General features: G+C 46.9%; 1 protein-coding gene across 7 annotated transcripts; it reads left to right on the top strand.

The window, feature by feature from the left end:
• Window positions 1-1273: 1273 nt before the first annotated feature.
• On the top strand, window positions 1274-32109 carry TMEM260 (transmembrane protein 260). 7 transcript variants are annotated; one of them, XM_080593594.1, is made up of 18 exons: window positions 2786-3099; window positions 3289-5405; window positions 5946-5977; window positions 6729-6880; window positions 18315-18384; window positions 18573-18750; window positions 20653-20766; window positions 23119-23298; window positions 25220-25260; window positions 25622-25705; window positions 26094-26211; window positions 26596-26768; window positions 27755-27926; window positions 28090-28238; window positions 29190-29366; window positions 29932-29985; window positions 30391-30481; window positions 31545-32109. In XM_080593594.1, exons 3-18 carry the CDS (start codon window positions 5967-5969, stop codon window positions 31815-31817), a joined length of 2037 nt encoding a protein of 678 aa, XP_080449720.1. In that variant the 5' UTR covers window positions 2786-3099; window positions 3289-5405; window positions 5946-5966; the 3' UTR covers window positions 31818-32109. The 7 variants fall into 7 exon arrangements, with proteins under 7 accessions (XP_080449716.1, XP_080449718.1, XP_080449722.1 ...); XM_080593592.1 differs by lacking the exons at window positions 2786-3099; window positions 3289-5405 and adding an exon at window positions 1332-1448; XM_080593593.1 differs by having other exon boundaries at window positions 3289-5977.
• The last annotated feature ends 29824 nt before the right edge of the window (window positions 32110-61933 follow it).

Below are 61933 nucleotides of genomic sequence, written 5' to 3'. Positions count from 1 at the left end.
GGTTTCTTTTGCCGTCTCTGTACGCGCCAGCAACAGGGTGTAAGAAGGCCTTCTCTAAATTCCCCTAATACCTTTCTTGGTTTCAGTTCATGCCTTTATTTTGTGTGTGTGTGTGTGTGTTACGTTTCAAAAGGGCCCTCCGGCACCAGCTTTTCCATTCCTCAAAATCTGATGTGCTGTTTTTCAGTCGTGTCGACCCTTAATCCTGCTCTTTTTTTTTCTATAAATGCAAACCTCATTTTCTAACATCTCCACTTAGATCTAATCCATAAGGCTGTTTATTATCCTCGTTACCCTCTTCTATACCTTTTTCATTTGTATTCAAAAGCCTCTCTTTAATCTGTCTCAATTCTCCAGGTATGGCCTCGCTGCTCTTTTGTACAATCCCATAATGATTTCTATGGATGTGTTTTAGCCTTTTATCGACAGGTCTCAGGAAGCTATTTACCTTCTTTAACTACTCCCACACTGCGAGAGTAGTTTTAATTCGGTCTTTTTAACATTCTACAGTCACCTTCAATCCTTTCCATCACCAGCACCTCGCATAACCCCACCCGGGGCGTAAAGCTTTATTATTTATACAATACACATCTGTACTTTGAGCATTACATGTGGAAGGATGCTTTGGGAACTACACGGGGTGGGAAGACGTAGGGCTTTGCATATGACACTTTTCACAGAGCCCAGCTGGCTTCGCTCTGGATTTACATCAGTTGGAAGAGGAAGCCCTCACTGGGCTGTATGTGAGAGATTAATATTTAAAATTTGGTGGCTGGGGCTGCTGTTGGGGCAGGACAGCGATGGCTCCGCCTCAGAACAAGCCCGAGCACAGGGCTGGCGGCCGCCATCGCCTGAGGTGATGGCGGCGCGGGGCGGCCCGAGGGCGCACGGGGCCTGAGGCGGCCCCGCCCTTCCCGCCCACAGGTGCTCCCCCCCCCTCGCCGCTCCGCGGTGGTTTCGCCCCGCTCCCCCCCTCTCCCCCCCCAAGCCGCGCGGTGGTCGCGCCCTGCCGCACGGCGCTCCCCGCCTTCCCGGCCGTACCAAGTCTCCTCAGAGGGGGGGTGTGTGGGGGGGAAAGAGTAACAGAGCAAAGCCTGCAGGAGGCCACCGGGACTCTAACCGCCGCTTATTTCCCACCGACTCTCCGTTAACGATATCATTTGGTGGGGGGGCGGGCGGGGGGAGCGGGAAGGAGAAGGCGGAGGGGCGACTCATCCCCCCCTCCACCGGGGGGGGGTGCGGAGTGGTGCGGCCCGCCCGGCGCGGCCGAAGCCGGAAGCGGCGGGAGCGGGGGCGCCGCATGGGCGCGGGCGGCGGCGGGGCCGGGGCCGGGTGCGGGGCCGGGTGCGGGGCCGGGGCCGCCGCCGCCGCTGCCGGGGCGCTGGGCGCTGCCGTGGCGGCCGTGTACGGGGCCACGCTGCCGGCGGGGCTGCCCGGCGGGGACGCGGGTAACGTACCCAGCGCCGCCTGCCCGCCCGCGGGGTGTTTGGGGGTCGTTTTGGGGTCGTTTTGGGGTCGGGGCGGCCCCGCGGGGAGGTGGGCCTGGGGGTGTGGGGTCGGTCAGCGTGAGGGGAGGGAGGGCACCGCTGTCACCCCGTAGGGGTGCTCGCCCCATTTTAGGGTCTGGTACCTTGCTGTCATCCCATAGGGGTGCTCATCGTATAGGATCTGGTTCGTTCCTGTCATCCCATAGGGGTGCGCTCCCTATTGTGGGGTCTGGTGTATTGCTGTCACCCCATAGGGTTGCTCACCCCATTATAGGGTCTGGTTCATTGCTGTCATCCCAAAGGGGTGCTCATCGTATAGGATCTGGTGCATTGCTGTCACTCCATAGGGATGCTTGCCCTATTATGGGGTCTGGGGCGTTGATTTTGCCCTGTAAGGGTGGTCGCCCTCTTATAGGGTCTGATGCTTTGCAGTTGACCTATAGGGGTGCTCATCAGATAGGGTCTGGTGCTCTGCTGTCACCCCATTGGGATGCTCTCCCTATTATAGGGTCTGGTTTATTGCTGTCATACCATAGGGATGCTCTCCCTATTTTGGGGTCTGGTGTATTGCTGTCATCCCATAGGGGTGCTCACCATATAGGGTCTGGTGCATTGCTGTCACCCCCATAAGGGGGTTGCCCTATAGGGTCTGGTTCATTGCTGTCACTCCATAGGGGTGCTCATCATATAGGGTCTGCTGCATTGCTGTCATCCCATAGGAACGCCACCCTGTTACAGGGTATGGTGCATTGCTGTCAACCCGTAGGAATGCTCGACCTGTTATAGGGCCTGGTGCATTGCTGTCACCCTATAGGGGTGCTCATCAGACAGGGTCTGGTGCGTTGCTGTCACCCCATAGGGGTGGTCACCCTATTGTAGGGTCTGGTGCTCATCGTATAAGGGGTAGTGCGCTGCTGCCATCCCGTAGGGGTGCTCACCATGTGGGTTTGGTGCATTGCTGTCACCCCATAGGGATGCTCATCTCATTATAGGGTCTGGTGCGCTGCTGCCATCCCGTAGGGGTGCTCACCGTATGGGTTTGGTGCATTGCTGTCACCCCATAGGGATGCTCATCTCATTGTAGGGTCTGGTGCGTTGCTGTCATCCCATAGGGGTGCTTGCCCTGATAGGGTCTCATGCACTGCTGCTCGCCCCGTAGGGCTGCTCGCCCCGTAGGGCTGCTCACCCCGTAGGGCTGCTCACCCCGTAGGGCTGCTCACCCCATAGGCGTTGGCACTTCGTGGTCACCCAGCCCAGAAGTGCCCACCCGCAGGGGTTGGGGCACCGCAGCCACACCGGGGGGGGGGGGGCTTACCCTTTGGGGTCCGTGCATCGTGTCCCGCTGTGGGGTCCCTCACCCCCTTGGGGTTTCCCAAAGAGAAAACTCCTCAGCTTGGTCCTTCTGCAGTTTTGCTGCCTTAGTCCTGTATAAAAAAAAAAAATCCGTGCTGCTGCAGCATGCGGGGGGCTGTGCTTTGGATGTTTTAGCTGATGATTTGACATATTTTTTTCTCGTGGGGTGGGTACCCAGACCTACTTTCCCTCTTCCATATGGTAAGGAGTTGAATGGGTCCCTTAAACCCCGTCCCGGGTCCCTTAAACCCCGTCCCGGGTCCCTTAAACCCCGTCCCGGGTCCCTTAAACCCCGTCCCGGGTCCCTTAAACCCCGTCCCGGGTCCCTTAAACCCCGTCCCGGGTCCCTTAAACCCCGTCCCGGGTCTCTTAAACCCCATCCCGGGTCTCTTAAACCCCATCCCGGGTCTCTTAAACCCCATCCCGGGTCTCTTAAACCCCGTCCCAGCTCTGTCCATGTCTCATTTCGGATCCAAGCTGTGCATAAAATTCCTCATAAATAAATAGGCAGGCCCTAAATGTTTTTTTTTTTTTTTTAAGGGCCGTCTTTGCTCCCTCTGGTCCCACCAGTTAATACGTGACGGTCAATATCTTTACAGCTCCTGCCCTTTTGTCTGTCGAAGCGCTCCCCGACGGGTAGCACGGTCCCGTTAAAACGCGTGGTGCCTCTGCCCGGAGCTGTCAGCTCTGTGCTGAGCCAGGAACCCGGGTTTGGATTGTGCTTGAGCTCGGGTTGTGCCTCCGGGATGCCAAAAAACGCCTCAAATGGAACGGAGCGGGGCACAGGCTGTCCTGGTCCCTATTTTTTTTGCACTTTTTTCCGAGCCTGCTGCCTGCATTTCGTCCGTCTGCTGAAGCTGAACAGAGATGGGCTCATCCCAGCTGCCCTCTTGGGCTTTTCCCAGCCGGCGGCCGTGCCGCCGCCTTGCAATGTGGCTTTTGGGGTTATTCCCCTCGTTTCTCATGGTCTGAGGAGCCCCTGTGCAGCACCGGGGGGGGACCCAGCCCGTGGGCACTGCTCTCACGCTGGTGCCACCGAAATCACCGAAGCTACTTGTGTGAGTAAAGAGGTGCTTAAGGATCTGCTGTATCTGCTTTCAGGCAGGGAGCCCTTTATATTTTTTTTTTTTAAGCTATCCGTATATTTTTAATTGTTCCCGAAGCTCGCGGTAATCCTAAAATGTGAAAGGCAATAGGTGTTTCCATTGGCAGCTTCCTCGTGTTACTTAGCGCTGCAATAAAGAAACGAGAGTGAGTTTTAGAGCTCGTTTGGGAACATCCACAGACGTTAAAAACAGCTTAAAAAGGGATCAAATAAACTCAAGTTCAAAAAAAAGGGGGGAAAAAAATAAAAGCCTCTGATGTTTCAGACATCAGCTCCCAACGTCGCCGGGGATAAATCAGTTTTCGGGCGGTTTGGGGCCTGTTTGCAGAACGCCTGCGCTGGGGGCTGGAGCTGGACGGTCGGAAATGTCAGCACGTGTCGGCTGCTGGGAAGCCGAATTTGGGGTTTTCTTCCTTAGCACCCAGCCTTTCGGTGCGGGCAGGGCCGGGAGCTGCTCGGCCCCTGGCGGCTCCTCCACGCCTGATGCCTGGCAGGTGGCTGCACCTTCCCGAGGGGTTTCGGTAGGAAAAAATTAGGATGCATTGAGAAGAGGGATGGGGCAGGGCGTGTTCTGGAGCTGCTCGCGGGGATGGCACCTCCGAATGTCTCCCGTTGGGGTCCGCCACCACAAGCCACGTCGGAGCCGGCTGAGCTCGGGGTGGCTTTCCCATTGCATCCGCTTTTTGGGGGCCTCTTGCAATGGGTCGAAACTTTTCCCTCAAATAGAGGGGCTATAAAAGTAGCCGGTGTTTGCAAGCGGGGTAAAATCCACCCTGGAGAGGTGTTCAAGCAGGAAGCCCCAGGGCTCCTCGCACGTTTGGGATGATGGCCACGATTTTATGGCAGTCGGGAGCAGCAGTTGGGGCTTGACTGGTGTCATCCTTTCAAACCTCGTCATTTTTTGTCAGTCAAGACTGAAAGTTAACGGTGCCGTTTGCGCAGTCCCCATCCTTTAGGCTGGGTGGTAGAGAAGCAGAAACCAAAATGCTGTTTGTTCAGCATCGAAACCACCAACGCCCTTCTTTTTGCAGCTCTACCATCCCGCGGTGGGACGGAGCTGCCCCGAGCGCCTGGGCACTTGTGGGATGAACGGGAGCAGCCAGACGAGGCTCTGCGACGGCAGGAATGGGTCGTGCGATTGAAGGGGGGGCGGCAGACGAAGGGGGGACCTTTCCTCCTGCCATTTCTGTTGTGCGCCAGCCGTAATTTTTAATTTCGCTGCCCCTTTTGTCGTGCCCGTCCTCGAACGCGTTTGCACGCGTTGGACGTATTTCATAGGGCACCGCTGCAAAATGCTTCAGCGTGGAGCGCTCTGCGAACGCCAGCTGTTACCAGCCGCTGCGCTGACACGGATCGCTTCGTGGCGGTTGTGCTCGTCCCGGTGTCAAACACAAACGAAATGCAAAACCGGAGCAGTTTTGCGCAACGGGGGCAGCAGCCGAGCGCGGGGACCCCGACAGGTACGGAGCCGCTGGCAGAGTGGCTGCTGCAGGGATTGCCGGAGCGCCGAGGAACAGCAGCGTCCCCGTGTACACGTTTGCAGGCACAGGGCTCGGTTTTGCCCCTTTTAAAAACACAAAGCTGCATTTTTATTTTTATTTTAACGAGAAACGAGCCTGTTGTTAAGGGACAATGCTGTATAAGCGCTGCAAACTGCAGCGCTGGAGTTGTTGAATCGATTGGTTTTAAACCAAAAGCTCACACGCACATCCCGATGTCTGCGATTTGAGGATGTCGGGCCGTTCTTGAGCCAGACCCACCTGTGCTTCCGCTTATCTGTTGGTAAAAGTCTCGCGAAAACACACAAAAGATATTTTGTGCAGTGACATCAGAGGGAGAAAATATTCTTAGAAAATTTCATGCTGTTAAATCTCTACAGATTTACAGTTTTATCCAGTCAAATTAATGCAAAACCCCAATGCAAGCGTTTGGATTTTGAAAACTTTGGAGGAGTGTCATTTCCTAATAGTAATTATTGGTTTTACATTATTTTTTCACAGGGGAGCTGATCACAGCCGCATATGAGCTTGGAGTAAGTATTAGTTTTATTGTTTAATCAATGCTCTCATTAACAGTTTTAGGAATTAAGGAAGTTTAATTAAGCATGGAGTAAAGTAGATTAATTTATTTTCAAACCACAGTTTTTACTAACTTATAAGTACAGCACGCGACAATTTACTTCAAGTTTTAAATCCAATTAAACTAAATTATAAAGCAAAGGCTTTACTGTATATACAGTAGCTGGCTTATTATCAACCCAAATTTTGTATAAGCTGGGGAGAATAAAATAAATCGGGTTAACAATTTTAATAAGTTTTATTATTTAATAAACTTTATTATGGTGCATGATCCCTTTAGGCAAGACCTTAGGACTGTCAGCGTGGTGGTAATCCGATAGCAGTGTGGTCTTTCAACTTGCTAACCAATAAAATAGTTCCGAATCTGCTTTTTTTTTTTTTTCCCCAAACAGCCTTTTCGAATGACCCTAATATACCGCGAACCCAAACAACAGGCGGCTTGGGGCACGATAACGCGACGTGTCACCTCTTTTCGCTCGGCCGCTCGTTATCGCGGGGGTGGGACGCCCGCCGCCCGATCCGGCGGGGGAAATATTTGCGGGGGTGAAAATTGCCACGAAACCCTTCATTTGGGGGGAAAAAGCTGCCTCTCCCAGAGTCCCGCTACCGGTGCTGGCTCGGTCAAGCTCGGGGGCGGCCGGTGCCGGGATGCCGCCGTCCCCGCGCCCGTGCCGCGCTCAGCCCCGTGTCCCTCTGTGCCCGCAGGTCGCCCACCCGCCCGGCTACCCCCTGTTCACGCTGCTGGCCCGGCTGGCCCTGGGGCTGCTGCCCGGTGGGACCCCTGCATCCCGCGTCAACCTCCTCGGCGGCGTGCTGGGAGCGGCGGCCGCCTCCCTGCTCTTTTACACGGCGCTCAGGTACGGTCCCCGGGTGGCCCCCGGGTGGTCCCCTCCGTCCGGGTGCTGCCCCCGCCGGAGCCGCTTCCTCCGCAGCGGTTTAATCTGGCTTTGACCTTCTTTCCGTCACAAAAGCTTCCTCTTTTTTTTTTTTTTTCCTTTTTTAATAGTAATAGTGATAATAAAAAGTGCGCCCTTCCCCTCACAAAGACGTGACAGGTTGTTCGGGCTCATTATCGCGCGGCGGCCGTCGGGCTAACTAAGCAGAACTAATGAAGTTTGTCGTTCTCCGAAGATGCAGATGGTCCGTTTGAATTAACAAGATGAGCTTCACCTACGGCTAAACCGGGAACTCCAGTTAATTGCAGCTCCCGGCAGAGGCAGGACCCTACCCGCAGCACCCGGTACCCGGCCGCCTCCGCACCCCTGCCCCTGGGAGGCGCGCGCGGTCCCGGCCGGGGTTCGGTGACCCCCGGGGGGCTGCTTTGATGCTCGAGTCCTTGCCGCTCGTAACCTCCTCCTGACCCAGATCGGAGAGGATTATTGCAACCCGCACAAACAATTTCTAATGTTCTCTGACGGGGGGGGGGAAATAGGGCGCCTTTCCAGGCTGTTACTGAAATCCGAAATTGTGTCAGGGGGCTGGGATGCTGTCCTCAAGGACAAAGTGGGGCGCGCTCTGCTGGCTTGGGGAAAAGCCCTTTTCTTCCCCCCAAGCCAGCAGAGCCCCGTCACCCCTCGGGGAAGCCTGTCCAGGCGGTGGGTGCAGCTAGAAATAAAATCAGGACTCATGGGGGGGTCAGATCCTGTGCACCCTGAGGGCCTCGAGCCCCCTTAAAGTCGGGTGGGAGCAGGAACCCTCTGTGGGGTCTGTCCGGGTGCATCTTCCCCGGCTAAAAAGGAGTTGCTGTCTGGGTCCCGTTGCGCGCGCAGCAGCAGGTCTCGTGGACTGCTGCCTTGGAAGGGAGCGATTTCACTGTTGGGGTTTACATGTAATTAAAGCAGCGTCTTTTAATTTAACACCCTGTATTGCAAAGCGTATTTGGCGAGCTGGGCGTCGTGGTGCCCTGCCGTGTGCGGTGCCGAGCACAGCCCGCTCTGGTTATATTCCAGACTTCCTGCACAGAGCTGCTAAATATTTTGAGTTACTGGGTTCTGATTTTTTTATTTTCAATTAAAGTTGTTCCCATTATTACGGTCACTGTGCTCTGCTTTTTAGTTTCAAGTCGCACGCGACAGTTCCTTACGTGCCCCTTTTGTGCCAGGCACAGATGCGATCCTTGCGCTAGAGAAATGGGAACGCAGTGGGGGAACGGCAAGCCAAGTTTGAGGGTTTTCTTTACGCTTCTAGAGGTTTTAATTATTATTTTTGTTGTTTTTTAATTGGATTTGGAAGATGTTCCTCCTGTCAAATATAAAACTTGCATGGAAGACCAGCAGTCCTGGGACTGGGAGCTGATAGAAGCTGTTAGGACTTGCAGAAAATTATTTATAGGTGTAAGTCAGAGACTGACAATCAATTATTCAGCCTTGCACCGATTGATTTTTGAAATAAATTGTAAGGTGTTGCGGGTCACTTTTATCTACAAATTACAACGTTATGGTTCTCCTGTTAAGCACCTTAAAATTGATTCATTTAAGACGTTCATTTGGCAAAAAAAGTTTCTTCTCTCTTGCCACTTAAAAAAAAAAATCTTTCTGAAAGCCGTTTGCTGGCACTGCCTGCTTGGAAGCCTTAAATATCTGAAGGCAGCGTGTTTTGTTTTTAACCAGGATTGCACGAACCCACAAAGGCTCTAAACCAGGCTATCAAATCCTGCCGCATTTGGGTGTTTTAATTAAAATTTAGCTGCCGGGGTGACCCCTGAAAGCCCTTCAGTAGCAGAGGAAAAAAAAAAACGAGCGGCCGCTCCTTCTGCCGCGCGAGCGCTGGGGACGTTAATATGAAAATATGTAGATGTTAGGAGCACAAATAATTGATGAAGTACACATCCTTTGGGAGCAACACGGTTCAAGTGGCAAATCTCTCTCGTCAAACAATAGACACCCTTCAGAAGGGAGGAAGCCATCTCTATGGTAATGGGGCTCACAGTGCGCTATTGATTGAGTGGAAGAAGACATTATACAATGTCACTTGGGCTGTTACAATTTCATTTGTCATCTGACCTGAACTTAACCTCTAAAACCTTTCTTTTCTGCCTGCAAACCCTCCAGCCGGGCACGGTTGCTGTTTACCAGCGCGGCGGGGCGGGGAGGGGGATTTCTCCGCGTTTCCCAGCCTCTGCGTACAGTAAATCTCTTCCTTTTAGCCCTTTTTTTTTTTTTTTCCCCGGCGTTTGTTTAAGTGCCATTTCCCGACTCCGGTCGCCGGCGGGTCAGGACAGTTTCTTTTCCCGATTAGTTATTGCAATCGGGCGTTATTTAGGGCAAGGCTGCGTGTGCGGGATTAGGACCGAACGGCGCTCGGCGCGTTTATCCCTTAACCAGCTTTCTCCTCGCCCAGGTACTCGGCGGTGGGATGCTCCGCGGGGTCGATAGGAAGCAGCCCCGGCTCCTGCTTCATTTGTTTTGAAGCACGGCTCGTGCTTCTCAAAGCAAAGTTGCGTTGGACCGCGCCAAAAAATGCAAAAAAAAAAAAAAAAAAGCCCCTTTTGTCAGTAATCCAGACTATCCCCCGAACGAGTGCGTTGCTCCTTTGAATTAGTTATCAAATATGGTTTTCCCCTCCGCGCAGTCTTAAGAAATCGCTTGTAATTATCGTAAAATGGCATTTACAAAGAGTTTGCTCAGACTGCTTGTAACTGATGCAAATAATTCGTCTCCGCTTTGAAAGACGGGCGAGCTGCATTATGTTTGTAGGACGCAGCGAGTGCGACTCTATGATTGTTTCCTTAAACAAATATTTATTTGTTTTACTGTGGGAGGCAAAGCATAGCAAGTTTACAAAGTAAACCAATTATGTTCTTATAATATGATTGCCAAAGTGTAATTTTCTGCACAGACGATGCGTTCTTTGCATTCTCTGTCGCGAGGAGAAATAGTTTGCTTTTCCCTGCTTTACGTGCAGTTTTTCTACCTTCCATAGCTTGGCTGTTTCGCTGTACGGGACCATACAAAGCTAAATTATTGCAGGTGCAGTAGTAGAGTAGAAGGTGGCATTTCCAAAGGACTTGTAATTTTTTTCCAGTTTTATTCGGAGTTGCATGTGGGCATGTGAAAAGGAGAAAAATGTTGCATTGAACGGAGCACCTCGCTTCTCTTCTCTTGCTGTTCTGGGTATCGTGTTAAATTTGGGACCTTTATTGTGTTAAATTTGGGACCTTTATTGATACGTATACAAAATATAACATATCTAACACATTCCCTGCCCCCCAAACCAGTCCGTAAGCAACAAGGTGGGGCTGTGTATGAGCCGTAGTCTGCTCTTCTCCCCCCCTAACACACAGGAGCGGTGGGGATGTGTTTGGTGGAACGACGGCGGTGTTTTGGAAGCAGCACCTCGTCGTCCTGAGCCTCCTTGCTCTGGCATTGCCTGTCCTGGAGCTCCCATGGGAAGGACCGGGTGTTTAGGAGGACGCGGCTCTTCCCAGAGGGAGCTCATGGCTGAACGGAGGAAAAACCCCGTGTAGTAGTCGCCACCCACCCCGCAGCCAGCGTTTTGCTCCCCTACAACCGGCGCTGGAAAAAGTTGCCTGCTGCGCGTGGGGAACTCCTCTGCATCCTTGGGATCTGCCGGGGTGCTGCACGGGTTGTCACCGGCAGCTCGACTCGCTCTCAGGGCAGGCTTTGCGGGATTGCAGGGGTGTCGGTGCCGTTCCTCGGGCAGAACGACCCCAGAGCATCCTCTGCAGGGACCCGGGCAGCTCAAAACGCCGCGGGAAGGGGATTACGGAGAAGGGCTGCGGGCACCGAGTGAGGGGGGCAAACCTCGAGGGCGCTCCGTGCCAGCGCTGCCACCTTGACCGTCGGCAAAGCGTGGGGAAATGGGAACTCAGGGCTTTGGGGAGCGAGGAATCTTCTTATGGGGCGTATTTGGATTTTCCCGATTCCAGATTATTTTAGATTATTGCCACTGTAGCAAAACGCAGTTTCAAAAGGAGCTCTGCCCACGTAACAAGTAGTTACTAAGTTTTAGGAGGGAGAGAAGAATGGAAGGTACTGCGGCATTAATTTGCTTTTAGATGAATATCTACCGTGACCCCTGGCTAATTGATCATATTTTTTTCCTCCTCTCGTAGCCCTAGTAAAACGGCATTGAGTTCAGCCTGTTTGAAGACATCAGCGAATGTGTTCATTTGCATTTTGCTCTAAAGTACGCACATTAGGCTGAAATAACCGCTTCGTTTTGAAGAGGGGGGGAAAAAAAGCAGGGCAAAAACTCTTTTTTTTTTTTTTTTTAAAGACTGAAGAGTCTTTTCTGACAGCTAGTCAGAGTTAGAATTAGTTCAAGGAAATGTTAATAATGCACTGCCTGGCTTAATCCCTTTGATATCACCAGGTATCCTCCTGTTCATGGGTTAATTGCTTTAAAAGCGGAGGCAATATTCCGAGCGGTGGGCCGCTTCACCTTTTCACAGCTGTTACCATTGAGTGACAACTAAATCCCATGTGTAAGATGAGGAAGAGCTCAATCTCCAATTGGGAGAAAATTTATGTAAACCGCAATCCCTTCAGAATGTGCGGAAGTCACAGACTTTCTTGATTTACTCTGCTTTTCCCAGAAAGCTCTATTGTTCACTTCCCTAAGTCCCATCAACCCTTTGTAGCGGAATATCACAGCGGCAGCAGATAGCTTGAAATATATAAATGCTATCATAGCTCTGATTAATAGCGGCGCTTATGAGTCAAGTCTGATAACAGAGCAGCTCTCCACTCAATTTCAGATACCGCTAATGGAATCTGTCTCCTGCAATTGTAATGTGAGAAGGCCTAATTTGCCATGGAGCTTGGAGCTGTCACCAGCCGGGGATTGCGGGGTCAGATGGGAGCTGCCAGGTTTGTGCCCCGCAGCTTGTATCTCGCGCTTTGAATAGCGCAGCCCCCTGCCTGCCAGGGAGCTGATAGCCCGCCGGGGGGTTTATGCCACCCCGCACAATAGCAGAGGGCTGCATGGGCTGACTTGGTAATTGTGAAGCCAGCTCCAGGTTTTTTTTTCTTTTTTTTTCTTTTTTTTTTAATTTTTTTTTTTTTGCCGCAGCTACCGCGGCTGCATAATTTCTAATAAGGGGTTTTAACAAATGTCAGATTAGGAAAAGTTTCTGCAATTACAAAAAAAACTTATAAAACATTTAAATTGCTAAAGCCGGTTCCTACTGAGAGGGTTTTTTTTTTTTCTTTTTTTTTATTCTTTTTGGCTGCTGGAAGCAGACACCGTTTATTATGAGCGCCCGGGATCAAGCCTACCTATTTTCTGAGGATTTTTGAGTTTGTGAATCGAGCCTAACTCAAGTACCCTTTCTGGTAAAAAAGACGCGGGGAGAGAAGTTTCCTCCTGGATTTGGTGGCTGGAAGCACAGTTATTTGCACCTCGGCTTGCTAGGAAGTGGTGAGCACTCGGCGGGGCATTTCCTAAATGCATTTATCTCGGCGTTACCCTACCGAGCCCCGGTGCTGGTGTCCTTGCCGCAAGCCCCCCTCCAGGAGGCCCTATGCAATGGGGTGCTGGTAGGGACTGGCTCCCCATAGCCAAAATCCCTGCTGGATCAATGCTCGTAAGCCAGTCCTGACCATCCCCTCTTTTTAATTCATGGCTTTCTTACCGGTTTGTGTGGGTGTTAATATCTTCTGACGGCCACAAAGACTTGAGTGGGATGGACGAGCCATGCCGAGCTCCTCACAGCCTCCTCCTCCTCCGGTGCTGGGGACGAAGGCTGCGGGCACGGCTGAAGTGGAGCCCCCCGAGGTGCCCGAGGCAGGAGGAAAGCTTGGACGCTGCTCCCTGCGGTCCCCCGCTGGCTCTTCGGTGCTTGGGAGCACAAGGAACCGGCTTTGGCCAACGGGTGCTTGTGGCTAAGAGGTGGTGAACCCATAGGGAATGGGGTTTGGGGGGTAATTACTATCTCTTTGGTTCTGAACTCGTGTTTGGTTTTGGTTTGCTTTTTAGAAAGTCATTCTATTCCAGCACCAACGCACAGACGCACTCAGGATAAGTCAGGTGAAAGCTTGTTTTTTGAGTCTTCTAAGTCCCATCCTTCTTTAGCCTACATCAAAAAAGTATTTTATTTTTTTTTAATAAACAAGTGAAACCTCTGAGGTTAAATTTGAAATGTTAAACCTTTAATGCTCTGGTCTATTATACCACAAAATAAACATATTAAAATGATATACCTTTGCTACAGCAGTGCAAAGGCAGAAGTTGCTGGTGAGGTACCTGCAGCCTCTGCAAGTGCCATGGAAGCACCAACAGTCAGGGTCATCCACTGCATGTACAGGGGGAGAGGAAATGGAGCAGGTGTTTAAAAGCAGGAGAGTTGTTTTTTATATCACTGAGAATGTTAAAAAAAAAAAAAAAAAAAGATTTTGCTACCTCTAAAGTTTTGGAGGAAAAAGAAGGAAGAAATAATCAGCTTATTTTACTAGCTACAGGTAGGTGTTTCCAGTGTTTAATGCATTAGCTTCAAAGATACAACAAGCTTTGGTTAGCTGGCTTTTCTTCTGTATGAACCCAGTACACTGAAGATTGCATTTCACTAAGACATTTCAGTTAGGTTTCAGTTCTCATCCCTCTGTAGCTTTATCCAAATCATTTAATAACTTCTTGCAAATTATGAAATACAAAATGTCAGCCTTTATTTTCTAAACTAAAAAATAAAAATGCTGATCAAGTCGATCAGGTTGGTTAAATGCAGATGGATGTAACCTATGCTCTTGGCTAAAAGAAAGTTTTACCAAAATTAGTACAGAGGCTAAACTTTGAATTGCATATTGACACGTTTTAGTGATTAGCCACAAATCAGAAGCTAAAACCTATAAAATGAAAAAAAAAAAAAAAAAATTAAATACCTTATTTGATTTTTCCTTGTTGATTTAACAATGAGCTGCAGCCTAAATACTGCCAACTAAAGCAAGTTTGTGCTGCCCGTGCCCTTGGAGTTGAGGCCTGGGCACACGTTCTTTCACTCTGGTGCCTGAAAAGCAAAACAAAATAATTTTTCTAGTCTTTTCCTTTTATGTTTAGGGATGTCATGGGAAAATACTTCCCACAAAGGGCTGTGTGACTTCTTGGCTGACTGTTCTTGTCTCTTGTGAGCGTGCTATATGATGGGAGTTTCTGCTCATGTTCACAGGGTTATAGTTAGTCAACTGATAGGAAGGGAACTTCCTCCTGCTTGTTTTATTTCTTTTTTATTTGTTTTGTTTTATGTTTTGAAGTGTTCCGTGTGCTTCGTGCAGGCCTTGCTCCAGTCTGGTTACTTTGCAAGACCAGAAATGCAAGCTGGTCCCTTGGCTTCTCCTCCAAGAAAGATAAACAGGGCTAGAAGGCAGGTTGTATTCAAACTCTGTGCTTCAGTTCTTATCAAAGCGGGCCTGACAACGTTAGCTGTAACGTCCTTCGGAGAAATGATGGAGGCTTTCCCCCTGCTGCGTTGGCTGCACACCTTTTCTTTCATGAGCCAGTTTCCATGTGCTGAGGCTGTTGCGAAGGCAGGGTGGTACTGCCTCAGTGCTTTCCTCTAGGGGACCCAGCCTTCCCCAGCTAGCCCCAAGTGCAGCCTCCCTCTAGCTGGATGGAGCCTTATAATGGGGTTTTGCCCACATTTTTCTCTTGGTAAACCTCTGTTCTTGGGGCAGTCGCTGTGAGGTTGCACTCGTTGTGTTGGCAGATGAACGCTGGATGATTGCCTTGGCGTAATCCTAGAATCACTAAAGTTGGAAAAGACCTCCAAGATCATCTGGTCCAACCATCCCCCAACCACCACCATCTCCCACTAAACCATGTCGCTAACTATCAGCAAACCCGTGGTCCTTGTTTCATTTTGTAGCACCACAGCTCTGTTTGAAAAATGTGTTTGAAGGCAGGAACGTGAGTAGAAGTCAAGCAAGGCTGAGTCTCTGTGCTCGCTGCTTCGGAGCCCTGACATGCTGTCAAAAGGAGAGACGGAGCTGTGCAACTATAAGTTTTTTTTCAGAGAAAACCAAAAACCAAGCGTTTCCTCTCCCTGACCACAGCGCACCTGGAAGGCCCAGGCGATGTGGACGCAGTGTGGGTCTCCAGACTGGGTGGCAGAGACCAGGGGCTGTGGTCTTCTTTCTTGTCCAGCAAGGCTCCATTGCAGGGATCATGTGCAACGTCTGTGCCAGACCTGGTGTTGGAGATTTGGATAGAGGTGTGTCTGTGCACCAAGAGACAAATGCCTTCTTACCTTCTGGACATGGTTCTGGGCAGCTGGCTCTGGGTGGCCCTACTGGAGCAGTGGGGTTGGACAACATGACCTCCAGAGGTCCCTTCCAAGACCAACCAGTCTGTGATTCTTCCTCATAAATGGCTTCTTGGCCTTGCTTCCTCTCCCTGCCTTGACTCTGGTAATCGAGTTATTGCTGAGATGTAGTTACAGGATATCTCCTTATCTTGTGTTCACCTTGTTCCACAACCTACTCTCTTAACCACTAAAATGTTCTTGTCTCCAAAGAAGTCATTGCCTGCTGGCTCCCTGATGTCCTCCTTGATCCATCCATTCTTACACAACACGTCACCAACAGCTTCTTCCACGGCAGATTGCAGGGAAGTCTCCTGCTTTGCAAATGCTTTCATCCTCTCAGTTCCATGCTTCTTGACTTACAGTCCAGTCCCTGTCCCTTTTCTTTCAGTTCTTCCCTTTATTTTATTCCCATCTTTGGGCCTCTTCCATTCCATTTCATGTCTTTCTGCCTTACATGACTAAGCACCCACCAGTGTCTCCTCTACCCTGGAAATGTTCTTTGCTCTGCAGTGTTGCATGTGCTGGGCCTGTGATGTTTCTGCCTGAGATGATTGTCACCTCCTTGGACAACTTTTTGAGGGCCCTCTTGGCTCTACAACAAGAGAGGGACAGAGCAGTGCCATGCCGTGCTGGAGGAACCCAAGGGGCTACCAGAAGGTGGTTGTAATGGTGTGGGGAGGTCCAGTTTTGGTCACGTTAGCCCAGCCTCAAGGCAGACCTGACTTAATTCGGGCCCAGCATCGTGTGTCAGAGTCGTGTGGGATTCATTTCTGCTGGTGCTGCTTCGTGCTGTGAGCTGCTGCTTTGAGTAGACCTGCGTGAGGTGTTATTTTCTGCTGATTGGGTCTTCGTCCTTGTCTGGGGTTACCTGGTCTTACCAATTCCATTTCTCTGAATCAGCAGAGTTATAAGTACATCATTGCCATTGCTGGTAGCAGAATCTGGAAGAAGCTTTTGGTCACCAGCCTGCGTTTCCCAAACTGCATTTCCCAGCTGCTGTTGTGATGATCTCAAAGAATTCAGCATGTTGCTATTTATTTTTTTTCTTTAAAGCACCTGCTATACTTGTAGGAGCTCAGTGCTCCATGCACACAACACGCTTTCACACGGGAGGCTTATCAGGCTGGTTTTCCCGAGAGTTTCCCAGGCAATACCAGCTCTTTTTAAGAAAAGACCTGTGGATGTGCCCAGTGCTGGATCCCGACCCGGTGCTGCTTGGAGGCCGGATGGGGAGCAGAGCTGCCCCCTGCCCACACAGCCAGGATAAGTCTTTAAGTTTGGGGTTGAGTAGCTTTTGCTTAATCCTTATTTCATAAAACTTGAAGCACAGGTTTGAGACTTTTTATCGAGAGGGCAGGCGCTCCTTAATCTCATTTGAACTCTGGTAAGGCGCTCGAGTCTTTTCTGGGAAAGACAAGAAGACTTGGTAAACGATCAGGAGTTTTGCCTAGTAAGCTGCTTTTCATCCCAAAGAGTTTGGGGAAGTTGTTTTACCTTTTCTGCTTTATTTCACTGCAAGAATTTCAAAGGGATTTACAAACTTGTTTCTTTTAGACTAAAAGTCGGTGCTGTTTGAACAGAAAGAAAACCTGTTGTGTTTCCCACCTCTCCTGGAGGTGACGGGGATGCTGGGCTGGCTCGGTAACAAAGCCAACGGAGGAGCATCGGTGCTCGTGAACACCTTCTCTATGAGGTTGTGTGACTTTGAGATATTGCTGGTAGAAAACTTGTAATAATTAACACCTTTAATTACTTGCGAGTTTGCATTCAGTTTGCTGATGATTTTAAGCAATGCCAAAAACACTTATATAGGGATTTCTGTATCACAGTACTGCTGTGACGTGGTTTTATTTTGCTGAGCGCCTCGTGTAGTGAGCGACAGGTCTTCTCTTGGAGGTTTTCGTGCTCAATGCCTAGGCCTGTGTTGACGAAGCTTAAGCACTGGAAGAGTCCACCACGGTGGTGAGGCATTAAGGAGCACCCGGGAGAGGTGGCGGGGCATGGGGTTAATCAATAGTCACTTTAATTTGCAATTAATTCTGCAGTTAATGGAGCAGCAGGGTGGCTTGCCGGAGGCCACCCGGGGTGTCCGATGTCGGGAGGAGGAATGGAGATCTGGTCACCCCACACCATTATTTCCGTCCTGTCCTTCCCATGAACTCTGCCTCCCATTTTTAGTGGATTAAAACTTCCAGTTCTATCTGGACGGGTCCTCCTCTGACATCTACAGAAACGTGCTGGCTTTTCAGTGTACCGAGAGAGCTTAGGTTGTTTCAGGAAAGTGGGAAGAAAAGTATAACCAAGGAGAGGAGCCCTTGCTAAAGAGTGCCATGCCAGCATCTCCCTCGTCTGTTTGCAGGGGCTGTAGGTGTTGTTTACTTGGTCTCCGTTTATCTCAGTTATATCCTGTGAGGAACCCTGTAAGCAAGTCCTCTGTGGGCCCTCAAGTCTCCGACTGAGCCGGTTGTGGTGCCCGGCGTGGTGTTTTTCAGGGCGACATCCCATGGGGGGGACCTCCCAAACCGCCACGCTTCGGAAGAGCCCAAAAAGCAGAGCGGGAGCTGCCCTTAACACATCCAGGAGGGCAGAGCCACTATGGCAGAGCAGGTGCAATAGGTTTCCTGGGCTAAATCCCACCTCTTGGGCTCCCTGCCCATTTGGGAAGGTGGCTGCGTTGGGTGCCGTAGTCCATCCTTCTGGGGACAGCCCCCGTTTTCCCCTCTCCCTGGCTCTGGTGGGCATCTCTCCATCCTGGGGCCAGGGGCGCTGCAATCCTCACCCACCCCTGAGACTCTCAAACGTTCCCCCTGGGAAAGCTCTGCTAATGCTGTCCGTCGTGAATAGCTCTAATCCACTCTTTATGCAGGGACTCGATGAATTTAAGGCTGCACCGCTGCTCGCGTGTCCTCCAGCGGAGAGCATCCCGTTAGAGGCATGACTCTCTGGCTCGGCGTACCGTGACCCGCTGTGTCATTGCTCATCAAGGTTTCTGAACCGAACTGAATACTCTTTTAAGTTTTTTTGTGGTGTTTCAGGAGAAAAAGGCAGCCTGGCTCGCCAGCCAGTTGGTGTTCAGCGCCTTGCGAATAAACGGGACGGTTTGAGGTGCGCTCTTCCTAATTGCAATTCTCTGCAAAGAAATTATTAGGAAGATATTAACCATATAATGTTTTGGGAGGATGCTGGGTAGCAGTCAAAATTTCTGCTGCTACAGTATGTTTAAAAAAAAAAAAAGGACAATAAAGTAGGCTTTTTTGTTGGAAAAGAAGATTTCATGTTATCTGTGTTTGCAGGCTTTCTGGCTCATATGCTGGAGGAATCCTTGCTGCGGGGGTGTTTTCATTTTCTCGTCTAACATGGCAGTGGTCCATCACGGCGGAGGTTTTTAGCTTAAACAATCTGTTTGTGGGGCTGCTTATGGCTCTTACCGTGCATTTTGAGGAGGCATCCACTGCAAAAGAGAGATCAAAGGTAAAACATCTCAAGCAAAGTGAATAGTTCTTTTTTTTTTTCAATTAGTCATCACATGTCTGTTTAATTTCCTGTTCATTTGGTATTGATTTAGTTTCTTTTACGTAGGAAAGGCCAGATTTGGGGACTGGGTTCAGGACCTCTGCTTGATGGTGTTGATCCCTGACCTGCCTGGACTCAGAGGTGCCAAACATTTAAGGATCCGTGCACATTGCTTAAGGGTTGAGGTGGGATGTGCTGGATCTGCTTTGGCTTTTTGTTGTTGTACACACACGGGATAGAAGAGGAAAAAGCAAAATCATTCTCATCTAAACGTTTTGGTGCAAAGTTTAATTTTCTGCATCAAAGACTCAAACTAGGCTGTGGGTGTTCAAGGTTTTGTTGTCAGAACTGTGATGTTCCTGGGGGTAAATAGATGCATCTTACAGGAACATCAGCTCAGAAACCCAGGTTTCTAATGAAACACAGAAACGACCAAATTTTCAATCAGTTCTGTGCAGTTCAATGTATATTCTCTTGAAATTAAATGTGCCCCTAAAATAATGCCACTATTAAATACAGAGACATTGAATTTCGTGCCGTGTTCTCTGCTTTCTAAACAGACTCGGCAGACAAAAGGTGTTCTTGCTCACCGGCCTTGTTCTTTCTACTTTTATTTGCCTGAACATCTGATCGCCTCTCTTCTTACAGACTTGCCTGCTGTGACTCCTCTAAGTTGTGTGAATAAAAGGATTTTTGTCAGGCTAGCCTGGAATTTCAGGAGCACACAGTGGTAGTTTACTCAGCTTGGCAAATTCTCAAATAACATGTTTTATCACTGGCTTATAGAGGCCTTATTTCATCATCGGGCTTTTGTATTTTCTGGCCAGTTCTGCCCCAAGACACTGGGCTCCACAAAGATGGAGTTGGGGCATTTTCCGACCTGCTCTTGTGGTTGCTGTGCCCAATTTCCATGTGGATTTTCAGGTGAGGTTTTCAGAAGCAGTAAGTGAGCTTGTTTCCATGCTCTGGGTGGCCAGCATCCCACACCTTGAAGAGGCCTGGCTACAAACAGCAAGTTGGTGACACTTTTTGTAAATCTGACTTTCTTGCAGACATTTACAGGAGCGTGCTTGGTTCACCAATATACCTGAAAAACTATTCAGGTGGTCCTGAGTTGTGCAGGGCAGCTCTGAAGCCCACAAAGTTTTTCTGAAGCTCTGGTAGGTGTTCCTGGGACAAAGCACCGTCCAGTGTTGAACACTGATAAAAACTGCCTGTGGTCCCATCGCCATGACAAGGCAAGTGTTTGCACCTCACACACATCATTGTCACCAGTGACTGAAATGAGCAGGGGCAATGCTCTGATGACCGATGGGCTGTCAGCTCCTGTCCAACGATGTTTGTGGTACACTGGTGGCTTTTTGCCCATTGAGGAGCATGGGCAGAGCGTGGCTGCAGGGTGTGACACGGACCAAGTGGCCAGTGATGGAGAAGAAGGAGAAAGATTGAGCATGAGAAATGCCCTGCACCATGCTGCAAAGTCTGGATGTGTTACCTCTTTTATCAGAAAACTTTCAGAGATGCTCAGAAAGGATCTCAGACCACTGAGTGATGCTGCATTTAATTCCCTTTGCTTAGCAAGTTTGTGTAGCCCTCACTTTAGCCCTCCGTGCCTGCAGAAGAGGAAAAAATCATTTCTGTTATGTAAAATGATGTCTCTGTACATAAAAGTGGCATTATTATTTTTACAGCATAAAAATAATCTGAAGTAACCCATGTTGTCTGTGTTACAATTGACCAGTGTTCACTGATGTGCTTTGCCTTCTCTAAAGCGTGCTGCGGGCTGCGCTGAAGCTGCTTTGGCATCTGGATGCTTTTGCAGGTGGTAAAGAGTAACTGTGAGGTGTTTCTCCCTTTCAGATCTCTAGACTCGGTGCCTTTTGCTGTGGGCTCAGCCTGTGCAACCAGCACACGATAGTGCTTTATGTTGCTTGTATCGTGCCCTGGGTTCTCTCCCGGCTGGTCAGAAAGACGGTATGTATTTTGCTGACCCATGCCTCTATTTTAGCTTGTTTTAAGGTCATTAATAATTCTTCTTTCCAACCATCTGTTTATATGTTGATGTGCTAACAGTGTTAGTAGGAATTCTGTCCAAACTCATCAGTCAACCACCTGAATTACAGCCCATCACAGTGCAGGGGCTTTGCTCACACCAGCGATCTGTGACCTGCCCGTGCCTCCTGGCACAGGAGCCCTGTGTCGCAGCTGCTTTTGAGTGCCCGGCACACAGCCACAAGACCAATACTCTGAGCTAAAATCTCCTCAACGTGCGGGAGATAAGTGTGTTCAGTGCAGGTAGGTACCTGTTGGTGGGAAGCCGTGGGCGTGAGCAGCCTCTCCTGGCTGATGGCAGTGCCTTTCTCATGGCTGGAGATGTTTGTGTGTCGATTCCCTGGTGGCAGCACAAAACCCACATCTGCTTGTTGCACATCATCTCATGACTGGTGTCAACAGTCGAAGACACAGTGAGGGTAGGTAGCAGGGCAGGAAGGGTGCTGCAGGTGCTGATCTCTAGGAGGAGCCCCATTCAGCACCTCCCTGGGACGTGCCAGGCTCGGTGGCCTCCAGCTCTGACGCTGCCAGGACTTGTGAGTCCTACAAGAGGTCATCTGTTGGGGAGAGCACCTAGCTTCTGCCGGCTGGAACAAAGACCAAAGCAAGGCTGTCCTTCAGTGCAACGACAAGCCCCAGAGCTGGTTGATTATTACAGAATCACAGAATGGTTGAGGTTGGGAGGGAGCGCTGGAGGTCATCTGGTCCAACCCCCTACCTAGAAATACATCCCTTTCATCTAGCAGAGATCCCTTCTCAGGATGTTCCTCATTTTACACCTCCATATTAAACTTGTTAATTGTATAAAAAGGTGAGAAGACGTCTTGGCATGTCTGGCTCAGGAAGGTGATGTACATCCGTCTGGATGAGGCCCCCAGTGATGTCCAGGTGCCCTGCAATGCTTTTGTCACCTGTAGGTGGTCTTCTGCCAGTGGCTGTGTCGGGCTGGATGCAGATGTATTGCAGAAGCCCTGCTTTGCTCTGAGAAGGGATGCAGATCTCAGAGACGTAGATCACATTGCAAGTGGCCCAGAGGAACCTCCATCTGTACCCTCTCTCTTCCGCCCCCTGAAGATGACAATCGGGCAGGTTTCTACTGGGACAATCCCACCTGAATTTCTCCACCCTCAACCTGGTAAATCAGGTGTGATTCTGCGCAGCGGCACAGCTCAGAGCTGAGCCCAGAGTGAAACGCATCAGCTGCAAGAGATAGGGGCAGCTCAGACAAGCTTGATCCAAGAGGTCAGCATCTCCAGAAAAAGCCTTACCAACCTCATATTTCCTTTAACAAAATGATGGCTCGTGAAGCATATTTGTGTTCTTTAAACAGAGCTTTTTTCACAACCAGGGAGGCCTGGAGAGACATCTGTGATTTCTAGCAGGGAATGCTGTGCCAATATGGCATCACTGGGAAACACCCTACTTAGACACCGGTCCAGTAGACCCTGCTGCAGAACACCACCTAATAAGAGGTTAATTGGTCAAAACCGGTGGCTTTCAGTGAAACCAACAAAAAAGAGCCAGGCTTCTGAAGGAATTTTGACCGGCAACGTTACCGAGCTACTTTCTCTGCTCTGTAGGTCGTCGCTCTGAATGGTCTCTCTTCCGCATCACCCCAAATTCTGAAGGAAGTGCTTTGATTGGCAGGACGGTGCCTGATGAGAAAGCAAGCGTGCAATATTCCGGGGTGGGATTTTCCAAAGCACTTAAAGGAGTTAGGCACAGAAGTCCCTTTGAAAGTCTTGTCTTCCTGACCCCTTAGGCAGTCTTGAAAATCCCACCCCAAAAGTTGGCCTATCCAATTTAGCCAGCGTGATCGTGATAAAGTAAATGGCAAAACCGACTCCTGATGATGGTGGTGATGCGTGTAGTTGTACTAGAGCAGCATTTTTTTTTGCCAGATGGAATACCAGCCAACTCTTAATCGCTGCAAAGTGGGTTATCTCAGCCTTGCAGTGCTCCAGCCATCTATGCATGTCATGCCATGATTTAAATGTGAAAGATGCAATGAGTATGATACTCATGAGTCCTAGCTAATATTATTTGCTTCACTTAAATTTCACCCTGCCATGCAAAGGAGATCAGTTTGATGCAGTTTCCTAGTAATCCACAAAATCGTAAGGTTTAACATAGCATTTTGTAGGGACTTACTATAAATTGAGAGATCAGCTCTGTGTAAATATATTTGATGTTTTTTCTTTATCTGTTCTTGAAGTTCCAGCACGATTAAACTAAAATAAACATTGTTATGCAATATGACATATTTTGGTGCAGGAATTGTCCCTAGGCCATTTGCTGAAGTTGGGTTTATGCTTCTTGGCTGGTTTGCTGCCTTATCTCTATCTGCCGGCTTCGTCCTACCTCAATCGAGCCCGCTGGACATGGGGAGACCAGACGACTTTTCAAGGATTTTTGACCCACTTTCTCAGGGAGGAATATGGGACATTCAATCTGGTAAATAAGGGTCATTTTCTAAATGGCTTTCTTTTCAGATACGCAGTAGCAGGAGCTTTCTGTTCATGACGTTAAATAGTTCGGCTAAGAAATGGAAAATGATTTATTTTTTAAATGTTTATTTCTGATTTTGACCTTTTGATCTGTCAGAGTTTCTGGGTATGGGTCAGATGGCTGATGTCTTTGTGGTGTGAGCTGTATTATTTACTGGATGCTGTACATATGTCTCATATTTTAAAAAGCCCAAAGAGCAAGCCTTGCTAGAGGGAAATGGTGACATCAGTTCTGTGTTTTTCTTGTTTTAAGGCAAATAACTGTCTTTTTTATTATTTATTTTAAATAGCTATTTAAAGAGGTTGCAAGCAGTTTTCATTGCTTTATCTTTAAAACAGATTCCTCTAACTTACTTCCTAGTAATATTTTATTGAAATATTATATTGAAATTGAATGAGTATTTTATCAAAATGAATGGTAGGTTTGGGGGATCTCAGAATCCTCTGCTCTGGATTATTCTGCCTGCTTTGTGCTTTTGCAAAGGGAGGGAGGTGTGATGTGATTCTGCAGGGTGTAGGGTTTGCATCTGTCTCCTCCAGCCCTAACTTAGATGTTTGGCTCCGGCCACCCAAGGAAAGCAATGCCCAGCACCCCTTCTTTCCATCCTGCTTCAGAGATTTCAGTGCAGAGGGCTGGGAGAAGAGAAAGAGGTATGGTTTACATATCCTGTCACTCCTTGGGGTCCTCAGCATCCTCAGAAATGATGTCCTGTGCCTTCAGCAGCTGCATCCAGCTGGTGACACGCCACGAGCACCCCATTGCCATTCCAGGGAACGGTCATACAGCCACCCCTGAGACCTACAGTGTGGCTGTAGCATGTGAGGCAAAAGATTTGATTATTCCTGCTGCTGGCACTTAAATCTTTCCAAAACTCCTCCAGAGGTAACATCCACCCTGTGAAGGGCTTCGGAGACTTCCCCTGTTGTCCTGTTCCCAGCTGTCTCCCGAGAATTAGGTTCTGCTGGGCAGAGCAATACCAAGGCATGCAAATCCCTTAACTCCTGTCTCCATCAGATGTGATGAATTCAAGTTGATGTTCAGGCGGCTTAGGGCTGGACCATGTGTAATCCTGCATCGTAAATCACATTTACGATGAACTGGTCTGAAGCTGGAGCAGTAAATGCAGCAAAATCCAAGCGTTTGGTCCTGATGCCAGCTGGGCTAATGCCAGAGCCCTGCCTGGATGGACAGACAGCCCTTGCGTCCTAGGGAGGGGCTTTACTTTGTTTTAGGGGCAAGCAGGGTCAAAAAACCAGGGTGGCTGTGCTGGGGAGAAAGCATTTCCCTGCAGAGATCACGGTAGCAGATGTGATTGCTTGGGGTAGTGGGCTTGCACCCTGCTGGGGCTTTTGGGGCCAAACCACAGAAACCTGCCCCTCTAAGCTGAGGATCAGAAATGTCATCTCTTGCAAGGAAACCTTCGTGGCTGCCATCAGCATCCAGCAAGGTGGGGCTTTGTAGGAGACAGAAAGCCAGGACATGGGAACCAGGAGGTGGTTGGTGGTGTACCACGGCCTGGGGGCTGGCTCTCCATCTTCTGACACTTCAGTTAAAAAAAAAAAAATCAATTAACTATTCTGTTTTTATCGAGAAAAAAAAAATCTCATATATCTGTACAGATCTGTGAATGCAGAGGGGCCATGAGCAAGGCTGGTAAGCAAGCAGGAATTGAGGCCCATGTGCTTTTCTCTTTGTTTAAGCAATTCCTGTTCACTGTGCCCACTCTGGGGCATGACCTGCAGGGGTTTTGGAGGAGCCCTGTATGCTGGGGGCTCTGCAAGCTGAAAACAAAAAGACTTTTCCTTGCCCCAGTGACACATTAGTCAGGGTGTGGGCTTCTCATGGGTTTTCTTTCTTTTTAATCCAGGCCAAGTCGGAGACTGGATCCAGTGTGAGAGAGATGCTGGTGTGAGTAAAATCCCAAGTGCACCTTGCAGTGGGGACAAACCTGTTACCTGTGCTCTCAGCCCAGGTGGCTCCTCTCCTGCCTGTCCTCCTCTCCTTCCAAAGCTGGGGCTGTGCATGTCGAGCACCAGGATGGTGCACGTCTGTCTGTCTTCCTATCGAGGGAACAATGCTCGATCCCCTCCCCAGCAATTTTTTCATCCAAAATCCTGGCATATAAACCCAGCTTGTTCCCATTCCTGGTAGACTTGACCCCAGCAGGACAGGGATGCGTTATGCTGTCCTTCTGCCCTGCTCCTTGCTACGCTCCGAGTGCTGGCAGCGATTTCGGGGTGATGCAGACGTGCACTTGATTTCTCCACAGCTCCCAGCTGGCGCAGATGAGGTCGGAGCTCTCCCTCCCTGTCCTCGCCCTGGCGCTCGTGGCCTGTTTCAGCACAGCACTGCCGTAAGTTGGAGGGGACTCTCTGCTCTGAGCCACTTTGCCTTGTGGGCTGGGTGTGAGCTATGGCTGCTTCCTCTGCCGTGTGCCGTGTGGAGCTGTTCTGCTTCCCTGTGCAGAAATTTCGGCAGTTGTCCTGTTCTAATTACTGATGAAGAGCAAAACAGCCCTGCACGTAGTTACTCTGAGACTTTGTAGACAGCAGGCTTAAAAAGCTTGCAATCCTGATGGTTGTGTGCTTTGGAAAGGTTTCATAAATTGCAAAGGTAAAGACCCAGCAGCTCCTTGAAATTAAATTCATTTAGGTATGCAGAGAGATGGTTACCTTTAAGTGCACACAACTTTTTTCCTACTTTTTGATCACGCCACTAGAGCGCTGTATTATTTTTTATAGGAGAAGGCAACAGAAGTCATCCGTGATTTGGCTCTTCGCTGGAATGCTCTGTGTTTATTCTCTCTTCTTTGCCTGGAGAGCAAATTTGGATGTTACAAAGCCTTTGTTTCTGGGCGTGGTAAGTTTCACTCCAAAAATTGCTCTGGGGTGTTAAATTTTGGAAGAAGCCTCCTTCATGCTTTGTCGGCTGCTGTTGCATCCCCTGCTAATCAGGAACAGGTGGTTGTCTTGGAGCTGCACAGGTTGCGAACATGCAGCTACATTTTCTGTTTCCTTATAGCTGGGGAAACAGAGATGTGCTCTCTGGGAATTTAGAGGGATGATTTGTATTTAAAAGGAAGGAAAAAAATAAAACAAGAAAAACTCTGCGTATCTCTGTCTGCTCTTAAACTGTGAGCTTCTCAGCCCAGAGACCATCCTGCTCTGCAAATGTAACCTGCATCCCATGCAGGCGTTGCAGTGCTGGCTGGCAGGCGGTACATGCCCTGCGTTTGTGCCCTAGGTGGAGCGGTTCTGGATGCAGAGCAATGCCGTTGTGGCTGTGCTGGCGGGGCTGGGGCTGCCCATCCTCGTGTCCCTCGCCGGTGCCATGCTGGAGGGCGGCTGGGTGCTGCCGGGGCTGGAGTGGTTTTCTGCTGTGGCTCTTGTTGCTTCTCAAATTTGGGCAAATTACAGGTAAGGAGTCCCCAGGGCTGTGGGGTGCTGTGCGGTCGGCTGCTGCTGGAACCTGCGCAAATCCAGGTGCCCATCGAAGCAGCCGTGGTCACGGCCTGGAGGTGTGAAATCTGCCCCACTCCTTTGTCTGCCCACTCTCAGAACCACCAAGCACCAACCTCAGGCTGTAAGTCAGGGCTGAAGGAAGAAAATGATGTAGATACCTAAGCTTGTTATGGAAGAAACCCATGAATCTGTGCCTTACTGCCTAATGCTTGCAGAATTGATTTGTCCTGAGCAGTCACCTTCTCCTTCCCTTGCTTTGCTTCAGGTTTCCTTCTGCCCAGGATTTTTTCTTACTTTTTTTTTTTTCTCTTCTGTATTTTAGGGCTTCCTTATTCCATAACCATGCTGAAGGCTCTACCGTGGTCTGGGTACAAACCAGAATAGTAGTAGGGGTGCTCAGGTAGAGGCTGACCAGCTGGTGAAGTGTACAACACATGGGCAGGAGAGCGTCCTGCTCTTGAGTGTACATGCTGGTGTGCATGCACGTGATCGGGTACCAGAAAGGATCTCATCTCAACTAATGTAAATCTACTTCTACCTGATGCTACAAAAACATGGCTACTTAATGCTTAATTAAAAGCATTAAAAGGATTTCAAATCCTGAGAGCCGTTCTTGTAGTGGCAATTCCAGCTCTAACTAATAAGTCTTTAGGTTTAGCCCAAGAAAAAGTCAAAATGAAGGTGAATGCATACAGTGAGTGTGTATTTTGTCAAAAATGTCAAGGCATGCCTCTGGTGATGGTGTCTGAGGCACTGTAGTCTTAAATGCTTCATTTTTATATCTTTTTTTTTTCTGTAAATGGAGGTGATGATTTTCAGCAGGATCTGACCACGTGAAGGGCTTCACCTGTGGATGCCTATTGCATAAAATTGTTCTGAAGACGGGCAAAGCCATGCAGATGCCTAGTTGTAAGATGCTCTTTCTCATCTGTTCTCTTAAGCACCTGTGATCAGAGCACCAATTATATTGTTGACAAGTTTGCAAGAAACCTGCTGTTCTCTGTGCCGATGGGTGCAGTGGTCTTGCTCAGAGGAGATTTACCCGGGAACGCCCTTCGGTACCTTCATTACTGCGAAGGAGTGAGGCCAGATGTCACCTTAGTGGACCAGGAGGTACGTTCAGAAACCAATATTGAAAGCCGTTGCTGAAATGGGAGGCGACCCTTGCTGTGTAAATGGAGTCATTGCTCATGCAGAAACCATTTCTACAGCTGCTGGGTGTAAAATGGATGAAAATTGCTTCTTGTTCTAATTGTGGTAATGTTTTTGGTGATAGATGATGACTTATGAATGGTATTTACCCAAGCTGGCAAAGCATTTACCCGGTGTCTCTTTTCCTGGGAACCGGTGGAATCCTGTGGAAGGAGTGTTACCCGATGGGACACGAACTTTTAATCTCCATCGTTTCCTCAAAGTAAATAAACAGTAAGCATTTCTTTGTATGTAACAGCTTTCCTAAAATCTTCAACCTTTTTTTCTTGAAATTGTTTATGGAACAGCCTGGTACTGCATCCTAAAGACCAATTTTCTCTGCTGACTTCCTCCCTGGTGGTGAGATTATTTTTACAATTAAAGCAAATATCCCTGCAGAAGTAACTCCATCCAGATAAAACGTTCAGTATTGTTGAACAATATTATATCTTGTTGAGTAAGATAAAATATTCTTGTTGTATTGAGGTAGGTTTGGATGGAAAGGAAGGAAAAATAAGGTGATTGGCAGAGAATATTTACAATTTTTGTTTTGATTTCACTAACAATTCATTGCAAAAAAGGAACGTTCCCGTGTACTCAAAATGACGATAGTTGGAGAGCAAATGACTGCAGCTTCTCCTTGGTGAGCGTTGTGGCCAAGTGATTAGCATAGAATGAATGTATTCCACGAATAATCATCGTATAAAAATAGCTTAGTAAGAGTGGAGAAAGGATTAGATACTCACATGAATAAGAGTAGCATCTGCATTTAGACTAGCTGGGTTGAGCCTTGTGAGTGTGGGTAGGCAGAAGAGCACGGGCAAGTGCCATCAGGAAGAAATGGGCTTCTCCTCCTGCTTCTGGCACGTGTGTGAGGTCCGGCAGAGAGGAGAGAGGACATCTCCCCTCGTGGTATCTCCTGTGCTGGCTGCACAGATGTCCAATACCAGATGGGCCCTCATTTGCAGCGCAGGAACTGTTTTGCAGCCTGCCCTGGAGACGTGCACCTTCTGACGTGAGATGGTTTGGTTGGGTGTCTGTGCCACAGAAAATGTGTGGCTTAAGTTCTGCCTGTTGCACCGATGTGGGGTGGGTGGCTTGCTTGAGCATGCGGGGCTGCCCAAGGTCTGTGGCATGGCTTCACAATTCCTCTCTTGTTTGTTTTTTTTTTTTTTTTTTTGGCAGTAAGGAGGTGTTTGTGTGCATAGGTCTTCATGAAGGGGACTCAACCTGGAGAAGGAGTTACTCTCTTTGGCCGTGGGGTACTTGTGAAAAGTTGGTTCCTTCTGATGCTGTCTTTGACCCAGGAGAGTGGATTCGTCTCACAAGGAATCTCTATAACTGGACTGAAGACTATGGGAGGTAAGAGGCAGAGGACCCTGTACCCTCCTGCTCGTTATTCTTCTGCCAGCAGTGTAACCGCATCCACTGCAGTGTTAGAGAAACTAAACATGAAGCATAATCATAATGTTTTGAGTTTTGAAACATAAAATAAATCTGCTTGTGGTATTTTTGCTAGAGTTAAAATAGAGAGGACGTTTCTAGACAGTTTTCAGATCCAGTTCTTGTTTAATACTTAATTGGGAGCCAAAAAACATTGAGGATATGGGACACCTAAAGCTTTAAATGTCACAGGCTGAGCTGTGGTGGATGCTAGAAACCATCTCTCGCTTTGTGCCTAGCTGGGATGCCTTGAAACAACCAATGTACGCACCAGAGACTCCCCCTGTGCAGAGAGGGGAATAAAGTTTTATGAATGACTGAGGATCAGCTCAGTTCCCTGCTGTCACAGAGCCATAGGCTTCATGAGAGGTTTTCTTCTGCCTGGGAGGTCTGTAGCTGCTTGCGTTAGAAGGGACGATTGTGTGACGGGCAAAACACAGTGACATGGATCTGATGGCTGGATTTTATTTTAATTCCCATTTAGTTTCAAGCCCTCTTCCTGGGAAGCTGTCGCCAACGAGGAGATGTGGCAAGCCAGGTGATGCTCCTTTGCTCCCCTCCAACAGCTGGTGGGCAATGCCAGCTCCTTGGCGTGGAAACACACACCAAAGTGGGCAGCTTGATGATGCATGGCCTTATTGGATCTAAACGAGCCAAGCTTCAGGAGGAAAAGATGGGCCAAATGAGATGAAGGGTGTATTGCCTCTGGCAAGTAATGATTTTGTTCACCTGAAGGCTCTGCTCAAAGTATCTTGAAGGAACAGAGGTAGTTCGGACACGCCGTGGAAAGAAATTGTATTGGTGTCACTGATTTGAAAAAAGCTTGTGTGCTGTCCCATACAATTAAAGAGCTTTATGGGCACATTGAAGATGTGTGTAATCATGAGATGTGAGCTGGTTATGTTAAGCAGCTGTATAATGGATGTTTTTCTTGTTCTCCTAGGATGAAAACAGCTTTCTTTATATTTGACCTTGCAGAAACTGCCAGTGTGACTGCAGAAATGAAATCACAGCTTTATACGTTGGCATACACAGTAAGTCATGTATTTTACTATGAATGCTCCCTGCAGTCTTCATCCTTTTTTATTGTTTTTAATTTCTTGACTACGTTGAAATATCACGGTGTATCTATATAGGTGGGTTGTCTTGTAATCTGCATTCTCTCTCATCCATCCAAACCAGGAGCGTGGCAGATTCAAAGAGATTTGTTCAGGGATATTATCCGTTCCTGCTTGCCCTCTCGGTCAGGGAAGATGCCAAAAGCTAACCAGTCGACACCCTCCTTTTGCTATAATTATGTTGTCTGTGCTGGGCTCCAAACCCATGCCAAGAGATTGCCTGTCCTGAAGTCCCCTCTTTGCAGTTGTCCTCTCCGTCATTACACAGTCATGCATCTGAGCCAGCAAGTGTAAAATCCGACAGTCTTCTCACTGCAAATTAATTCTGCTGCATTTCACAGCAAAGAATGACATACGTAAGCTGGTGGAGGTATCTCTATAAATATTGTACTGCCAGAGATGCCAGCAGATGCACAAAGCGATCAGTGTGTGTCAGCAGAGAGGAGGAGTGTTTTATACCCCAGCAAACAGCCTACAAATAGTTTCCTTTAAACATTTGCCTATTATGTTGTGATTTTTGCTGTTCTGTTCTGCAGTGTTGTCAGCCGTGTGCCTGATGTTGAGCTTATGAATATCCCCACTCAACAGACTGCTCAAGTCCTGTTGGAGTTGTCCTTACTTCTTGAAATATTGAGTAAATGTTTTTCCAGATGCAGCAGTGAAATCTTTTTCCCCAGCCCAGTGTAACCCTTCTCTTGGGGAAGGGCATGATGTGCCCGGGGGTTCTTTCGATCGTCTGTAATGTTTCTAAACATACAGCTGCTCCACAAAAGGAACTGATTCAGCTCCCAGTTGGATTTTGGATTCATTCTGTCACACATCACACAGCAAACACAGAGTGAGGCTTCAGAAATCCTCTGACTCTGGGCGTAGACATTTAAATAGCATCTGTTCCTTTATGGACAGTTTTGAAGCACTGTTAAAAGCTGTTGGTCCCTTTTGTTTGATTAATTTGTCTTTTTTTTTCTCCCTGTAACAGTCATACAAAGAAATTGTCAACTCTCATCCAAATCATCCGGTGAACTGGCACAAAAACTATGCGATAGCCTGCGAGAGGATGTTGCGTCTCCATCAGGTGGATGTGGATCCCGAGGTGCTGCTCTCTGAAACTGTTAAACATTTCCTCCTGTACACTGAGAAAGCAGAAGACGATCCCCAGCGGGAGGATATCCTGCAGGCTGTGAAACACCTGAAGAAGGAGCTGCAGGGGCTGAGGAAAATGAAAGCCAATCTGAAGCGGCGAGCTGGATAGCGCCTGTCCCCTCCATGCCTTCTGAAGCGCTGAGATTTTTGAAGTTAGGAGCTAACATTTGAGTTGGGCATCAACAACGTGAGAATGTTTATAAAAGGCAGCAGAAAGAGTAGTAAAGAGGACATCAAGCAGGCTTGTCACCGCAGGAACGTACTGTTATTTGTTCTTTGATGGCCGTTGCCAAATGAACAGTTTGTATTGTTTTCTATGGGGAAGAAAGCTCATCACTAAATAAAATGCTGGCTTTCAAAGGAGAGTTTCCTTCTAAAGGAAACCCGTGAATCTCTAGTACTATGGAGAGCTTTTAATTTTGTTTATGAATACGGCATCCTTTATAGATGCAGAAAGTGTTTTTAGGTTTTAAATGTTTCTTCGGTCGTTGAGCAAAGAGGCTTGTACAGACGTTTTTCTGTAGGCTGTGCTGTGTCTGTGCATTTGTATGGTCACGGGGCAGTGCAGTTAGGTAGGTTTCCATCAGGACAAGTGTGTGGCCTCTGTGGGGGTGTGACCGCGTGCTGTTTCAGATATGTTCCCTGCCCTGGCTGTGCCTCTACCATGGGGTGCTGCAGACGTGACCCACTGGGGGCACATGCAGCGGCTGGCATGGGATGGTGGGTGAAACAAATCCAGCTCTTCCTGCCTGGCTTTGCAGGGAGGGTTATTTTCATTACACTGGGGTTTTGTGCTGTGATAGACTTCATTGCATGGGTTTTCCCATAGCAGGCGATCTGTGTTTTTCTTTGCAGGCCACTGTGACTCTGTAGGCAGCAGCGTGGCATCTCTTGTGCTCCATCAGTCTAGGGTAGAGACACCTCGGTGTTGACATTTCTCCTACTTTTTAATATACCTAGAAGGCCAAATAACTCAGGTACCAAGAGCTCAGCTACATATTTTCCAAAAAATGACATAAAATAGCTTGTCTTTCAAAATGGAGATGAGTTTTTGAAAGGCTTAAAAAAGACACCGAGCTCTGGTGGAAATGCATGTTTGTCAAAATTTTCATACTTTGTTCTGCCATTCTCTGAAATCTCAGCACAGTGGTGTTATGGGAGGGAAATTACTGCCAGTCCAGGACTGCATTTGGGTTAGGAAACTTTTCGGAGAATGAAGGACTTCCATAAGGATCATGTTATTGAGTGGAGGAGTAAGCGGGATGTGCATGGGAGCGAGAGGTGCTGCGTGGGGATGCTCTGTTGCAGGACTCAGTCTGTACTTTGAGCGCTGTGTTTGTGCTCTCTGCCGTGCATGCGTGTAGGTGCAGATTTAGGCTCATGTGGTTGCTAATCCTAATAGATCCCTTTAAGAGTAGATGACTTTTTTTGTTGGCCCTCTACCTCATTGTGGGAAAACTTGAGCACTTTTCATTGAGTGCTGTATGTATAAAAAACAAGCCGCTGTCTAGGATTCTTGTATTTTTCTTCATTTTTCTCCCTTTCATTCTGATTTATTTTCACAGTATGATTTCCATAGCAATTCTCCCCTGTTCTCCTATAAACAATTCCTGACCAAACAGTGGATTAGAAATGAGCAATAAAAAAAAAAAAAACCTCTGGCTTTTGGGTTGCAAAGCCACAAAGCAGAGGGGAGAGTGAAGAAGAGAGGTGCAGGGCTGTCATTTTAACTCTTTGTGTTGCAATTGACTACATTTCAGGTCGACCGTGCCTCACTTAAATCTCTTCCTTTTTGTCAATTCCTGCAGAAGTGTTTGTACAGAGGGAGAGAATATCATACATTCCTCCATGCAGCTTTCTCAGGGCTGGCTTTCTTCTCGCTTCTCAAAATCAGCCCTTCAGTCTAGCAGAAAAGCATTAGGAATCCAATTTTTGAATGCTTTTGTTACCTGCATTATTGAAAATCCTTTCAAGCAAATATATTGAGCCAAGGGTTTTCTTTATCTTGATTAGATGCCCCTCCTCAGCTGCATAGTCTTGAAATAATTGGAAGCTTTTGTGGATTCCACTATCTGCTTGGGAGAAAAGAGGGGCTCTACAAAGGTATCTAAGCCTGCAGTCTGCTTCAAGTAACGTATCACGGCACATTGTAATAAGCAGCGACGCAAACTGCAAGCAGAACTTTCCCACCGGCAAACGCCTTCCCAGGTATGAAGAGCAGTAGGAATGGGATAGTTTTTTAGGGAACGAGACCAGAAATGCTTGCAACTGTGCCATTCGCAAGCACTGTGTCTGTATGAGTTGTGTGCATGTGCAGCACGTGTGTCTGTGCTGGATGTTCGGCTCAGAGGTATCACCGATGGTCGATTGCAAAGGTGAAAATGTTTAACAGAGACAGAAGTTAGAAAATCCCTCCTCTGAATCTGTTCAGGTTAGATTTGCCTGTGCTTTTAGAGGAACCAATTGCATGCATGTTTTTAAGCCTATTCGCTACAAGGCAGTGCTGAGGGATGCTGGCAGAAGTTTAATTTTTATCAGCTCCTCTTAGGTGGCACCCCTAAGTTTATCAAACAAGCAAAGCTGATTTGCTCTTCGTTAGTCTCAGTTGCATGAATTGGTTGCCAAGTAAACAGGATTTTGCATTTTCCTAATTACTTTCATATTTGTGTTTTACCTCTATTTGTTCTCTCGCAGAACTGGTCCTAATAATTAGTCAGACTCCTGCTGCCTAGACCTTAAAAAAAAAAAAATAAAGGGGGGGGAGGAGGGAGACTTCAGAGGTTTTTTCCTCCCTTATAAATTCATTTTTGTTACAAGCATCTTTTATACATATTACTAAAGGGAGTGCACTAAGAAATGCAAATAATAGTTCTTTATTTTATTATGACAGTTAATTAATAGCAACCTGTTTTAATGAATAAAGTCACTCAGAGTCCTTCAGCACTTCCTAAGTAGAGGCCAGAATCTGTAGGGATTCTTTTTTCCCCCCCATTGTATAGCTCCTAGACTCGGCGCACTATATAGGGCCTGTATAGAAATGCTCGCTAATGAAGAGGGAGGGCGAGGAACTTGTCTGCATTCAAAGATCACTGGTGAGTCATTCAGCGAGAAAAGGCCCCTTGCTAGGAATAGTCACAGTTCCGCGGCATTGTGCTAGCAAAAGGGTTTGATCAAAGGTCTCCTGCGGAGCTTGCATGGTTTCCTTTCATACGACGACCATAATTAAAACCACTAATTCTCTTTTAAAATGCTGCAGGATGCCATGTAGGCATCTGTCTGGAGTGTCCTTTGTGCTGTCGGGAGCTGTTAAGGACCAGCGCCGAGGGCTTTTCAGCGACATGCCAGTCAGGAAGGTGATTCGACATAAGGGTGCCTCTGAAGGCTTGACAGGGCCTTGACTACACAATCCGAGCTGAATTTGCCCCTTGTCAGCTGCCAGTAAATAAATCTCAAAGGGGGAAAAGCTGAAGTTTCATTACCTGATCCCCGGGGCTTTGTTGGTTTTGGCATCGCCCAGGGGGAAGCCCTCGCCCCGTGGGGCTGGGGGGCTGGAGGTGGCCATTGGCCGCGTTGGGCGCGGGGCCGTTTGAAGACCGTCAATACTTGTAACAGTTCAGCTGTTGGGAAGACAAATAAATGGAAGAGCCCATTAATCCCCTTTGGGTACTCGGTGCCTTTTGCCCTTTTATCGCAGCCTTATTAGGTTCCTACTCATCTTGAACCAGGAGGAATGAATTGAGGTTGTTGAGCGCTAATTGGCAAAGACTTTTCATCGTGGGCCAAGAACTTTCCCTGACTTGAAAGTAACTTCGCCACGGGGAGGATCAGCGAATTCTTGCCTTGCCATTAAAACAAAACCCCCAAATCCCATCGGGATTCAGCGTGGTCTTTAAAAAGAAATAAAGAAAGGCAACTGCTAAATTGTTGGGCTTGGCCTTCGTCAAGATGTTGGTAACTTACGTTCGCTGTTTAAAAGAGAGTTGAGGAACCAGATGCCGAACAGGGCGATCTGTCCTGAAATGTGGCTGAAATCTGTCTGTCCTACGTGTGTATGCATGCATTACCAAAACCTACTTGCGGTCCAGGCTTCCCAAAAGCAGTCTGGAGATGATCTGTAAGGTGGCACAGGCATTCATGATGCCTTGCAACCACTCAGGTGTCAAGCGGAGCGCTGTTAGGGTTACTATATGCCCAGGGCCAATGCTGGCTGCCCTTGATTCATGCCTGGGTTTGGTGAGAAATGATTCATAGCCAGGAAATACTTCAGCATGGAGGCACTTGCGGGTTCTTGTATGATAACATGTTTTTTTAATGCTGATTTTGGTAAATGATGTGTTAATTTAAACATGTTGCCCTTTCTCCCCATCTCCTCCATTGCACATTTAAATTAAAGAGTAAAACTGGCGAGGTCATGAACGCATTTTATCCATTGACAGTGACACCTCAGTGTTGTGACCGCCTCAGCCTGGAGGATATCAGGCCGGAGTTTTAGAGCACAAATCCCTATTGCTGTGTTCCCCAGCCTCCACACTGGGGGGACACGTGAAACAAGGCACCAATATTACAGGTGGCATCTCCAGGGGGTGCCGATGCCTGCACCCTGGCGAAGCCCCCAGTGCGGTCCAGCCTCATCCCACCCCAGGGGCCTGCAGGGCCGAGAACCTGGCACAGCGCTACGTGAGCAAACAGCGGCTAAAGCTCCTGCTCCGCTCACGGCACCAAATGAAGATGTCATTGTCAGCACCCTGGGAAAGGCTGTTTGGTTTGGATCTGCCCGGCAAAGCTGGAGCGAGCGCTCGCGGCGTTGCCCCTGCCAGGTTGCCACATGGAGCAGCCATGTTCATGGCCACCACAGGCCGTGCGGGGAGGACGGAGAGCTCTGGTGGCACCATGTCCTCCACATGTTGTCCCTTCTCCAAGAGCACTTCAACACATTGCTGCAGGTCAGGTACAGCAGCAACTTTATGAATTTTGTGGAAAAAATGCATAGAAGGGGAAGAGGAGCATGACCTCTTTTGGGATGGTTTTGTGGCCTTTAGTTTATTGCTCTTCTTTGTCTTGGCCTTTGATTTAGCAGCAAAGCCTTTTAAATAGTGTAGAGTGTAAAAAGCACATCTGAAGAACTGCTGAACCTCCTCAGGGAGTATCTGCTGCCTGTTTCAGAGCAGAGGAAGGACTTGTGTGCCCAAATTTTTTCCATTTCTTTCCTAAAGTTTATTGTTTCTCCCTTGCTGCCTCTTGGCACTCCTGTTATATTCAGACCTGACATTAAAATAATGGCCTGTTTGAAACGGAGAGAAAACAAGGAATGAGGATAAATTGGAATAACTTGCTTCAGATGAGTGGAGTTGGGGGAATTTGTGCTGGCAGCAGGCTGGTTGGAGGTAGTGCACTCCATCCAGTGAGCCTTCTCATCCTGTTCCTAATGAATCTGAGAATTTGTCTTCTCTTGGGATGAATCAACTTGATGCAAACTTACTGGTTGTCGGTGAATTTGTGTATGTAAATCCATGTTGTTCAAACTATGGCACAAGTGGATTTTGCTGGTGGGTGAGGAAGAGACACAAGGGCCTCAAGGAAGATGAAGGGCAGCCTGGGTACTTGGTGCACACGAGTGTTGTAATTGCTAGCTAAAAAATGAGGGGATGACGTACTTCTCAAGAGAGGTTCTCCATATGAGATTGTCTCTTGCCAACATTTGGGAAAGAAAAATTAAGAGATTGATTTCAAGCTGTGGTTTGGAATTGAAAAAAAAAAGAACTTTTTTGTTGTTTGTTTTTGCTTTTAAAGAAAAAAAAATCTTAATTTTGGTCCTTAAAATTAATTGAGTTAATTCAACTAGGCCGTGCTATTCTTGGATTTGAGTGAGTGTTGCAGATTGGTTTTGCTAGGAAAAAAAAAAAAAAAGTCTGTTTTTACAGGTAAGAGGGAACCATGAGTAATTCTGACTACAAGAATCCTCTTTTGGGGAGCCCAGGCAGGAGATCAGAGTCGCCTTTGGCACCATGTATCTGCCTTGAAGTACTAAGGTATTCTTCTCACAATTTATGCTGAATTTGTTCAATGTACCCACTTATCCGTCACATCAACTCTTCTCCAAACCTACCTAGTCCTGTTTTGTATCATGTAAAAATCAGAGTGGATAACATGAGGTGAGAAAGGTCCAGCTTCTTCACTTGCTTAATTTAGGACCATTTGGACAACTGTAGCCCGCAAATAAACTTAATTACAGAAAATGCAGGAAATACAAGAAACATGGGCAATGTGGCCAGGCATTTTGTCCTGTATTTCTGAAGGTAGTGTCCTATTGAGGTGCCCAGTTGTATAGGTGACCTGGAATATAATTGAAAATATTAGATCTTACTGTGTTTTTAAATTCAGCAACAGCATTTATATCATTCTAATTTTTCTTGTTGTCCCTGGCATTAAAAGTGTCTAGTTTTAAGGAACCCCAGTGACCCCTAAATACCCTTTTTTTCTCCCAACCGGGATCTAGCTTTTTACCATTTCCTTAATGTTTGCAGCTAGAAATGCAGCTTAAGTGGCATTATGCTAAGTAATTATTCTTACAGGATGTGAAATGAAACAAATTTTGCACAGCATGAAATTATTCCTGCCACGTATGGCGTTCGGTGGCAGATTTTCGAGTTTGGACCGTAAACAAGGCTCGGCGGCAAGGAAAGAGCGCGGAGGGGAGGGGGCGGGGAGGAAAACACCACCAAAGGTAAGTCCTTGTAGCAAAAATATTTTTGGCTGGATCAAATATTAAACCTGCTACTACAAATTTCACGCTTTGCATTCCTAAAGCAGATGCCAAGTGATGATGCCAAAAATTAATTGGAAATAATATTGCTTGCCTTGTGTGCCGTATCCAGCAGAGGGCACAACGGATAAGAAATGCGCCCGGTGCCGAATTCACCCGCCGCTGATAAGGCTGTTTGTAATTGCTTCGGTAAAAATATGTAGCAACATGCTTGTGTGCTTATTTACATCTGGGGATGTGCTCTGGAATGGAGGGTTTAGATTTACAACCATCCCCCCCATGCCCCATCAATACATAGGAGACTTTTCGTGTTTTGCCCGCATTCTGTTTTCGAGGGGAAAGTGATAAATTGCTGGGTTTGCTGGTTGAAGTACTGTGAACTGTTTCAGTGTTTGGAGGTTATCTTGAATTAAAAATTCAAGCTTTGACTACTAATAGGGAGGCGATGCATCGTGCAGTGCAGTGTTCTGCAGGCAGTAATTTTCATGGGTGCATAAAAGGTCATTACAGAATGAAAAAAAATTAATATAAAGCTAAGAAGGGGAAGGTTATCCCTTTTATTCATTGAGATATGCGAGTTGATTGTTTATATATTACCAAATGTTAATTGGGAAGAGAAAGCTTCCCATTAGTTTCACATAATATAGACTAAAGAATCTATGATTACGTTAGGCAGGAGAGAAATGCGAAAAAGACATAAAAGCAGTCTAAAACAAGAAAAATTTAAAAATCCACTATTTGTATTCAGTGAATTTTGCAATTAGCATAACGGACTAGGAAGTTGGTGCACAGCATTGCTTTCACTAGAGCAAGATTTGCAGTTCTCCTTAAGTACAGCCCTTTGTATTCAGCAAACACATCAATCAGTAGCAAATACAGCTTAAATCATCTGTCTAATTAGGGAAGGATTTTTTTCATAAATGATACAGATCAGAAAAAACGTTAGCACATACTTCCCATCCAAACCTCGTTTGGACAGCCCAATACTTTAAATTACCACCACAATTTCCAGCCCCCTTCATATAAGTACAGATATGGATGTGGGCAGGACAGAGAAGAAAACGGGTGCTAAAAAAAATGTAATGGTGCAGTCTTTCTCCAACGACTGGAAATTATCATTTCACGCTGTTTCCTACCAGTTCCACACTATATAAATAGATGCTGCCTTGGAACAAGTCAACATTTGATGCAAACAACCTCACAGCTCAATCTGTGCAAGGGGAAAAAAAAAAAAAAAAGTCTGTTTTCATGTTCTAGTCTCTCCCTATCTTCTTTCAGGGTTATTGTTTAAATCAACACTTTCCAACTGTGTAGATTTTAGCTGGAGGTTTTTTTGCTTGCTTGTTTGTTTTGGAGAGGAGGGGGTTGTAATTTCCCAATGTATGGGAGATAAATGAGATGTTTAAAGCGCCTCAGTGGAGTGGCATAAAATCTGGGAAATCAGAGAGATTGTAAATCTATGTTTGTTTTAGAAATAAAATAAAATAAATCAAGGAAGAGCAGGTTAGAGCTGCTAAAACCGAGCTGATTAAGAGCAGCAGTTACATAAAAAGCAGCTAGAGTCCATATTGTAAGTATTATCGCAGCCATGAGAAATGCAGCTCCAAAGCTTTTAAGGGTTGGTGTGGCTTTTTTTTTTTTTTTTTTTTTTTAGTGAATTAAGTACTGATGAAAGGTATGGGATTGACAGCTTTGCAAACTCAGTGCTGCTGTTTAATCAAATAACCCGTGGTAGTGCCTACAAGACCTGCAGGAGCAAGTTGTCCTGGCTCTCCACTGCCTCAGTTTTTAGGAACGGGGGCGATCCCTGAGTTGTCCAGCCTGGGCTGCTGAGCTCCGAGATCTACTTGGAGATGTCTGCAAGGAGCAAGCTTGCAGAACTCTTGCAACCCCAACCCACCGTGCAACAACCTTTGGGTTGGCAAGGTTGCCCCCAGCCCACAAATGCCTCCCACACCTTCAGCTGAGCTTGAGAGTGGTGAGAATTGGAAAGCCACAGCTCTGATGAGGCAGAGGGGAGGCAAGCAGGGAAGCAGTGGGGGCTGCTCTTCTGGTGTGACTGACATGGGACTCCCAGAATTGGAGGGGCAGGGTCCGAGGAGGAGGCAAAACTACTCTTGCTCTTTCCTTTGGTGGAGTTTTAACTGATATACTGGGAATTTGCAGCATGCAAGCTTCCCTGTAAGCTGGCAGGCAGGTGTCTCTTTTCCCTTTTCTGAAGGACGAAAAACCCTTAGCCTGTCTGCATCCTCCACGGGGGACCTTCCCTCTCTGCAGCTCTTCTTCCACCACCCATAACCCAGGTGAATGTCCCAGTACCTGGGGTGTTCATCTCCCTCCAGGCATCCAGGCCAGGGCGATGGCAGTGGGCACTGCTGTCACTCACATGGCAATGACAAAGAGGGATTCCCATGGGGAATTCTGGAAATTGCTGGGTTTGGAAGGAAGCTGAGGTCACTTAGACTTGGTCATCTTTTCTGCTCTTGAAACGTTTCCTTGTGATGCTCCATTCAGCCAGCAGTGGAACGGTTTGCATCCTTTGGAGGATTGTTTCAGCCTTTTGGTTTCACAGGCTTCATCCTTCTAGGTCTGTTTTAAAAATTTTTGTCCTTCTCCAAAATGAGAAGTCATATGTTTTGATAAGAATAAAAATAAAAAAATAAAATTAGAAAATAAATCAGACCTTAATTCTAAAAATACGCATTCATAACAATTAACTGTTGGATTGCTCTTTTTTGGACATTTCAGCTTCATTTCTTGTGGCTGAAATGTCCTGAAATCTACCTGAATACAGCAGTGGTTTTGGTGCCTTAGGATTACTTTTGATTCAGCTAGTGGCTATTCAACAATGCCTCATGTACTTTTACCCACCACTTCAAACATGATTTGAGGTCCTTGCTGGGGCAGACAGATGTATTTCCCAGTCCTTTATTAATAGAGGAGAGAAATACAAAAAATGTAAGAAGATTAAGAAAAGGAGTTTATTTGCCTTATGGGCTTCTCCAGGACCACGGGCACCATGCTGGGAGTGATGGAGAGGGGCATCTACAGCGTAGGAAATCCCACACGAGGTGGCCAACCCTTCTGCAGCTGCGATTTGCATTTTCTGACCACTAGCAAATAATGCTGTTAGCTCCCTTGGCGTCCAAGGTTGTGAAATAGCAGGCCTTCTCCAGCATCTGTATAGCTAAATATTGAAACGTGAGTGAAACAGCATTTTAGAGCTCAGGCCTGCTAGTATTTTCCACTCAAAACCAACGTGCAGCATCAGCTGGCAGCTGCCTAGAAGAAAAGATACAAACAGAGACAGCAGGAGTAAGTTGCAGTGGACCAATCAGGCTGCCTATAAGCAAAGAAAATAAGCACAATTACCGATTTCTTTGGCCTTATTCTCAACTGCAGTGTGCCATGACAAACCTCGTAGTACCTTGGCGTGGGCTTAGCAGCTAGGTGAGGCACAAAAAGCCTCCCCCTCTCTGCTGTTTAGGCATGGTGGCCCCAAGAAGCCGCTTCTGCCCTGTGTGGGGCTGCCCACGTCTCAGTGCCACTGAGACCTCAAGAGGAAATGTCTCGGCTAACATGTGAGGAAAGTATAATCACCATCCGCGATGAGGTGAGGGTGATTTCTGAGAGTCTCTGAGTTCACCCCAAGGGTGTCAGAGGGGACACAGGGACTAGCATAGAGGGGATGGTTGATGGTTGGACTTGATGGTCTTAGGGGTCTGTTGATGGTTGGACTTGATGGTCTTAGGGGTCTTTGCCAACCTAAATGGTTCAGCGATGGGCTTAAACACAAAAGCCTGGCTGGGGTGTGCTTAGAGCACTGCCTGCTGGGGGCTGAGGGGCCTGGCTGGGGCAGGCCGCTCCGTGCTCCTTCCCTCACCTCGATTCTGAAGATGGTGGGTGCTGGAGGAGGGACAACGTGCAGGATGGGCTGTCTTGGCTGTGGGCTCAGTGGTTCCCCCGGCATCCACGTGTCCCTTGCCATTTGTCCTGTGGCAGGGGATGAATCCCCACCTTCCCCTGGCCACCTGAGGGGACAGGGAGGCCTTGTCTGCCATGAGGGCCAGCCACCGCGTCCCCCTTCCCTTTGGTTTCAAATGGGCCCGGAGCAGGTTGGAAGAGCCACCCGGGTCTCCCAAACCTTTTTGGCCAAGCCGGGGCCAACTTGGCCACACGTGCTGGAAACCTTGGAGCGAGGGACTGCCAGTTATCCCGAATTTGGCGTGTCTCTGTGGGACGAGAGGGAGGGCTGTAAGCAGGCGGGAAGCGTGCACCAGCGCTGCTTGCCGTTCTGCCCCTGCTTTTAAGTCCCTGCCGTATAATCTTGGTCCTGATTTGGTCTCCACCTCATCTGGCTTGTGTAAGCTGCTTCCCGTGACCTTTCCTCGGCGAAGGGAAGGAGGGGGAGCGATGGGGGCATGCGAATAGAGCCAGACCCTCCTGCCAGCGGGCAGAGGGTGCTCTTGCCTAGCATATCCCGCTCCCTCCGGATAGCCGGGGCTGTTCCCCTATAAACCAGCCCCTTCCCACCCGCTCGGGCCCAGGGATGCCCGAGCATCCCCAGCGTGCCGGCAACGGATCTGCTTCATTAATATTCCTGCTCGGGCGGGCGGGTGGAGGGAGCGCCGCATCTAACCTACTTTATTCAAATAGAAAATGCGTGTGGCGGAGTGAGAGGGAGATACAGGCTCTGCCATAATTCCAGATTTAATTGGAAATTTAGTAAATCTGCTAAAATATTTAGTGGTTTCAATTTTTTCCCCTTCTTCTGTAAGAAACAAAGGATCCCGGTTTATCATGTGTCTTTCAACAACTTTAATTTCATTTGTAGATTAAGGATGGAAGTAGCATTTCCACTCGATTGCATACTGGGCATTAAGAAGACAAAAACGTTCATTGTTTGCCCGAACTCAGAGTTGTTTTTTTTTTTTTTTTTTTTTTTCAGACATTAAGCTGTAGGTGGTGTTCTTTATACCTGACATCAGGACGCTTTTGTCAGCCGTGCGGTTGACAGGATTTTCTGCCGACCTGTCGGAGGTGCGTGAAGCAGTGCGAATAAGGGAGCGCTTCTGCCAGGTGATGGGGACGGGTGCCGGCAGGAGTGGGACAGCCTCATCCCAGCCCACCGGGATGTGGCTGACGGCCAGATTGGTAAATCGCAGGTTTTTTGAGCAAGCATCTTGAGGGAATTATAGAGGGAAGGTTTGGTGGCCTTTCCCATAAGATATTCAAAAGCAAGGAAGTGGTCGGTGGGACAGGTTTTTTCCCAAAGCATGCATTTCTTATGACTTTTTGGATGCCAAAGGGTTTCATGCTCACTTTGGCCTCCTTTGGTGCAGAGGTGTGGTTGGACTTGGATCCTGGATGGGATCCCCGTTGGATGGGGCACCCGTTTGGCCATGAGGATGTTTGGCACCTGTGCAGGATGGAGTGACTACGCAGATAACTGAAGCTCCACATCCATCTGTAATTACACAAATGAGCTCCTGTGCTGGCCTTAAATGTCCAGCTTGGCTTTAAACGGCCACCATGTGTGGAAGCAATCTCCCACCTGAGAGCCCCAGGTAGTTTTTCAGGGGAACCTTCCAAGTTTCACTGTGGTTTTTTTTTTTGTTTGTTTGTTTTGTTTTTTCCCCAACATCAACCAGCAGGAGCTGGACTCATTCGTGGCTCAGGCCAGAGCAGGGCTGGACAGGGTGGTTTTACTGGTTTTATTATTATTTTTAAAAATGATCCTTTGTTTATATTTTCTCTTGAAAATTCAGCCCAGTCTCTTCTGAAGCCATCTTTTTGTAATTCTCTCAACTACTTAATGTAGTGCAAACTCACCACAAAAGCTTCTCAAGAAATCAAGGCTTTTGTGAACGCCAGGCGAAAGGAAGAAAATTGTTGCCTAACCTTTCAGCCATCCTCATTTTCAGGGGAGCAAAGGACATTCTCTGGAGGCGCAGAGGTTTTTTTTTATCCACAGCAGTTAAATCAGATTTATTAACATGCCATGTTATGAAGGTGGGAAGTTACATTTGTTTTCCTGATTTTTTAGGGAATTTATCCTGCAGTCATTAAACTGGATTTTAAACCACCATTTAATGTTTTGTTATTTTTCTAGTTTTTTATTTTTTTTAGTGTCCAGTGTTAATCCTGCAATTGGAAACCACTGTGGATAAAAGTACTGTGTAACTTGCTTCCAGAACAAATAAGGTACAGCAGCTAATTTTAGTTTTAGGTTTCAAGGAGGGGGAGAGGAAGGGGGTAAGACAGCACCTTCCCTTTATGCTGTGAGACAGCCTTCAAGTGTGAAAGCAAAAATTCCCAAGCTGAGATCTAGTGAATGTAGAAAAGGTTCATTTTCAAAATTGCAACAGCCTGTACTTAGGTGATATTAGAAGACACCATGACAGTAAAGTAGTTTTATGCATAGCGGCTTAGCTAACATTTTGAGAACTAGTTTAGTGAAGCTATCAGGTTTAAAAATACCAAGCCACAAAGTTTTAATGAAACTATGCTTGGATCAAAGTACCATAAAGAGCATCCAAGAACTGCTTAAAAGATCCTTGAGTGGAAATTAGAATGGATCGTCAGGATTTATTCTGTAAAGCCTGTCTATTTTGACCTTTTTTCAGTCTCATATTAAGGCTGCTGAAAGTGTGTTTTGTTTGGCTAATGCTTGGGACTTGCTGTAGCTATTAGGTCTGTTAAACTGAGGCTGCCTCTAAAGTTTTAGTATGCATTAATTGACTGATAAGGACTTGGGAATCAAATGGCTGAAGGAAAGGGCTATCATAGATTTTTTTTTTCCTTTGCTTTATTTCTCTTTGCACTTCATTTACATCCCAAGCCCTATTGGTGATCCAGATTTGAATAAAGCCACAGCTTAAGCAGCGATTAGATCTCAATAGCTTGGATTTTCAATGAAATTGTGGCATCGTTTTTTACCATACGTATTTAGCGAGAGGTGTGAAAACTGACACCTGGTGCAACTTTATCTTTTAAAGCACTGTTTCGGTTTATGCATATACGTACGCACGCACACATAGCGTTTGCAGACACGCGTAGATATATGTATATATAAAATCCTGCTGAAATTAGGGTATTAGTTGATAGGCCTTTGACTCTGTCAATGTCAGGGGTTAGTGGGAAACAAAGACGAGGCTAAGCAAAGCTTTGCAAGAATGGAAAGAGATAAGAAGACCTTCCCCCTTCTTCAGGTTGATTTTTTTAAGCATGTCATCCAAATGTTCAAAGCAATGATCCTGTAAACGCTATTAGAAGAAGAAAGCCATCAAGAATATATAATGCAGTGAAGGTTTTTTTTTTTTCATTCTGATGTTATTATCATTACTGTTATTATTATTATTTGGAAGCAATATGTTTAAAGTTCACCTGCTAATCCTTAAGCTGTTGATATGACGATGTCAAAAATGATGGGATTTGGTGATTCTCATTATTGTTATGTATTGTTCTTCACTAGCATTCCATATTAATATTTATAAATGCCAGGAAAAGTAGTCTTTTTATAGATATGAGAGCTTCCAAACTCCATTTTTATTTTCTTTTTAACAAATAAACGTTGCATCCAATATAGATGATTACATTTTTGAACAAAAATGATTTTCCAAGCAATCCACTTGATGCTGATGGTGAGTTTTTTAAACTTATTTTTCTGTGAGCAAGACGATGACCTGCAGATGTGATCTTTCCTTACCAACGTTCATAAGAATACTCGTTCAAATTAGAATAAATACTGATTGCAGTGAGTGTGATCAAATTGACAGGAATGCAGAAATGGGTTTGAAATCCTTCCACAAGGTACTTCAAGCAGCAGTGAACTAAAGACAATGGCTAGAAAGGAATTCAGTGATGCTTGGTCACCTTCTTAATTTGAAGCCCTGCATTTCTAGGGGCCCTGTTGTTCTCCTGAGTCAATTGTCCCAGAGGTGAAGCCTGGAGGACCAGCTCCCTCCCCCTGGGTGAGTTTCCCTTTGGGACTTGGTACCAAACAAAAAAAAATGCGTGCCCTGCAAGCAACCCAGACCCAGACTGCTTTTGAAAGTCATTTCTAAAACACTTGCAATGACAGCAGCAATCACCTGGTCCAGCTTAAGAGATTTTCCTGAAATCACCTGCGCTGTGTGAAGCAGAAATATTCCGCAAACGATGAACATCTTTGAGGCTGTATTTGACTGGTATAACCACCGGGAGCCAGAGGGTTCATGAGCATCTCTCTGCCCCCACATCATCTCTGCATTAAAAAGACACAATCTCCTTTTTGCATCTCTCTGCTTTTTGACATGGATCTTTGCATGAGTTTCTTTGGTGCTCTTGCTGGGTTTGAGACTGGGGACGCCAGGAGCAGGGGACGGCTTTGAACTTGAGGCAGGAATGAAGAGTGGAGATGGTCACAGCCAGCAGGATTTAACCTGGCATGATGTGGGCTGAAGGGGACGTGGCTGCTGGCTGTGCATACGCTGGCTGTGAGAGGGGCGAGACTGGTTAGCTTTGATGGACTGCGCTGCTGCAAATACAGAGAGACGTGAGCTGATGAGGAATATATTCAGGCTGGATATCAGAAGAGAGTTTGAGACTCTCAGACAACTGAGATTTGGGAATGGCCTTGGGGCAAATGCTCCAGTTCATTTGAAGTTGATGCTCGTACAGCCTGTGAAATGGGATTGTACGCCTTGGTTGCCGGGGAAAGTGACGGGAAGGGCTTGGTGATTAAAGGGGGCTCTTCTTGTCCTCAGATGGGTTTTAGGATGTCTTAGTTTCCTTTTTGGTGCTGGAGGTGCTTCCCAGAAAGTCCTGGAGATGCTGTCGTGTTTTGATCATCACAGCAATTTACACTGTCTTTCAGCCTTTCTGCAAGCAATTCTAGTAACCATTCCTTTGAATCCTCTTCCTTGAACAGTGATCCCTAACATAACATTGCAGATGTTGCAAAAGACCTTTTTTTTTTTCATTTTATATTTTGTACTTGAAGTGAATGTTCCAGTAGCTGCCTATTCTACTTCCTTTAAGACAAAGTGGCACTTGGTTTGACTAAGGGAGCACACAACGTGGCTGCAAACTGGAGTCTGTGTTTAATAGCCCAAAGGATCGGTTCCCACTTGATGCTTATTTTCTGCTGCAGGCTCACAGGAAGATGTTCTCTCCTTTTTCTTGTGCCTTTGAGCTTCTCAGCTCCTCCTAAGCCACTCACATGTGGGAGTCCTGCAGATCTTTTGCTTCCTAAAGAAGCTGGGTTTTCACAGAGCCTTATATGCTAGTGTGCTATATGCAGACACCCTGTGCCTGAAGGATTTCTTTCTTAACTGGGTTCCCTGTTCTTTAGATGTCTCTAAACATCAGTGTGTTTCACACACAGCCACCGGTAGAAGAAATAATGGATCTATCAATGCTGGGCACTTCGACGCAGGCATCATACTACTCATACCTGAGCGGACCTTTTGGACCAGTCAGTGAGCTGCAGGCGTTCAGTTTCCAGATTCTGCTTGGTTGTTGATAGACTTGCTGAAGATGAGGACTCGAGAACTCCTCTGTACACATGGATTTGGTTTGAGCAGATCTCAACGTACCTGTAAAACCAGCAGATGCTCAGGTAGATGCAGTTGCAGCACACCGAGGAACTTGAACAAGGTGGAACAGACCTTTGCAATGATGCTGCTGTCTTTGTGCTATGAAAACTCGAAGTCAAATGCATCACTGAAATGGTGAAACCCTGTACAAGAACCCGTAGAAAGGTATTTTTCCTCCTGCTTATTAACAAATAAGCATGCTCTTAGAAACAGAAGTGATGCTCCACACTCCCAGCCTACGGCTCAGTCCAGGGCTGCATTGACAGCAAGCCACGGTGGGGTCAGGCAGCCCGCTTTGCACCTGGCATCAGCCCCACTCTGCGTGGGGACCCTTTGCACCCACCCTGGAGCTCTGTGTGTCCGTAGGACCGACCCTCCATATGTTGGTGGTGGCGAATGCAGCCAGACCTCACTGAAATCCAGCATTAGCAGCACGTGGTTTGCCTCCCTAGGAGAGGACAGCGATGCAGGGGATGCATTTTGCCATCTCACCTCTGCAAGGACAGTTGTTGGCTCCCTCCATCCCATGATGGAGATTGACCTACAGCAGCTTTGTGGCATATACTGCCCATACCTTTCTTCTCGTCCCTGCTCTGCTGTTTGGAAAGGGTGGTTTGTAGCCCAGAAAAGATATGGTAACTCTCAGGTAATTTCTCAGAAAATAATCTGAGGATCTCCTGCAGGGGCTTCTCTTCCAAGGGACGCCTCTGTCGCTGCTCTGCTAGCTTTGGAAGCCAGCCCAACTGTCTTGTCACTGCTCAGGGCCTGACAGTGCCTGTGTTTGCTACAGGGTGACAAGGGAGGACATGGGTGTAGTGGGAGGGGAAAGGAAGCTGACCTGAGTGGGGGGACAGGGGGAGCTGATGGCCACGTTGCTCAGCAGAAGGCTCGCTCCCGTCCCAAAAGGGCAGGGAGGAAGGGGAGGGCTTGGGAAGCCTTTCCCTGGGGGAAACTAATGCCCCGCTTGGACAACTTTTCCTCTTGCTTTCTGTGCTTATCGTTTGTTCCGCCTATTCATGGGAGAGACTCAAGCAAAACAGAGGGCTTTGTGCTCCTCCCGGCCTGCCCTAACGAGAGGGGAGTTTCGGGGCTGGCAGTGGGGAGGGTGCGCTCACACACCATGGCGAGGGGACGTGCATCACCAGGCTGCAGCTGGGAAACAGAAAGCAAAACCGAAAAGGGAATTTTATGTTTCCTCCTAAATGAGAGCTTCTCAAAGAGGACACCAGGAGATACGTTGTGCTTGTGGAGGTGTTGAAACCCTGAACTGGCCCCAAAGGATGCTGGATTCCCTCTGCAGCAGAGGTTCTGTGCAGCATCTCCCCCAGGGATGCTCTAGAAACATTTCTGCCTCACAGGCATCAATCCCCTTCAATCCTACTTGTTTAATGGCCGGGATCTCCAAAACCTCAATGCACAGACTGCCAGAGCCCGGAGGGGAAGCACTATTACATACTTATTCTCTTCTTATTCTCAGTAGTTGCCCAAGTTAGTGATCTTGTTGATCCAAGTCAGTGTCCATCATCTGATCCAGAATGATTGTTGATAACTGGATAAGGCCATCAATTCTGGCAAATAAAAACATGTTTGAAATCAGAACCACTTTAGGTGCAGGTGAAGCTGACAGATCAGTCCATAGCAAGGCATCTTTAATTGGTCCTACAAAAAGACCAATGTCGTTTTTCTGCTAGTGGTTCGAACCTGTGTGGGTTGGATGGTTGCCTCAAACACATTTTACTCTCGCTGTTGACAATAGACATTTCAAAGGAAACAATGAGTATTTCTTGGAAGAAAATTTGCTTGCAAAAAAAAAAAGAAAAAAAAAATCTCAGAGCCATTTGCTGAGCTTTCATCATCACACTTGGGAGAAGAAAGGAAATTGGCCGTACGCTGCCTGTGAACAAAGTGCTTTTCACGCTCTTGTTGAAATCCACCCATGTTTGGCCAAGTTATCAGTCTTGTGCATGTTCTTTAGAGGTTTGCTGAAATTTGGCTGCCTCATTTCTCTGAAGGCATGGTCTGCACGGTGCCTGCTCTGGCCCAAGGCTGTTGAGTGGGAGAGGGACGGTTTTTTTTTCCCCAGAAGGTGCCCTACTTAACTCCCTTGCATTGATTGAGCACATCCAAGGTTAGCCAGGGAGTGAACTACCAAGGGCCTAACCACTTTGTTCCATGTGAACAAACTGCTCTCATTTTCCTTCTCAAGTTTATTTGCGTGTGTGTGTGTAATACACAGGAAAATAGTATCTTGGATAAAATCCCGCTGATTACAAATCTAGGTTACGAATGAACTTTAAATGAGCGTTGAAGTTGCAATATTGAGCACTCAGTGTCTGAGGAGCTCTCAGATGCACGCTGCCTTTGCAGGCTTAATTTGCCTTCCTACTGCCTATGGCTTATGATAATTTTTAATTACCCAATCACACGATATCTTTTCCCACAGGATCCTTGCTCCTTTGCCACACAGGTTGGACAAAGATCTTTTAACAGGTACCCAGTTAGTTTTTCTTTTCATGCTTAGCCATCACATTGTCCAAAGCCAGGAACAAATATAGGTCTACTAATTAAAACTGGCTTTTAAATAGCAAAATAATTTCATTTCTGATTTATGCTGTTGAGTAAGTAGGGCCCACCATGGGAGCAGGGAAGAGAGAAGGCAGCCGTAAAATCTGACTTTGACCAGGTTCTTAGCAACCATTTGTGCTGTAGATGGCCTCGACACTGTTTGCCTTTAATCGTTTAACTTTTTATAAGACTGGAATAACAATATACCGCTATCTGTCTGGAAAAAGTCAACCTCTTTCTTGCTTGAGAAGTGTTGCAATACAACGGTGATGTGGTCCTGTATAAACCGAGATAGGCAGCAAAACTCTGTATTTAATACATGCCCAGCACACAAATAAAATGTGAAAAATGTTTCATTTTGGTCTTTAAGTAACAGAGAGAAGGGGAGGAGGAGGAAGCGGGAAGCTTAGAATTGGAAAGCGATAGCTTTAGCAACGCGGCGCAATGATTGAAAATGACATCTTCCACACACCCAATTAAAATTCATACCTTTTAACCTTCGCAGCCATCTGAGATCTGTATCATTAAGACTGATTCAACAAGATGCCTTGATATTCTAAATTATTTGTATGCCTGGTATTCCAAATAAACATTTGTGAAATTCATTTCAAAAGATGTTAACACTCATGAAACCCATGTGCCCCAGAGGGATTATATAAATTTCCATGTCAAATATTTGAAGCAAAGCACTTGTACAGAAACAGTGTTTTTTGTGTTTTGATGCCTTTCATTTCCATAAACTAGATTACTTTCTGAAATTACTTTCACACAGAGAACAGTTTCTATTGAATTCCAGTCAGTGAGCTCCTTGGAGTGTGATGTGAATAAAATATTACCGCGTTATGTAGCTTCCAGGATGCATATGCATCTGTGCTGTACGAGCAGGGCAAACCAAGTTTGGATTTTATCTTGAAGTGGGTCCGCACACAGAGATTTACTGTCTTCGCCTAATTGCTAAACAACTATTTCATTTAGAGCCTAACAAGGAAGCTCTCTAGATTTCTGTCTCCAGCCCCTCTACCTGGCTAACAATGACATGATCTCCCTCGGTAAGCAGAGATTTGCTGGCAGGCAGCAATTCCTGGCTGTCAGTGGTTCTTGAACAGGAAAGTTTTATCTGCTTCTTGCAAACACTGGTTCTGCCAAAAATTCACGCGCGCACATACACACGAAAATAGATCTGAGCAAACATTGCCTCCATTGTGCTTGTTTTGCCAGCCCTGCGAAATGATCAAATACCAGGTATTTAAATGGGAGATGGAAGGAAAATTTTGCCGAGGGTGTAGGGGAGGGAAGCAGCTGTGAGATTAAGTGTTTTTACATAAAGTACGTGTGCAATCTCCATTGTTATATAATATCCCTCATGCGGGTGTCTTAGGCTAGCTTCTGGATGTAGTTCTAGAAAATAGGGTGAAATGCTAACTTTTGTGAAAAATTTGGGGTTCAGCTGTGGATTCTGCAGCAAATCTTGTGAGTACACCTTGGTAAGAGCCCAGCTAAAGGCGAGTGGCCTCTGAGCAGCCAGGAGGAACATCTCACTGCTCTGATTCATACTGTGTTTTGTAGTTGTTCTGTGTACAGGGCTGCCTCTTTTACCTTAGTAGAAATTTCACATGTGGAAATTCAGGAGTCAGGTCGGTGCAGCCAAGGCTGAACGCTGGGACTGAGCCGTTCTCTCCTGCTGTGGCAGCTGTCCCTCTGCCCATAAAGCAGATGCACACCCTGGCTTGTGGTATGTAAAGATTCATTTGCAGGCCAGTTAGCATTCAGTTTGCTTGCCTCGTGGCAGTCCTGGGGTCCTGTCCTCTCACCAGCAGCGAGCAACAGATTCCCTTACTCGAGACTGGAAGCACAGAGTTGTTGTGGGTGGCTGTAATGGGTGCAGAAGAACAGGTAGCTTGTGTGTGCAGGGCTGGGTTTTGCAAATACCACGGCCAAAATAAGCCTGCTGCACTGAGCTCAGATGCAAGAGTCCTCATGAGAACGGAAATTTGCCTTCAGCTGGTGAGAGGTGGGTGAGGGAGGAGTGAATTACAGGACAGGCAGAGATGTGACAGTGCACCCCACTTTTCAATTTAAAACAGAACAGAAGCCTGTTCTGTTACAAAGTGGTGTCCTTTGCAAAGCCTAAATTACGGAGAAGAGGTCTTTTTCTGTCCTTTGATGACATATCCTTCTCTCTGTTGCCTCAGTGCTCAGAGACAGGGACTCCAGACCACCAGAGGCTCAGGACAGCGGCATCTTATTTCCCTATTCATCACCTCCTGTTTTCTGTTCCCCTCTTGGCTGTGCTCAGACAGACACTTCATAAAGAGGTTGGAGGTGAGCAAATGTTGGTACATCCCACAGCTGAGACCAGCTGAATACAACACACCTACTTTTACAATGTTTTAAACATTTTGGTAGATATGGCTGTTGTGTAGCAAGAACTCAATAAAAAAAATCAGATGTGCTCAAAGAAGCAGGCTGAGAACAGCGGTGCTGAAAAGAGGAGCCCCCATAGAAACATCCCAGAAAACATCAGGCTTGATTCCCCTCTGAAGTGGCTGTATATAGGTCTAAAGCAATGCTGGGAATGCTCGAGGTTTGCACAAGCCAAGTGGGTGGTTGCCTCCACAGAGGGGAACAAGATGTTTGTGGCCCTGCTGTCTGCTTGGCTTGGGCAGAGGCTGCTGAGGGAGGAGGGCGAGAAAGAGAACAGGAGCAGGAAATCCAGCTCTCAGGTGTCTCCTGGATCTGCTCCTCCTCCTGCTCCTCCCTGTGGCTGCAGTCATTTGGCTCTGGAAGCAAAACCTGCTTTGCCTGAGCAGCAGTGAAGCCCATAGTGCTCAGAAGAAACATCAGCCAGGATGCGGCTGCTGGCTCCCATGCGTGTAACTTGGTAAGCAGGTGGAGGGATGCAGCACGTTTCCCTCCAGGAGAGCAGGAGAAAAGCTCCCATGTTACATGTAGGCCCCAGGGCATTTTGTGACCACCTGGGTTCAGCCCTTTTCAGGCTGGAGGACTTTTTTTTACCTCCTTGTCGTTATCCAGCAAGGACATCTGGCTCAGTCAGGACAAGACGCAGCTTTGCTCTCGCTCAGGCATCGGTCCACAAACTCCCAGCAAATTATTCCTCATTACATAGGGGTGGCAATGCAGGGAGCAGTGGGAGAGAATAAGGGGACCAGAGTTTTGGTGAGGGAATACCTTAAACAGAGCCTCCCTAGCCTTTCAGAGACCCTTCAGTTGCTGCTGACGCAGCTCACCTGAAGCAGCTGTAGAGAGACAATTTTTTCACTGGTTAGTGAAAGATAAAAAGCTGATTCCCAGCAATTGCCAAAGAACATCAGACTAAGAACTAAACAGGGTAAAAAGAAATGGGCTGCAATATATGCTCAGTCTTTGGTGCATTTCTTTAATGCCAGTCTTTAGGGGCAGACTTTGCAAAAATCCCCAATTATTTTAGCTGGTTAATCTGGTCCAAAGTAGGCTGTTGGCCAGCCTGTATGCTCTACGTATGATCTGGCTTAGCTAATCTGATCAATTCCAGTTTATTCTCTGGGTAGGTCCTGCAAATCCAGGACTATTTTAATTAGAGAAGCTGGGCAGCGACAGTTTATTGGGCAGCGGAGGTAAATTCGCAAGTCCTTGGGTCAGCGCTCACCAGAGATGCAGGTCATTTGGGTTAACGAGTTGCCACTGCCCTAAATGATGGCTTTTCCTTCATCTCACTGCTGTTAGGCTGTTTATAGTCTTTTTTTTTCTTCTTTTTTTTTTTTTTTAACAGAAAAACAGACCTGAGAATATTACTGACTTCAATCTTGGTCTGTCGTTCTACCACAAAGCACCCTTTACTTAGTCCTTTCTGTTCCTCATCCTTGGTTATGCTGGCTCTAGCGCCTCTTTGAGCTTAAATACAAAATGAGCATTGATTTCCGAGAGAGAGGATTTGGATGCTTAGTTTTTCTCTTGTTATTTCTTTTGCAGCGGAGCCTGCTGAGATAAAACTTTCAGCCTGTAGGTACTGTATCAGCTTTGCAGAGGAGAGCTTGGGCCATGAAGATCTGTGCTCGGGGGAGATAGGATGGATGGAAAAAACCCATGGGCCGTGATTGCTCAAGGGGGAAGGTGGCTGCAGAGCCACCGAGTGCTCAGCATGAGGCAGCAGAGCTGGGATGCTCTGCCTTCAGCCACCCCCTCTTCCTCATCACAGAGCAGGCAGCTTTTGTCGCACACAATATAGTAAGGGCCAACCATGCAAAATAAGGCCTCTCCAATCCCATTTGTCATTCTTTCTATCTGATGAACTTCACGCCATTAAAATTGAGGACGAGGTGCACGGAACCTGCCAATTTCCACTGCAGATCATTTGTCAGAAAGCAAAGGCTTCTGTTCTTTTTCTTCAGAAGGATAAGCGAAATGTGCCTACCTTGGGACAAGAGACCATAAATGAAGCTGAAATAATGGAAGATCACTCAAAAATTCTCCACGCTTTGAAAATATTTCTACTCGCATTTGTAACGCTGAAGAAAGGAGAGTTTTACGTAAGAAACAGGCTGCAGAATAAGGACATCGATGTCTTAGTCCTATCTCTGCTCTAAACACCCTGGGGAAAAAAAAAGGGAAAAAAAATGTCCTTGCCGGCCTCTTTTTCCTCTCCAGTGAGATGAAATTCCCTTTCCCCCACTCCAGCAGAGCCATTTGGAGACAGCACGTGAAAGGCATTTTGGTTTGTGCGTGCGCGGTGCTGCTCCGTGCACAGAAGAGCGGCCTGGTTTAGAAAGAAAAAGGGAAATGTTAGAACAGGCTTCCCAAAGAAAGGGAAAAGCAGAAGCGCCGTGCAGAGCTCTGGGAGCTGCGATTCCCTGAGCACAGAGCTGATGTCCTTGCACGAAGGGTGCGGGGGAGCATCTCGGGCCCCATTGCTGCCCCCAAGGTGGGGGCGCGGAGCCAGGCCTGCTCCTCAGCACACCTCCAACTGCATTTTAAGGACGGTCGAAAGGGAGCCCCACCAGGGTTTGTTTTTCTCTCCTGACTTTGTCCCAGTGCTGGGGTATTTTGCTGATGTGGTGGAGGACACTAACACCTTGATGGGCCCCATCTGTTCCAGCGAGGAGAGTACAGCTGAATGCTTCGAGGGTGCCGGGGTGCAGCTTGGGAACGCTCCTTGCCTTATCCATGGTGAAGCAGTTGGCATCAGCCAAGCTCCCTGGCACCCGGAGGGGGGAAATCCTGAGGTAAATTCGAGTAGACGTGATGTTAGAAAAGAACTAACCGTTAGGGCAAGTCGGGGTCGCCAGGTCTCCCAGCAGGGACAGGTGCCTGCCACTCTGCGCATGGCCGGCAGCCAAGGACTTAGCGGTGGGACTCATGCCAGTCACGCATGAAGAGCAGACACAAGGCTGGGTCTGGAGACAATGAGTAGTTTCCTCCGCTCTCCCTGCCTCTCCCACGCGTGTCTGTGTGTGAAAGTGGGGCGGCTGAAGCCCGGGGTGCCATGTGGCATCTCCAGGGCCAGCAGTGCTGGTGCTGAGGGTGCTGGAAGATGCTGTGAAGTCAGCGGTGACCCTTCACACTGCTGTTGCAGCCCGCAGAATATTCTGCACGTCCCTGTCTGGATAAGGGGGTGGAGGCAGCAGGAGGAGGGCAAAGATGGGCCTCCAAAGCCAGAACTGATTCCTTGGGCTGCGTGCAGCTATCTGCCTGGACAGACTGGTATTTGCATATGCAAGTATCCAGCTGTGCATTCAATCACTTGCTATGCCGAAGCAAACGCAGGCGTGTGCATGTTTTAATGGATCCTGCTCAGTGCCTGCTCGCTGGAATCACGGTTGCTGCATCCGACGAGCTCTGAGTCCAAACATCATGGAAAGTATCTAAAAATCTGGCTGGCACGTCATGTGGTAACTGGAAGCTTTTAGTCTAGCCTTGTATTTTTGAGGCTGTTTGTTTTCCATCCCCTGAGCTTTAGAATGTAATTTTAGCAGAAATTACTGAATATTTTTTGTGCCATATAACACACAGCACCTGTGTGAGCTCTCTGCAAGTCGTGCCCTCTGTCTTTCAGAATTGTACAGGCCAAAAAAAAAAAAAAAGACAACTGTTCAAATCCCAGTCAAAGAAAAAAATTTTCTCTGATACCATCTCTTTTCCCCCTTTATGCCTTCCTTTCTGTCATCTGCTAAATGAGATGTTTCCACAGTTTCATTCTACACAGGATGGCAGTGGTAGAGCTTGGCAGCCATGGGAGCAAATGACTTACAACCAAAGGACAGTTTGAAAGGCAAATATGTGAGTGTCTGGCAATCCAGAGTCTGTCAGTGGCCCTTTCCAACTTGCGACTAAGGAGCATTAGACAGTCCCCTAAATAAAATGCATTTTGCTTTAGCATAGCAGCTGACCATGCTGACTTCTGTCATCTCTTACATCTTCTCCTATTTTCTTTTGCATTTTCCATGTGTGTTGTTCTGCTGATCCCAGTTCTGAGGGGAAGCGTAGCGATACAGCTGCTGTGCATTTCTTTGTTATTTCCTTTCCTGCCTTGGCACCTGTAGCCACTGTAACTAAGCACTTTACAGTAATCTTAAAAGCCTTCCAAAAATACTGTGACTCATTAAAACTGACTCAATAATAAAATCAATGGCAGCCTTCTATCCCTTCTGGAAAACTCATCTGCCCTGCAGTTCCAGACAAAAATAAACTAGATAGTTTTAGGATATTTTTTCCCCAAAGCTTGACTGAAGAAACAAATAAATGTCTTATGTGATGTCAGGGCCATCAGCCTTGAATTTTTAGGTGTTATCCCTGTGTACACATATACGGTTTCTGTGCTTCTTCACTATTGTCAATCCTAAATCCAAAATTGTGGACTTTGAGAAAAACACTGAGCCAGTGCTGTAGCAAATGTTTAATAAAAGGGAGTGATAGGGAACAGCTTTGTCACAGCAGCATTTACTAGACAAAGAGCTGCAGTCTCTGCGGGCGGAACGTGCATAACCACATGCGTCATCCATAAGTGTGCTTGCTCCAGGCAAAGGCACAAGCCTTGAAAGCATCAGGACAACTGGATGGTGCTTTTTGCTCTACTTCTACTCTATCCTATGACCTGTGGGGTGAGCATAAGCCAGCTGCTAGTAATGTGCCTACACAGCATGGTGAGGATGAGGAACAAGAGTAATCACTATATTTTGTGACCTACACATGCCTCTGTCCATGTTGCCAAGCAGTCGGCGAGGCACAAAGCATCTGCAGCACGCTAAGAAAGAGCTGGTCTTATGGTGTCTGCCGATGGACTTAGACGTGGCAAGCTTAGCTCTGCTGGGATCCAGCTGGTCTGCCCACACAGATGCACGGTGTTCCCCATCTGCAAGAAGGGCTGGGCACAGCCTGGATCTGCCTCTGAGCAGAAAAAGCAGCCCCCACTTGTGCTTACCTGGTGGTGTAGCCACAACTCAGATCTGCACACCTGCGTTCCTCAGCAAAACAGGATCTCACTGCTGACCTCCTTAGCAAAGATCTGTGAGATCAACAGAGAAAATGTTCTGTCTAAGAGCTGGAGATTATCTGGTTTAGAGTGTCTCTTTCTGCAGTCCAGAGGGGATGGAGTTATTTTAAAACCTTTTTTTTTTTTTTTTTTTTTTTTTTTTTTTGTGCAAGGAAGAAACCAGAAGATTATTTTTTTCTTCGGTGTCCTAAAACTCCTCAGGGCTGCTTATCTCCAATTGTGCTTGTCAAATACGCCCTTCTGCTATGCACTCTTCAGGGGAATGCATTTAAGAGCTTAGAAGATCCAGCCAGGAGAGGGGACCAGTGCCCATATGACTTACGTAACAAATGCACGCACCGTGAGACAATACAGTGAGACAACGGTGGGCTGAGAAAGACTACTCTTACTACTCATAAAACCAAAATATAAGGCTTAAAAGACTCTTAGAAAGCTCTTTAGTCCATCTCTCTGTTCCAGTATCCAATAAAACCTAAATCACTTCTGCTAGCTATTTCCGTAACCCATTCTTAAAGATCTCCACTTTAAAAGAACCTGTAGCACCATTATTCTAGTTCACTGCTTTGCAATTCTTACTCTGCAAAGATTTTCCTACTGGTTCAGCTTTTTCTTTGCATCTTAAACCTGTTGCTCCTTGTTCTATCCTCCTTGGAAAAGGACAGCAAATTGGTCCCTCCTACAGACTGCACAAAAATGCCTTGCATAGCACTGAGATAAAATCAGTCACAAAGCTGAATTCCAAAGGGTTTGTAAATTAGCACTTAAACACAGAGATGTTGTCCTGTAAGAAAAAGAGTTTGCTTTGTCCTCTTTAAATTTGTAGCTACTGCTAAACATGGGCTTTAACTTCCTTCCCACCTCCCAAAATACTAGATGATTTGCTGTGTCAGCCAGCAGGCACATCCTCTGCTGGTGTAAGTCTACCATCCTTGACTTCAGTGCAGCTGATGCAGGCAAGATACAGGCTGGCTTCTGGAGCTGCAAAATCCTCCTGAAAACATGAGCATAGAGCGATGTCTTGATCCAACAGTAAACTCAGGTGCTGAGGCTGCCAATGGTTTCCATTACTGCTGCAGGCTGTAAGCAATTAGAAAATGCCTACCACCAAAATGAGCATTTTCTGTAGTAAACTTTGTGACATGAAGACAAATGCAGAAATCACAAGACCTAATTACATTTAATTGCCAATCCATGGGAAACGCTCCAGTAAACTGGCACTCTGCAAAGGGAGGAGACAAGCAGCATTGTTTTAAAACACAAATTTACCAAACGTATAATTAGCTAAATACCCACACACTCCTCTAGCTGCTTGTTTTATTCTGAATCAGAGCTCCTCTGAGTGCTGAACATCGAGAAGGCATCCTCAAATGGCAAGCCTTTCTTTGTTAGAAGGGCTTTGAAGGACCACAATTGGCAGGTAGAGATCAAATCTAAATACCGAGGCTGGAGACCATAGCACAGAACTGGGGATTGAAGCCAGGGTATCTGTTGCCTCACGGTTGTTCCAAATAACTTAGTAGGAGACTAAAATATCTGCACAGGTCACATGTTTAATACTTCATGTTTTCCTCGGAGGTTGTCTTGATTCACTCCTCTTACCATCCTCCTCTTACAAACCCTTTCATCCATCTCTTACTTACAATCCCCTTCCTCTTCATTAGCCAAAACATCTGTCCCAAAGGATAAAAAATACCTTTTTCCCCAAGAATACTATGGGGAAGCCAGGATAGCAGGCATCTGATTTATTTTTTTTTAAGGAAACATCTGGGTAGAGCTGTCTCTCTGAAGCATTCACCCACTGCGGACTGCACTCTGCCAGCCCTGCTCCATGCTGCCATATAGTTTCCTTGCAGTATGTGTGCTAATTTAAGTTTTATAATAATGTATTGGAAATATAACAATATAGGTTATTATATATACTATTAATAATACTGTTACTAAGTAATTAACACTTGTGCCCTCCAGGCACTGCCCCCTCAGACGGGAGGCTGCAGGAGCAGAAGGCACGCACAAAATGGCTGCTGCTGCCCCCAGCCCTGATGGGAGGCCTCACCACAGCCGCCTGAGGGGGACAAGCCGTCAGCCAGGGCCTTTCCTCACCCAGGACAGCCCCTGGTGTGCAAGGAGCCGTGCTGACTGCAGGAGAAGGAGGGAGATAAGGACAGGAGAGGCCCAGGTCGTGGCTGGGAGAACAGACTGCAATGGCGGGGGGCTGATGTCCCCATCTGCACAGGCACAAATCTGGCTTCTTCCATGGCACAGCCTCAGTGCCTCAGTTTCCCCACCTGTGAGGGGAATTATGTTACTTCCCAAGTATATGGAGGTCTGCAAGTGACAAATACAGCCCCAAAAGCACCACAGCGAGCAATGCATGGGCTGTCTCCCCATCTCTCTTCATTTTCGTGTCCCTCTCTTTTCTCTTCAGTTCAGCCATAGGAAACAAGTGGTAACGCTCCCCAAATGCAGGTGAAAGCAGTGAAATTAGGGCTGAATGCCTTTCTTTAATAAATATATATATCTTCGCAACACCGTTCTCTGAATGGCACACAGTTACATCTGGCTGGTTTTGCTCATTTTCAGTTTAATGTAAATACCAGCCCTAGAAGTCATTTGGGTAGCATGCATATGCTAATAATTTGCAGCTAAGTTCTTTTTTTTTTTTTTTTACATTAAACAATAATATTGATATTTTCAAACGCTGCATGCCAAACACTGAAATTGAATTAAGCATTGTTTAAAATAACAATAATATAAATTTGTTTTAAATGAATTTAGTGTCATTTCATTGTTTGAAATGTAATGTGGGAAAATATTACTGCTGGGGCAAGAGTAAATATCTAAGTCTATTAATTTTATTGAAGGAGTGGATAGATCCACATGAACTATTTCTGTGTGTGTTTGGTTAATATTTTATTGAAAATTGGTGTTAGCTCTAACTAATGAAAATCCAAACTTACTTCACATATGAAGGTGTAAAATGCATCCAACAACTTAATAACCCATTAACTTCACTGGATGTTTTTAATGTTAAAATAGAAGAAAAAGAAAAGGAAAAAAAAAAAAAAGAAGAAGATAGGTGTCCCTAAGAGGTGTATAAAAAGCAGAAATCAGCCAATACACTCGACCCTTATACGGAATTAACAGGGAAGGAAAAGGAGAATATGAAACTGAGATTCCTCGTTTTCCAGTAGTTGCCACTACCAGATGTTTGAAAGGAAGGAGCAAAAAAAGACCTGGGTATGATACAAGTGGGTACTTCTTAAATATAGGGCTTTTCATGCGTAGTGTTAGAGCATTTTGCAAATGGCAGTGCAGTTAGCTCCATTTTACAGGTGGTGAAACTGAGCACAGAGAAGGGGTGTTGTTTGCCTGGGCTCACCCTGTCAATGGCCAGGGGTAGAGACAGAAACAAATCCCCGTCTCTTGACAGCTAATCCAGTGCCTAAGCCAAGATGGTCTCCTGCTTCAGGAAAATGCTTCCTTTGTAGGTAGCACTTGAGCACATGTTAAAGTCAAGGGGACTTAAACGTCTGCTCGAAGTTAAGCCTATACTTAAGTACTTTCCAAACAGAGGGTAAACTTAAACCCATGTTAAAGCGCTTTCCTGAATCCAGGCAAAATCTGTCCAAAGCGCTTGATTCTTCTAACTGCCATAATTAATGGTGTGGAGAAGTTGAAATCTGGAGACTTCTGTCTCTTTCCATCTCTTGCTTTGTTTTGTTTTGTTTTGTTTTTTCCCCAGGTTTTTTAAAGAGAACAGGAGGTAAGTAGGCTGCTTTCATTTTTTTAGCACTCCTCCTAATTCTAGTTCTGCCTGTCCTTCTTATCTTGAT

This window comes from Anser brachyrhynchus (assembly GCF_964034855.1).
Source record: "Anser brachyrhynchus genome assembly, chromosome: 5".
Classification (NCBI taxonomy): domain Eukaryota; kingdom Metazoa; phylum Chordata; class Aves; order Anseriformes; family Anatidae; genus Anser; species Anser brachyrhynchus.
This window is presented reverse-complemented; position numbering and strand designations above follow the sequence as displayed.

Excerpts from the sequence above, each read along its gene's own strand:
- TMEM260 (XM_080593590.1), top strand. The coding sequence starts at position 1,301 with ATGGGCGCGGGCGGCGGCGGGGCCGGGGCCGGGTGCGGGGCCGGGTGC. Across the intron at positions 1,449-5,945 it reads GCTGCCCGGCGGGGACGCGG|GGGAGCTGATCACAGCCGCA; the intron begins GTAACGTACCCA and ends ATTTTTTCACAG. Across the intron at positions 30,482-31,544 it reads TTTATACGTTGGCATACACA|TCATACAAAGAAATTGTCAA; the intron begins GTAAGTCATGTA and ends TCCCTGTAACAG.